The 72089-nt window shown below is 37.5% G+C and overlaps 1 protein-coding gene, 2 long non-coding RNA genes and 1 pseudogene across 3 annotated transcripts; 1 reads left to right on the plus strand and 3 right to left on the minus strand.

The window, feature by feature from the left end:
* Positions 1–30494: 30494 nt before the first annotated feature.
* On the minus strand, positions 30495–32095 carry LOC148787481 (uncharacterized). The gene is made up of 3 exons (XR_016066503.1): positions 32044–32095; positions 31466–31533; positions 30495–30759 (listed from the first exon to the last, which is right to left on the minus strand). It is a non-coding gene; the product is annotated as an uncharacterized LOC148787481 (long non-coding RNA).
* A 6064-nt stretch (positions 32096–38159) lies between these two features.
* Positions 38160–41691, plus strand: LOC105165939 (phospho-2-dehydro-3-deoxyheptonate aldolase 1, chloroplastic). Its single transcript, XM_011085090.3, has 5 exons — positions 38160–38806; positions 39119–39396; positions 39700–39976; positions 40093–40338; positions 41249–41691. Exons 1-5 carry the CDS (start codon positions 38273–38275, stop codon positions 41504–41506), a joined length of 1593 nt encoding a protein of 530 aa, XP_011083392.1. The 5' UTR covers positions 38160–38272; the 3' UTR covers positions 41507–41691.
* LOC148787482 (uncharacterized) lies at positions 39842–41363 on the minus strand. The gene is made up of 2 exons (XR_016066453.1): positions 41230–41363; positions 39842–40357 (listed from the first exon to the last, which is right to left on the minus strand). It is a non-coding gene; the product is annotated as an uncharacterized LOC148787482 (long non-coding RNA).
* Positions 41692–48074: 6383 nt separating the features above from the next.
* Positions 48075–48766, minus strand: LOC148787483 (secreted RxLR effector protein 161 pseudogene; annotated as a pseudogene).
* Positions 48767–72089: the final 23323 nt, after the last annotated feature.

The following is a 72089-nucleotide window of genomic DNA, read 5'->3' on the forward strand; positions in this document are numbered from 1 at the left end:
AAACCGGGCTTTGATACCATTGAAAGAATAGGTGTGGCTTGGGAACGCGGCGGAAGCATGAAATAAAAAAATTAAAACGAATCAAAGGAGCGTTCCCTTTGAAATTATCGGGCGTTCGGTATTTGTCAAAAGCATAATAATAAACATATAGACATGCTAGACAAGTGGCTAGAGGATGAAACAGAAAGCATAGAAATGAAATATGGAACTTTACCTGGTTATTCAGTTGGTCTGTGGGAATTTATTGTGACGTTAAAACACCGTTCAACATAAATAGTAAGCACAACAAACACATCTTGCCACAGGTGAATGCTTACAACATTCATTAAGATAATATCACATTCATAAAGATTGGTAAATGGTTCTCAAAACTGCTAATCCAATTGGCTTTCTGGTCACCCATTCTAACACCTTGACCACTTGACGACATGCACTTAGGGACGTTTTCTTAATCCTCTTAATTTTAATTTCCATCCTTGAGTTGTATATCATTGTCTACATTGTGGGCAATGTGGATTTTAAGTGTGGGGTTGTGGTTGTTGAGGTTCTTGAGCTTATAAACTTTGGATGATGTGCTTGGTGGAATTTCTTTTGATGTGCTTGATGAATGTGCTTGGAAGTGCTTGATGAAAATTTTTGTTTTGATTGATGTGCTCGGTGAAAAATTTTTCGAGTTGACTTGAGTTGATGAGTTTTTTGGCAAATCTCTTAATCGTTGGTTTTTGTGGAAAATTTTTGGCATGATGAATGCTTTCTCAATTTTGAACCACTCTTGGCTCGATGGAATTTTGTGCGAAAAGAATACATGTTTCATGTTTGAAATTTATTCATGGTTGAAAACTTGCTTTTGCTACAATTCCTTGAATCGAAATCTTTTTGTATGGAATTAGTGGACTAGACATACCTTGTGAGACTTTGAGTCTAAAACATTCATGGAATATTTCATTCTTTATAGAGAGAAAGCTATTTCTATGACTTTGTCTTCCTAGAACTTGCCTTGAACCACATCAAGGCTATATAAATGTGCTTGTATTTGGACGTGGTAAAGGCATTAGGATTGAAACCACTTTCGACCTTAATTGACCACCACATTACATTTTGACTTCTTTTGTTGATATAACCCATCATATATGAACCCATTCCATCATCGTTTAACCCTTTGATTTTGACCCTTCTAAGGATTATTAGAGCATCAAGGGAAGTGAGTTTATAGTCAAAAGAATGGTTCTCAAGGTGAGGATATAAACATTGTGGTTTTTCTGCTCTGAAAGATATATCTCAAAATTAGTGGGGGGGTTTAGATATCGTGGTTTTACACTATATGGGAGCTAACATTGTTACCTTGTTCTTGAAAGGGCACTGCAAGGTGCGAGTGGATCGATCGGGGAACGCACAAGCTGAAGCGGTTAAAATAAATTGCGTAGAATAAAATAAAATTGCAATAAAACCATGATTCCAAGGGTTGTACCCTTGGAGTTCCCGGGCATTCGATGTAGATAGTAAAATTAAACGACAATAAAATTAACGGGGCTATTGGTATAATGAAAAAGAGAGGAATAAAAATTATAAAATCAAGAATTACCTTTTCTTGATTTATTTCGAACCTCCTTTGTTGATTTGTTCACCGAAGGCCTCAACGTAGAGACCCTCTAAAGCCGCGTCCACACCAGACCAGAACTTGGAATTTCTGAATTCAATTTACTAGAAAAGAATTACGGAGAAGAACACACTAAGTGTGCGCAAGAGGGGGTTCGGCCGAGTGGAAAGATTAGAGAGAGGAAATTATTTTCTTGCTTTGTTATGTATTCATTAGTTATTTCAAATAACTAATATACGTATATATACCTTGAAATTGATGTATTAAAACATGTCTAGGTTCATTTAACCATCCATAGGGTAATAATCCTTTGTTCCAAATAGAGGATGACTAACATGGCATTTTCCAAAAATGATTTTTTTAGTCAATAATGTTCTTTTCCAATCATTACCACCAACTTAATTAATGGGCTTGAGCCAATTTTAAGTAAAATACCAGGCTCAATTAACTAAATTCAATTTAATTAAAGCCCACTTAATTAAGTCCATCATATATTTAATCTAATTAAATATATGAACCCAATAAGCCTTTATTAAATAAAGGGCAAGATAATTAAATCCAATCAATTTATCATTGGGCTTATCCATCCAATGGATCCCTCTCATATATAAGTAATCCAATTACGTATGAAATTAATTCTCAATTAATTCCTCATCCCTCATCGGTGATTTGTATGTGACTCTTTAGGTTCACCTTTTAGTTAGAATTGGGCTAGTGTCCAACGCTATTATTAATTAAATCTAATTTAATTAATAATTCTTGATCAACACGTGATCAAGAAAGCCCATCACCATGGGTGGCCGTTTAGCAACAGTCCATGGCACTAGACACTAGGCGAAAATTCATGTACACTTTTAGGCTCCCGAGTCCATACGGGTACGGTCCTTCGGTCTATCGTCTCCCAACCTTAGTTTAGGGCATGAAATTGGGCGTCGGTTTCCATCCTGAAGTAGACATCTATGCTTAATACTTGAGATCATGTTACGCCAAATTGCTCGACATAGGAACTGAAAGTGCACTGCGAGGTGCGAGTGGATCGGTCCGGGAATAGCAAACGGAAGCAGTTAAAATAAATTGTGTAAAATAAAAAAAAATCGCAATGAAACCATAATTCCACGGGGTGTACCTTTGGAGTTTCCAGACATTCGATGTAGTTAATAAAATTAAACGACAATAAAATTAACGGGGCTATTGGTATAATGAAAAATGAGAGGAACAAAAGTCATAAATCAAGAATTACCTTTTCTTGATTTATTTCGAACCTCCTTCATTGTTCGTTCACCCAAGGCCTCAACGTAGAGACCGTCTAAAGTTCCATCCACACCACACCGAAATTTGGGATTCCTCAATTCAATTTGCTAGAAAAGAAATAAGGAGAAGAACACGCCAAGTGTGCACAAGAGGGGGGCTCAAGCAGTCTAATTTAATTTTGGAGAAAATTGGATTTTTTTAGAATTAAATTGCTTTAATTAATTTGGTTTATTTGCATGCATTGGATTCATAAGGCTTAATTAATTAATTTGGCTTGATTGCGTGCATTGGATGCACGAGGCTTAATTAATTAATTTGATTTATTTGCGTGCATTTGTATGCATGAGGTTTAATTGATTAATTTGGCTTATTTGTGTGCATTGGATGCACGAGGCTATATTAATGAATATGGTTTATTTGCGTGCATTGGATACATGAGGCTTGATCATCCATTTGAGTTGCAAATTTTAAACTTATTATTTTGTGCATATAATTATTTGTCGTGATATTGAATATCGCGATATTTTTGTGATGTTCATTTCTTGTCTATCGATTAATTGTTATTATGTGCTAGAATTAATGTGAATGGATGATCACAGAGCTCTAGACCGCATATATGTATTTTAATTTTGTAGGGTGGGTGTGCCCTTCTGATTTTATTTTCTACCTCCTCTTCGTTTTTAGCCTTGAAATAATAAGGCTTGCTATCTCCCTCTTGATGTACTCCCCCCGACTTCTGATCGAGGTTTATTATTCAATTATAATGAGAGTAGTGTAGGACATTTTTCATGAGGTTTTTATTTTTGGCAAACCAATGAAGAAGAAGGTCCATGGAGAAGAAAGCCCATGGAGGAGGTAGCCCAAGGAGAAGGCAGCCCATGGAGATATCACAAGACTCATATATATGTTGATGGGTAAAATATTTTTGAATAGTATAGGGCCACCCTAGACTGACCATAAACTCACCGTGGGCTCAGTGGGTTGCATAAGTTAGGCTCGTGATCATCCAACAGGGATATGTTGGGTTTCATTGCATGTGATGCGTTTATTTAAATACTTTAAATATTTCATATTTATGCGTGCAATGTTTTGTTTGTGATGAGGTCTCGGTCAAACCACTCGTAATTAACTCTCACGAGGTTGGACCAAGTTGAAGTGTTAGGACCCAAAATGGACTTGGACCAAAATGGTTTGATATGTCCAAGGCATCCATCCAAAATAATATGGTGAGGAAGCTGCCACTACCCAAGTGTGGTCTCACGAGTCGTGGCACATTTGGATTAGAGGCAAGCTGCACCATTATTGTGAAAAAAGGAACACGCTCAATGTTTCCTTGTCTCACGAGTTGTGGGGGGGCGACAGTTGAGCTGTCATTTGATTGATGGATTGATCCCAACACTAAATAAATATAAGCCCATAAATAGACTTGGACCAAAATGGCATTTCAATCTGTCCAAGCCTTCCATCCATAACAATATCATGAAGAAGCTACCACTATTCAAATGTAGTCTCAAGAGTCGTGGCACATTTGGAATAGTAGGCAAACTGCATTATTGTTATAAACAAAGGAATACGCTCATTGTTTCCTTATCTCACAAGTCATGGGGGCAAAAATTGAGGTATGACTTGGTTTATGGGTCGGGCTTAACACTGAGTAGCATAATTCGCTTGGAGTCCTAGGAATCATGTGGAGAGGTGAGGCAAAAGATCTTGGCAATCTCATGGGATGAGAATGGTATTGGATACCACGAGGCTTTTTTGATGTGAATCATAAAAGCGGAACATGGAAAATTCTATTGTGGATCCCAAGCCCACTAGAAAAAATTTTCCAAAACCCCACTTGAGAATGATGGGATTTGGTAGAAATAGTGGGAGAAGTTAACGACTAAAGATCAAGTCTTAACTCAACTCAATATTGCTATAATCTACTTGTTGTTCTGCTTTGCATTTCGAATGCATGTCTAGGATACCGTTTTTCAATTTTCTTTATTTTGAGATTTATTTAAATTGAACACTATAGATTAAAATTGACTGCGGAAATCGGAGGATTATCCTTGATTTTCGAACTTAGGCTTATGTCATGAAAAAGCCACTTTCATCGGACTTGCGAAAGGAAATCCTTGCTTAAGGAACACTTGACATTTGGGATTAAGGCATAAGGACAATTGCAAGGTCCGTAGCAACATACTTGCTTCTGTCACTCATATGCAGTATGACAGGCTGGGCGTTCTTGGTTCAATAAATACTTAGCATAAATCAACTTTATGCGGCACCGAACTGGCATATTGGATATGCCACGATAGAGACATTTTTTAAAGCCAAGATAACTGAGGATCATCTGTACATTAACATGGCATTGAGATGTTATCCCGTGTGGAAGAGCTCGTTAACCACAATGTTGATCTCGAAAGGAGATGTACATTGACTTGTTCCTTTAGGTCCCTTCATCCCTCCTTCGACCTATTTTTCATAACTCTAAATGGACTTGAGAAGACCATTTCATGAGTTGATAAATAGTCGGACCGCAGGACATCGATAGAAATAAAAAGTAGACCCATAAAACCTAACCGATATCACAAATTGCTCATAATTAGTTTAATTTGAAAACATGAGTAATTGGCTTTAAGGTCAAGTAGGAGATTGTTGGAATATGTGACCAAAAGCCAATTGGATTGGCGGTTTTAAGAACTATTAAAGCAATCTTTATTTAAATAATGTTGTCTTGATGAATATGGTATGAATTCGTTGTTGGCACATGTATTTGTTGTGCTTACCAGATTACGTCAAGCATTGCTTGGACGTCACAATATATTCCCGCGGACCACTTTAACACCCATGCAACAGCTGGACTTCATATTGGATGGCGGTCATGGAACCAACTGTTTAGAGTTGGGTCTGAAATGTTCCAACTCGAGGACCTCGAGACTAGGCATCGAGTGTCCTACTGAAATTTGCATTAAGAGTCGCATTCATTTGATGAGTGTCGTGTTTCATCGGAGACAAACGCGGGACGTCTATGCAGTCTTGATAGGTCGACTAGCCAGGTGTCGAATCGACTGAACTAATTCTCAACGATCATTATATGGAAGCTTTGGAGGCTTGGTCCCTATGACTTGAATCCCTGACTCCAATAGTATGGGAGTAGTCATCATACTTGAGGAATCATGACAGTCACGTACATGCGATGATTGTATCTCAGATTTGTGTGAGAGGTGATCGTGTCTCAAACATGGTCAACATAAGCCTTGTCTAGTGCACTCGGAGTATGTAGCTCGGAGTATGAGTTCCAAGAACAGGATGAAAGGGCACCGCAAGGTGCGAGTGGATTGGCCCGGGAACATGCAAGCAGAAGCGGTTAAAATAAATCGCATAAAATAAAACGAAATTGCAATGAAACCATAATTCCAAGGGGTATACCCTTGGAGTTCCCGGGCATTCAATTTAGTTAACCAAATTAAGTGACAATAAAATTAACGGGGTTATTAGTATAATGTAAAACGAAAGGAACAAAAATCGTAAATAAAGAATTACCTTTTCTTGATTTATTTCGAACATCCATGCAAAACAAATTAAGTTTTGTCACACCATACTGAAACTTGAGATTCCTCAATTCAATTTGCTAGAAAACAATTAAGAAGAAAAACACACCAAGTGTGCACAAGAGGGGGGTTCGATCGAGAAGAAAAATTGGGAGGAAAGGAAATTAGTTTTTTTTTTTTTTTTGTGTATTTATTCATTAGTTAGTCCAAATACTAATACACATATATGTATCTTGAATGGATGCATTAAAACATGTCTAGGTTCATTTAACCATACATAAGGTAATAATCCTTTATTCCAAATAAGGGATGGCTAACATGGCATTTTTCAAAATGATTTTGTTAGTCAATAATTTATTTTTCAAATCATTTCCACCAACTTAATTAATAGGCTTGGACCGATTTTAATTAATTAAAATACTAGGCCCAATTAATTAAATAAAATTTAATTAAATCCCACTTAATCAAGTTCATCATATATTTAATCCAATTAAATATATGAACTCAATAAGCCTTTATTAAATAATAAGTCTAACTTATTAAATAATAAGGGCAAGCCCGATATAAATTAACCTAATCAATTTATTATTGGGGTTGTCCATCCAATGGATCCCTATCATATACAAGTAATCAATTACTTATGGAATTTATTCTCAATTAATTCCTCATCCTTTTCTCGGTGATTTGTGTGTGACTCTTTAGGTTCGCCTTTCAATTAGACTTGGGCTACTGTCCAATGCAATTATTCACACCACAATTCACCTAGTCTCTAGTGTCATGAACTGTTGCTAGATGGCGTTCGATGCGAACGGGCTATTTTCGATTATGGGATAATCGAAAATAATTAATTAATTTAGATTTAATTAATTGTGTTGATCACAGACATCCAAGTCAAGTTGAGGCGAACCTAAAAAGTCACATTGCACCACTATAACGGGATGAAATTAATTGCAGAAGAGTCGAATTAATTTAATGGAATAAATTAATTCTTGTAGAGAATAAATGATTCGATCATTTATTAAGATCAATCCATTGGAAGGATGACTTGAAATTTAATTAATTAGAATAACTAGAATTTTATGTTAGCCATTGAAATTAATTAGATTAATTTTATTTGGCTTGGTCCGATTTATAAATTAGATTATAAACTGAAAAAGACATAATAAAAAGCTTGGACTAAAGGATGTTTTAGTGTTGGGCTTATAATTAAACTAGGTTTATTTTATGTCCATGAGATGTGCGATTGATTTAATAGAGCCCAGTCCATTAAATATAAGCTCTAGGCTTTGTTAGAACTTGGCTAAGTCAAGGAGGACAATTTTGGAGAATTATTTGGTTTATTTTGGGGCTGAACTTACTGGGTGAGGGGTTGCTAGGGTTAGGATTGATATTTTGGAGCCTAACTAGGTTAGGACTTCTTTGAATGACTAGGTCATATATATACTTAAATTCTAACCTTAGCCACACACATAATATACTCAAAGCTCCTAAGTTTCATCCTCTCTGTCTTCATCTCTTCTCTTCCCCCAAATTTCTCTTTTGGTCTTATAGATCACAAAATTGAATCGGAGATCCAAACATATTAATCGATAGCGGTTGTTATGATCTCTATGCTTTCGTGGTCATTCTTACTAGCACGAAAAGGTTACGTCCTTGTAGTGGGAGGGTGGATGATTTTAAAGGATCTCATTGTTGAGATCTAATCGTGGACGGATATAGAACGGGGGGAATCAACGCTTGCAGCTATACAAGAAAAATGACGAGGGTAAATTTCTCTTTATTATTTCATCTCTTTCTTTTTCTTGTGGTTCTATGGCCGTGGTTTTTTATATATTGTATACAGGAAGCCTGGAAAACAACAAGCGTACACAACAGATGCCCGCTGACCACTTAATAACCCATGTAGTTGGCCTGCGCAGTGGATGGCGGCTATGAAACCAACTTCTGAGGGCTAGTCTGGAATATTTCAAGTCGAGGACCTCGAGACTGGGCATCTAGAGTCCTACTGAGATTTGCACTGAGTATTGCATTCATTCGATGAGTGCTGCATTTCATTAGCGACAGATGTTGCACGTCTATGCAAATTCAGTAGGCTAGTTGACAAGGTGGTCAACTAACTAAACTGACTCACGGGGATCTTCATATGGAAGCTTTAAAGGTTTGGTTAGTATGCCTCGAGTCCCTAGCTCCGATAGTATGGGAGTAATCCTCAGACATGAGAAATCACGGCAGTCACGTGCATACGATGACTGTATGTTGGGTCTGTGTGAGAGGTGGTTGTGTTATACACATGATCATCATAAGCCTTATCCAATGCAGTCAGAGTATATAGCGATGACGATGAGTTCCAAGAAGAGGATCGGTCTCCTGTCAATATATGACAGAGGTATGTCCTATGCATTTGAAGATGCATTAACGCTCTATAAAACTATGGCCACAGTCGTTGATCGAAAAGGAAAAGGAGGTTCCTATGTTGAGAAACTTTGGGTAATGCGGTCTCAAGTATTAAGCATTGGTCCCTAGTCCAGAATGAAAACAGACACCTAATTACATGCCCCAAACTAAGGCCGGGAGACTGTAGATGGAAGGACCATACCGGTATAGACTCGAGAGCCTAAATATTCATACGGTAATTCACCTAGTCTCTAGTGCCATGGACCGGTGCTAGACGGCCACCCACGGTAACGGGCTTTCTTGCTTAAAGGTTAATGAAGAATTAAGTTAGATTTAATTAATAATAGTGTTGGATACTAGCCCAAGTCTAGCTGAAAGGTGAACCTAAAAAGTCACACACAAATCATCAAAAAGAAACAAGAAATTAATTTGTAATTAATTCCACAAGTAATTGGATTACTTATAACGAGAGAGATCAATTAGATGGAAAAACCCAAGCATAAATTAATAGGATTAATATATATTAGGCTTGCCCTTATTATTTAATAAGTTGGACTTATTAATTAATAAAGACTTATCGAGCTCATGTATTTAATTGGATTAAATATATGATGGGCTTAACTATGAGAATTTTAATTAAATTAGATTTAATTAAAATTGGTTGGACCTTGTATTTTATTTCAATAAAATCGGCCAAGCCCATTATATTGAGCCCATGGAAAATTTCATGAAAGGAAATAAATGCCTAGAAAATTATAATTTTTTAAAGTGCAATTCTCGCCATTTCTGGGAGTCTCTTTATTAGGAATAAAGAGAAATATACCTTGAAAATATTTACTCGTGGCTAGGGCAAGCTCTTCTATTATGGTTCATGGTTTCTTTTGGCTATATGTTTTACCTGGGGGAGAGACCGAGCTTCAAGAAATACTGAATGGTCTTATCAATACACAGATGTATAATTCCCCAGGAATTTCAATTGCGCTCATATTCATCACTGTAGGAATTGGGTTTAAGCTTTCCCCAACCTTCTCATCAATGGACTCATGATGTCTACGAAGGAGTGCGGTTCATTCAAGACTTAATCCGGTAGCAAGGGGATGATGAACAATGATGCTATAGATGCTCGCCTTTCCGCTAACTGTCTTTAAGTTAGAGGAGGCTAAACAGCCCACAAACCAATCTTTCTTTCTATCTCGCAAATTTTTGATCTTCGGCTTAAGGGGAAGGACGAAGAAGAGTCCAAAAAATAGTTGTTGTTTCATCACTAAGCGGTGCTGAGGAGAAAACTGGGGGCTTTTCCCACCCCGCTCTATCCTTCAATCGATCGATCCTGTCCTACTTTTAATAGAATGTATTTAGAAACATTGTCAAATATCAAACAAGATACATATATATATATATATGTGTGTGTGTGTGTGTAATATAATTATTTGGTAAATAATTGTAGTCATAATTGTACAACACAAAGAAAAAATCTTCCTCTTCCATGTTGTTCCGACCCTCTTTCTTGCACAAGGGTGGAATTTTTCTCTTCTTCTCTTCTAGAAAAGGGGACGCGGAGATTCTGACTCCGGTGTGGTGTGGACGAATTAGAGAACTGCTACGTTGGAGCTTGAAGTGCAGAACATTTCAAGCCACCGTGAAAAACGAAAGTATCATTTTTTCTTCCTTCATGTTTTTCGATTTTAATAATATTATATCAGCCCCATGTTCGTATTTTTTAGTACATCAAATGCCTCGAAACTTCAATGGTACACCCCTATGATTCGTTTAATTCTCGCTTTTATTTTTTTGTTATTGCACATTTTATTTTATCGCTTCCGCTAGCGTGTTCCCAAGTCGTACCACGCCATCCTTTTAAGTGGTATCAGAGCCCGGTTCCATGTAGGATAGATAGTTACGTGATTAACATACTTTTATGGCTTTTTGAAGTATGTTTTACTGCTTTCGTTTATTGGTTATATAATGAAAATGGCTCGTTTGTTTTTTGAAATTTATGAATGATTAAAGCATATGAAAAATTGGGTATTTCTATGGGTTTATGCTTTATTTTTGTTGCTTCATGATTGAACAAAAAAAAGAAAATGAAAACCGTAGCAAAAACCTGTTGCTGCCGGTGTACAGTGCGCGCAGGGTCAGGCTTGCCTGCACACATGGGCGTGTTTTTAATTTTTGGATAAAATTGGATTTTTCTAAAATTAAAACTGCAGAACTAATTAAATTTATTGTGAATTGGATGCACATATTTTCGGTCATCCTTTAATTACAAATTGCGAACATTTTTCTTCATTTAACTTATGATGTGATATTGGATATTATGGATTATTGTGTTACATGGGATGTACATTACATGGAATGTATGGATGGATGATCGTAAAGCCCATGACCTTTTGCATGTTTATATTTATGGTTGGAATGCTATCTTGTCCCTCTCGTTTTTAGCCGTGAAATAATAAGGGTTGCTATCTCCTTCCTAATGCTCCCCTCGACTTCTGATTAGGGTTTCTTTTTAAATTGTAATGAGGGTAGTATAGGAATTTTGATGAAATTTTTATTTTTAAGCAAGCCCATGGAGAAGTAGGTTCATGGAGAAGAAGGTCCACGGAAGAAGAGGCCCATAGAGAATGCGGCCCATGAAGATATTACAAGGTCCATCTATATGTTGATGGGTAAAATATTTTGTAATAGCACAGGGCCATCCTAGACTGACTATAGACTACTGCGGTCTCAGTGGGTCGTATAGGTTGCGCTCGTGATCATCCCACAAATGCAGTTTAACTGTGTTGTGTGCGATAATTTATTTATGGCTTTAGCATATGATGTTATGCATGCAACACGAATTTGTGATGAGGTCTCGGTCAAACAAATCAAAATTAACTCACTTGGTTGGACCAAGTCAAAGTGTTAGGGCCCAAAATGGACTCTGATCGAAATAATTTGATTTGTCTAAGGTTTTCATCCACAACAATGTGGTGAGGAAGCTGCCATTACCCAAGTGTGGTGTCACGAGTCGTGGCATATGTGGACTAGAGGCAAGCTACACCATATTATGAACAAAGGAACATGCTACAGTTTCTCTATCTCACGAGTCGTAGGGGGCTACAGTTCAGGTGTGATTCGAATGATGGGTTGAGCCCAACATTAATTAAATATTAATCCCATAAATGAACTTGGATCGAAATGGCATTTCGATCTGTCTAGGCCTTTCATCCATAACAATATCATGAGCAAGCTACCACTAACCAAATGTGGTTTCACAAGTCGTGGCATATTTGGAATAGAAGGCAAGCTGCATTATTGTTATGAACAAAGGAACACGCTCATTGTTTTCTTGTCTCACGAGTCATGGGGGGCGACTTGAGGTGTGATTTGGTTGATGGGTTGGGCTTAACACCGAGTAGCATGAATCGCTTGGAGTCCTCACGATCATGTGAAAAGGTGACGCAGAATATCTTGGGAATCTCATGAAATGAGAATGGCATCGGTTGCCTCCCACAAAGTTTTTTCATGTGAATCATAAAAGTGGGGCATGGTATATTGTTCTTGTGGATCCAAAGCCCACTAGGAAAGGATTTCTCGAAACCCTACTTGAGAGTGGTGGGATTTTGTAGAAATTGGGAGAAGTCAATGACTAAAAGACTAAGTCTTAACTCCAAAGAATATTGCAATAATTTACTTATTTTCTACTTTGCGTTTAGAATGCATGTGTTAGATACTATTTTTTAATTTTTCTTTATTTTTGAGATTTATCTAATGGAACACAATCAATAAAAATTGACTGCGAAAATTATAGGATTGTCCTCGATTTCTAAACATGGGCTTATGTCATGAAATGACCACTTCCATCGAACTTGCGAAAGGAGTCCTTGCTAAAGGAATGTTTGACGTTTGTGATTAAAGCATGAGAACAATCGTAAGGTCCACAACGTATTATCCATGAGCATATTGGATATGCCGCGATGGAAGCATTTCTTGAAGCCCAGATGACTAAAAGTCGTCTGTACACAAACATTGGGCTAAGATGCAATCTTTTGTGGGGAAGCTCTAAGACCCTAATGTTGATTTTAGAAGGAGATGTACATTGACGTAAGCTCTAAGACCCTAAGATATGCCGGCATATTGGATATGCCGCGATGGAAGCATTTCTTGAAGCCCAGATGACTAAAAGTCGTTTGTACACAAACATTGGGCTAAGATGCAATCTTTTGTGAGGAAGCTCTAAGACCCTAATGTTGATTTTAGAAGGAGATGTACATTGACGTAATCCTTCAGGTCCCTTCATCGCTCCTTCGACCTATTTATCATAAACTCTAAATGGGCTTGAGAAGACCATTTCATGAGTTGATAAATTGGTTGGACCAATACGAGGCAACGATTGAAGAATCTGCATTCTCGATATTGGATTTGGAGGCTTGGACCTCAAAAGCGAAAGGCAAAGGAGTAGGATGCCGAATGAGAAAAAAAGGTGAAGCAAAGTCAGCCGCTACAAGCGCCTTGAGGGCTCTTGTCGCCTTGATGAGCGAATGTAAAAGGAAAAATGAAATAATGGTTCGACAGTCAAAATTCTGCTTATGATGTTTGCATGAAATTGCCAAAGGGTATTAGAAGAGGGAGTATTGTTAACTCCCCTTCACCCAAACATGATATTTGTTGAGCAAACACGATTACTATTCATATTCCCAAACGTTGGACACTTTCTCTCCAAATAGTATAGCATTATGTAACCCAACGTGATCAAGTTGTTAGTCAATTGTTAGACAAATTAGACTACAAACTTGATCAATAAAAGATTCTTTTTCGCCTATGAGTTATTCAATTATCGTACTACATAATTGGATTATGCACGCTAAAAAAAAATAACTAAAATGGATGGTAAAAAACATGACTTACAGAGAATGGCGTGCATGAGCAAGGCCATATCCCTCTAGTTAGGATGAGTAGGTTCGTAGGTTCAAAGAGTCTAGCAATACATGATTTGAGTTTACTAACTTATGAATCCTTTTTGCGAAGGAAGAAAGTCACGAAAGCACTTTACGGGACAAGAAATACTTGTCAAAAATGATCTATTGGATTGTATCCAAAATAGACATTTATAAGTTACTAAATACACAAATACCAGTAGATATTCACAAGTCTAAGGACTTCTAGAAAGTTCAGAGAAATTAGACTTGAGGTGGAGAAACAAATTGGTTACGAAGACAAACCCTTTGATGCCATCGAGGTGGTGCATATTTATTGGGAGTTCTTGAAAGATTCAAAATGAGAATGGAATTCTCATTCAATGAAAACCCTATGGAAGGGATGATGTTGAACTGTCTCTGGTCAGGAAGAAATTAAACCTTGATTGGACATGCTTCGATCGATACTTCATTAAATTAGTTGGCCCGTCTGGATGTGGACTTCGAAAAAACCGTCAAGTTATAAAACATGGTGTTTTCTTAAAGTTGTATCCAGACACCATATCTTATGTGGATTGGCAAACATGTGTCCTACAAAAGTCTTGAGTATGAGGAATAGTCCTTTACGTCAAAGGACTAGTGGGAGGAAAGTTTGACCCGGAGCCTGATTTATGCAGGTTCTTTATGAAATATTGCAAACATCACTTGTAATCGAAACTTTAACTGACTATGTCTAAGCACCCCAAAGGACGATCCAGATAAGTGGCTTGGAGCCATAGAGTTCAGACTAGGTTTGAACGTCCTACATACTTATTTATACAAGTTCATGAGATACATGACTTTGTCAAGAACAAGGTGGAAGGTCAGTAGGAGCTCAATTGTGTTCCAAATATTTTAGATGTTAAAAAAGTCTCGGTCATTTGGAATGATAGAAAGACATCTTGGAAGTCTAAAACAAGAACATTATTCATAAAATTCTCCATAAGGGGAATTGGATTCCTATCTAGGGATAAGCTATATAAGATTCAGTCATGGTAGACTAATGAGGAGCTTAGATGTTTGACATCCCCTACGTCTTTGCTATAAGCAGCATAGGAATGTTGTTTGATGCACTAAGCCCGATGTTTTTTATGCTTTTTAAGCATTCAATGGATATTGAGTGTGCACCGACGGGCTAACAGACAGCTGTTTAAGGGCTATCTTTAATACCTGAATATTAAAGAAGAGCTCTTGACGCACATTAATGGAGAGTTGATTCTGGATGGCTATAGCGATAGTAACTTCCAACATCATATGAATAATATTTAATCTCAAAACAAACGTATATTCGAAGTTTATGATAATGTGGTAATATTGGAGAGGTTCCAAGTGGAATATCACAAGGGACCTTATCATGGAAAATTCAATGTATGGCAACTTTAAAAGTTATAGTAGAAAATGATTAGGATTGGAAAACAACACAGGATTATTGGGTAAGCTACCTAGCATAGCCGCGCCAGTAGTCACCTTGGAGGATGATAATTAGGCTATGGCACAAGGTAAAAAGCCCAAGATCTCAACATAGGTCTAAGAAAAAATCTTAGACACCATCATCTCCTTAGAGCAATGATAAGAAGATGTAACGTGCGGTTGGATCGATGGACATTGCCAGAAATGATAGTAAACCCATAAGACCTAGCCGGTATTGCAGATTGCTCATAGTTAGATTAATATAAAAACATGAGTAATTAGCTTTAAGGTTAAGTAGGAGATTGTTGGAATAGGTGACCAAAAGCCAAATAGATTGCCAGTTTTCAGAACCATTCAAACAATCTCTATTTAATCAATATTGTCCCAACAAATATGGTAAGTATTTGTCTTTAACGAATATGTCTATTGTGCTTACTAAATTATGTTAAGCACTACTTTGACGTCACAACAAATGCCCACAAACCACTTAATAACCTATGTAGTTAGGTTGCGTATTGGATGGCGGCTATGAAACCAACTTATGAGGGTTAGACTGGAATACTCCAAGTCAAGGACCTCGAGACTGGGTATCGAAAGTCCTACTTAGACTTGCACTGAGTATTGCATCTATTAGATGAGTGTCACGTTTCATTGGCGACAGATGTTGGACATCTATGGAAATTCAGTGGATTAGTTGACAAGGTGGTCAACTGAATGAACTGACTTGTGTGGATCGTTATATAAAAGCCTTAGAGGCTTGGTCACTATGACTTGAGTCTTCGGCTCCGATAGTACAGGAGTAGTTCTCAGGCTTGAGGAATCACGATATTCACGTCCATACGATGACTGTATCTTGGGTTTGTAGTAGTTCTCAGACTTGAGGAATCACGATATTCACGTCCATACGATGACTGTATCTTAGGTTTGTGCAAGAGGTGACTGTATCACAGACACGATCATCATAAGCCTTATCCAGTAAAGTCGGAGTATGCAGCGAAGACGGTGAATTTCAAGAAGAGGATCCATCGCATGTGAGTATACGAAAGTGGTATCTCCTATGCACTTGAAAATGCATTAACGCTCTATAAAATTGTGGCCACATTCGTTGATCAAAGAGGAAAAGGTGGTTCCTATATCAAGAAACTTGGCGTAACGCGATCTCAAGTATTAAGCATAGACGCCTAGTCCAGAATGGGAACCGACAACTAATTTCATGCCCTAAACTAAGGCCGGAAGACGGTAGATGGAAGGACTGTACCCGTATGTACTCGAAAGCCTAAATGTTCACATGGTAATTCACCTAGTCACTAGTGACATGGACCGTTGCTAGACGGCCATCCATGGTAACGGTCTTTCTTGATTAAGGATTAATCAAGAATTATTTAATAAATAATAGTATTGGACACTAACTCAAGTTTAGTTAAAAGGTGAATCTAAAAGGTCACACATAAATCACCAGAAAGGAACAAGAAATTAATTTATAATTAATTCCAATTAATTTCAAAAATAATTGGATTACTTATAACAAGAGAGATCCATTGGATGGAGGAGCTCAAGGATAAATTAAAAGGATTAATTTATATTGGGCTTGCCCTTATTATTTAATAAGTTGGACTTATTAATTAATAAATACTTATTGGCCTCATGTATTTAATTGGATTAAATATATGATGGGCTTAATTAGGAGTATTTTAATTAAATTGGATTTAATTAAAATTGATTGGGCCTTGTATTTTATTTCAATAAAATCGGCCAAGCCCATAATTTTGATTCCATTATTTTGAGCCCATGAAAAATTCCATGGAACGAAATAAATGGCTAGCAAATTTTGATTTTAGAAAGTGCAATTCTAATCATTTTTGGGAGTCTCTTTATTTGGATTAAAGAGAAATATACCTTGTAGATAATATAATGTATTAAGAAACATTCTTAATCATCAAACAATGTGTATATATATATGTAATAGGGGAAATGACAGATTTAGTGCTGTAGGATAGGGTAGTTCTCACTTTCGGTCCCTAACTTTTAGGGGTCAACAATTTTAGTCCATTAGTACTATTAAATTGACACTTTTAGTCCCATTTCATCTCCAAATAGCATGGTAACACCTAGCTTGCGAAAATGGTATTAGAGCCTAGGTTTATTGAAGAAATATATGATTATATTACATCTTGATGTTATTTATTCACTAATGGAGGAGACTCTTTGAGAGAAGATGGAACCGAACAAAAGTTCGAGTTACTCTGAAAATAGGGAATATTTCCAGATTCTGGAAATATAGAGAAGAGAATTTCTTATGGAAATTCTTGACAAGTGTTACAATGGTCCCAAGAGGGTTGATCCAAGATTTCTCATGCCGGATGAGGAAAAAGATTGGCTGAGAAATTTTGAAGTCAGACAAGTGTTACCAGGGAATGCAGTGAGGCGTCTACACACCATTGAAGTCCATGGTAGAATCCTAACCAGGAGAAGTGGAACGGGTAAATTCCTACATAATTTCAGTTCTAAAAATTATGACTGATTGGAAGGAACTCGAGCCGGATACATCAAAGATCTCTCAAGATTTGAGGGAGATCCAAAAGACGGTTCAAGACTATGGACATAGGTTAATCCATATACCTATAAAAGTAGAATCTTTGAGTCAATAGGTGGACAAGGTCCTTAAGATTCTTCCCGATCTACACAAGGGTCTTACAGATCTGAAGACAGAAATTACAGATCTAAAGAGAAATCAACGAGAGAGCCCTGAGACATCTAGATCCAGACAGGAGAGAATCAGGGACGCTCTTGGAACAGTACCTCTTCTACACCAGAAGGGGAAGGCCACGGAGATTCCAAAGCTGAAGTCAAGAGAAGATCTGATTATTGCTTCTATTAGATCTATAAAATAATGGAAGTAACAAGAGCAGATCTATCAGATCTACAAGAATTAGCAGAATCCTTTTCCCAACTCGAGATTGTGGATTTAGTCAATATCCAAAAAAATGAGATCACTCCAGCACTACCACCGCCGGAGGGAAGTACATGCTCTAATGATCCTCCACAGGATCAACTGATGAGAGTAAGTGCGGATTTCCACACAAATGCCACTCCAACGTTTGTGGGAACCAGGCTAAAGGAAAATTCAGGAAGAAATCCAAAAAGAGTGCCGAAAAATACACCTTGGGCAAGGACCATGGTCCAGCCCTTACATCCATATGGCGCTATATTGAATCTGGATATTACTGATTTCCGAAATACCAAGAAATTGATAGACGAATAGGTTGCAGCAATCAAGATAGCAGCAACTACCCTAGAGCTCGACAAAGAAAACTTCATAAAGCTTGTGGAGTTGAGCTTAGAGGGATTTGTAAAAATCGGATGGGATAATACCCCAGAAGATACCAAAGCTAGCATCCTTGCCGGAGACTCAAAAGGTGCGATAGCAAACCAGCTAAGAAGGCTTATCAAGATACACTTCATCGGAGATGGATACTTCGAAGGAAGTAGAGCAGAAAAGGCTAGAGAATATGCACAGGCTCTCTTCAGCCTTGAACTTAGAAGTATTTGCGCAATAGATGAATACATCTATTGGTTTCGAAAGTATTTCTTCCAGAGTGGAGTAACAACGGAAGTAGCAGCTCCAATGTTCTTCGCAAAGATATGCAGTCCATGGAGGGAAATGTTGATCCAGTCATACAAAGTACCTGAAGGACAGCTAGATTCGCTGGCGCAAAGAATATCTTTCCTTAAAGACAAACTAAAGGATTGGTGTTATCAAGCATCTATCCAGAAGAATATGAAAAGACTGAGAGGAAAAATCAAACGAACCCCTCTCTGTTGTGATAACAATGATTTTTCAACTATTATAGGAAAATCAAGCGAGCCGAGGAAAAAGAGGAAGCAAAATAGTGACTCCTACCCCAAGAATTCCAGAAGAACCTTTTCCCAACGGAGATCATGGTGGTCCAAGTCCAAAGCTAGAACATACAAATCGGGACAGAGAATAGGACCGACAAGGGCTTCATCCCAAGGATCCAGACGAACAGATGCAAGATCCACCGGAAGAACCCCTACAAGAAGAACTTTCAGACGCGCCCATACCCGAGCCAATGAAAGTTTCAAAGACTGCAATTGCTGGACTTGCGGAGCGAAAGGACATATATCTCCCGATTGCCCGCAGAAAAGTGGTGAATTGAGAAAATTTGAAGCCATGGATGACATCCTAGATGCAGTTTACTATGGCGATTTGGTACCCATACCAATTCGAGGATCTTCCTTTAGACGAAAGCGTCTATGAAGAGGAAATAGAGACTGATTCGGATGGATCTTCAACCCAGTCAGAATAATTACAACGAATGAGATAGGCTTCAAACATTCGAAAGCCTATCAGGATTTTTTTCCAAAATGAAGGTGTCAAAACCAGATAGGACATACGATGGATTTAGAATTGGAGGAATTGGGAAAGTCCTGAACCAGATAGGACTAAACCAAAGGAAGCATCACATAATCTACAAAGTGAGTTCAGGTGAGTTTGCTATACCAATGGAACTTACTGGTAATGTGATGGAGATGCAATTAATTCCTAAAGAAGAAATTCTTGAAGAATTAAGTAAGCTTAGAGCAGAAGTAGCTGTTACTATGAAATGGATCCACATAGGAACTATTCAAGTAGTAATAAAAGCAACTTTTAAGGAATGAATTGATTCAGAAATACATTTATCGATAATGGATAGAAGAATCAATAACTTAAGAGATGGCTGTGTTGAAACAATGATAGGTAATTTGTATGTAGGAAAATTGATGTTTGATATTCATCCTAGGATTGCATACAACCTAGCAGACCAAGATTTTAGTAGAGTCTTAACCCTTCATCAAGATTTCAAAAGAAAAGATCTAATGAAAGAAGGTAATAGATCGTATTCTATAACCTATAGAATTGCATATGCCCTTTACAATACCCATCATTCATATTTGTTTCTTAGGAAAGAGTATATTGAGATTCCTAGAAATTTCAAGGAGTTCGCAAAGGTACCTAGAATAGGTGGTGTTCATATTATTATAAAAGATCACCCAATTTTTGATCGGACACTTAGCTCTAGAACTGAGTTTAGTAGCCGGATGTCCTTTTCAGAAGATAGGATTATAGGCCACAAAGGAAAGGAGAAAGAGTTATTAAAAGCTTTAACTCCTCAAGAGATTAGGGTAGATAACGTAAAACTTAGATGCCCTGAAGGATGGAAAGAAATACAAGTTATATTTGACATCACTAAGAAAGAAAATTATTTCCCTTGTGATGGCTTATATCATTTGCAGCAATCTGTTGTTGCAAAATATGAGGGCATGCGAGAAATAGCTGGCCATGAAATTTTAGTTGCAGGTGTTGTAGGACGAGAAAATGGAAGTATGACTTTGGGGTTAAGTTTCTTCGAAAATCATAAACCATGGGGAAGAAAAGGTAACGGAATGAAATTCAGTCGTGATGGTGTTGCCATAAGGATTGAATGACGAGCCCCTTTTCCATATACATATCTGTTGATATGTTGTATGATCAAGATAAGACAGAGTATTTTGCAGCTTATATTGATTCAGGATCAGGAATTTGCACGGCAAAACCTGGAGTTTTCCCTAAGGAAGCAAGGGAAACCTTACCCGTTATTGCAGGAAGGGATTTTTTGCAAAAAACCCTGATACTCAATAAGGGAATACGAGAAGCTAAAATCATGATAGGAGGAGCATTTGGATCACCCTGGTTTAGGGTAAAAATACCTCCTATATACTTTCATGATACAGGGGCCGATATCTTGCTAGGTAATAATTTCATTCAAACATTTGCAAGATATATGCAAGATAATCAGAGGAATCTGTTAATCTTTACTACTAACTGTGGTAGTGAGATACAGGTGTTGCGAAGAGAAAAGGCATTTAACAGGATAATGCCAATAAATTTTCGCAGCAAATGTAGTGATTTTGATGCCAGATTAACTCATCCAAAAATGCAGGATAAGAGAAAATTTGGTAAGGTCCTTTTGTCTTTCAGGCAGCAGGGACTCATAGACAGCGATAGCTTCTATAAGGAATCCGAGGAGGAAATTCTAAACCTTAAAGAAGTACTACTGGAAATGAAATCGCAAGACATCAGCAAAGAGAGCAGGCTTTCTCTTGAGAGTGTCAAGAGGCTTATCCAGAGGAAGTTCAGTGAAAATCCTCTGGCTTGGTGGGATAGGAACAAGATCGAAGCTACTCTGAAGGTTAAAGATGAATGCAAATACGAGTACGTTCGGTACAAACCTATCCGGATGAACATGGAGGATAAGAAGGATATGCAGATGATAATCAAAGAGCATATCAGTCTTGGACTCATTGAACCCAGAGTCTCTACCTACAGTAGCCCTGGATTTCTGGTAAGAAACCATGGTGAGATTAAGAGAGGTAAACCCAGGTTGGTTATTAACTATCAAGGTATTAATAAGATATTAGAATTTTATGGTTATTACATTCCTAGTAGAGAACACTTAATCGATTGCATTAAAGGGGCAAAGTGTTTTCTAAATTCAATTGCAAATCTGGTTTTTATCAGATTAAAATGGAGAATGAATCAAAGAAATTTACTGCATTCTCCAACCACAGGGACAGTATATGTGGAATGTGCTTCCAATGGGTTTAGCTAATGCACCTAAGATATTTCAAAGAAAAATGGATAATCTTTTCAAAGATAATTTTGAGTTCATGTTTGTCTATATTGACGACATACTAATTGCATCCAAAAATATGAAAGAACATATTAAACATCTTGAAATATTTTCCGATTCATGCCATAGAGAAGGTTTAGTACTTTCTGAAAAGAAAGCTACTATTGTTGTCAATAAAATTGAATTTCTAGGAATTCTTATTGACAAAACAGGGATTGAGTTACAGGAGCATATTGTGGAAAAAATCCGCAATTTCCCAGACGTGCTCAAAGACAAGAAGCATCTGCAGAGCTTCTTGGGAGTTGTTAATTTTGCAGGTATCTTCATTAAGGATCTTGCAAGATATAGAAAGGATTTCCAACCACTCTTGAAAGAAACGGAGAGTTCAAAGTGGAAATGAGAAGAAATCCACACAAAAAGGGTTCGTGAGCTGAAACAAGTTTGCAGTAACCTGCCAAAGCTTGCTATACCGCATGACAAGGACAAATTGGTAGTCTATACAGATGCCAATGATTATAGATGGGCAACAGTGCTCATGAAGAAGACAAATACAGAGGAAGAACCTTGTAGATATACAGGAGGGTTGTTCTCAGAACAACAAGCTAAAGTTTGGCACATCAACGAGAAAGAATTCTTTGCGGTTTGGAAGGCTTTTAAAAAATGGCCTTTATTTTTATCTGCTAAAGAATTTACTTTAAAAGTTGATAATACTAATGTCAAAGCTTTCTTAAAGAATAAATTAGAATCAAAAATAGAAAAAGCTCGTATTATCATATGGCAAGCTGAATGCCAATATTATTGTTATAATATTGTTATTATAAAATCTCATGAAAATGTTCTTGTAGATTTCCTGACAAGAGATAGAGGCATCTGAAGCAAATTCCATCATGTTGAGATTTAGGCACCTTCGGGAAAACCTCGAGGAACATGACAGAAAGTTCAGACAGCTAGCAGTTAATGCCCAAGTTGCTAGACAAATTCAAAGAGTCAATCTAGACACTGTCCAGGTTGCAATAAGGAGTTTCTTATTAGCATCCACCTCGCTATGGAACGACTTACGAGAACCAATTCGGAAGGCGTCACCTTCGGGGATGACTCACGAGTTGAGGGAGCATGACCCAGAACATGCCTTTAGAGTAAAGGGCTCTAGACCTGTAGCGTCGGATTCAAGTACCGATTGCACAAGGCCATCACCAGACTCTGGTGAAACGGCAATAATTGAATCTCAGGAAGTGCAAACTCCTATTGATTCAAGTCAACCTAGCACCTCTGGGGATAAGGAGGGAGAGATTAGCCTTAGGCCGATGACAGGCACCTCTAAGGTTAGTACTAACGAGTTGATATCTTCTTCTGGTTGGCAAGACTACCATCGTAGGTGGAAAAAATTAATTTCTCGCAAAGGAGTAAACCCAGGCAAGACCATTATCGAAAAGTCCGAAAAATATAACAGAGTCTGGATGTTAGAGGGGTCTAAACCAGAAGAGGTCCGAGAATGGTATGATTTTGGAGCTCTTGCTTCATTTCATACTATGTCGCCGAGTTTTTCGGAAATCTCAAAACTTCTAGAGTGGATTAGTGGGGCAGTCTTTGATTCATGGCAAAACAACCCCCACTTAAAGAGAGGCAACATTCTGGAGATAAAATTCGTTTCAGTAGCTCAAGAAACTGCAGGAAAGGGGTCTCATCCAGCATTCCATTTTATGAAGCTGCAGAGACCAGATATAGTAGCTTTCAACAAAATTAAAGCTGGTTCAGGAGAAGCTCCCTTGGTATCAGCCATTAGTGAAGATAATATGTCTACCAGGAGAGCTTGGGGATTATGGGTGTGTCTTACAGAGATGGACAAAGTTAAGTATCTATTCAAGATTTTCTCAAACAAAGTGAGTAGATCATTCCTGTTAAATTCTATGACAGGATAAAGCACGGAGGTCGCTGAAAGCTTATTCGAGAAAAAGAGGATGTTAATCTGGGAAAATAAGCTGCCAGCAACTGAAGCCACAAGGATGAAGACGTGCAACATATTGCATGTTGGGCAATGGCATAACCATATATGCCCTTGTTGAGAGAAACAAGAAACAAAGATTCGAGTCACGAAAAATAAACCCGAGCCGGACCAAGACAAGGAAAAGAGAAAAATTTTTACCAAGAGAAGTAAAAGTTAAACGATGTAAAAATTCGAGAGGATAAGACTGTCGGCAGAAAACAACAAAAGCCAACAGTTAGTAAAGCAGCCAGCTGCAAATCATGTGACCGACAAACTATTATGAACGACAGCTGTAAATCACAAGGCGATGAAGACCGCGATAACGTCATCACAAAACAAGTTTGGAGTCCGAATTTCAACTCCGCGGACGCCTATAAATAAAGATGCAATGAAGCAGAAGGGGGAAAATCAGAAAACTTCTCCTACTCTTCAAAGCATTAGAATTCTAAGTCTTCTAAAATTTCTGTAATATTTTAATTTTTCAGTTTATGGGGGTTTCCCCAACAAGTCAAGTCCTCTACATCATGAGAGGCTAAAACAGTTGTCTCCTCCAGTAGAGGAATAATATCTATGTAATATTTTCTATATTTCATCAATAAAAGTTAAGCTTCCATTCAACCTGTTTTTCCGAAAATTCTATTAAGTCCCTATACTAGAATTCCTTTTACGCCTTAAGGTAGGAAACGAAATAGGGTTGTGTTGTTTGTTGCTGAATGAGCCAAGTTCCTGTGAACCATCTGCTGCGGTAGTGTGGTTGGAAAAAGTCCGTAAAATCAATGACTTGGAATACCCGGAAATAAAGCGGACAAAGTAAGGTATGCTTTTATAGGTCTTAATTTATTTCGGAAGCATGTTGGGCCTATTTCTAAGCATAAGGTGTAGTTTCACTAAAAATTACAAAGAGAGTTGATTATAGGACCAATAGTGTTAAAATTTGAAAACCAGGGGATCATAACTGTCGACCATGAAAAGCGTGGGACTAGAAGTGATAATAGTCTTATCTAATGGGGCCAAAAATGAAATTTTTCCTATAATTGTTTAGGTAATAATTATAATCATAATTGCACAACACACACAAAAAAAAATAAAAGCCCTCCTCTTCAATGGACTTCGGCCGACCCTCTCTCTCTTGCACAAGGGGGCAATTTTTCTCTTCTTCTCTTCTAGCAAAGAGGACGTAGAGATTTTGACTCCGGTAAGGATTGGATGAATTAGAGTGCTACTACATTGGAGCCTCAAGTGAAGAATATTCAAGTGACAGTGAAAAGCGAAGGTATCGTTTTTGTCCCTTCGAGTTTTTTGTGAAAGAATCGGTATGGCACGGGAACGCGGCAGAAGTGTGAAACAAAAATTATTTAAAACAGTTCAAAGGGGTGTTCCCTTTGAAATTCCCTGGCGTTCGGTATTTGTCAAAAGTATAATAATAAATAAATAACAATGCTAGACAAGTGGCTAGAGGATGAAACAAAAACACAGGAACAAAATTGAAACCTTACCTTTTGTTTTCATAGTTGAGCCGCAACATGTATTGTTCCCTTTATGTTCTCCCATTCACTTTAGGATCCAAATTAGAACCCCTCTAATTTGTCCACACCAAAGTAAGGAAGAGATATAGTTCTTGTTTTATTGCTAGATAGAACAAAGAACTAGAAGAAAAAATAACTCCAAACAAACACTATTGATTAGTGCTTTTGGAATATTTTATGTTCTAAATTGAATCCAATTCAACAATATATAACAAAAAGGAGAATATTTTTTGATAGAAAAAGGGAGAAAAATTTCGTGGCTTTTGTTGTTGGTTATGCATGATATATGTATAGTTTTTGTATATTACATATAATTGAATTCAAAATTCAATAACCGCCAAGTTTGCCTCCAAGACAACCTATACAAACACATGCACATTACCTTCAACCATGATGAAAATATAACCACTCCATTATCTTTATCATGGTGCTCCTCCTTAACTTGCTCCAACCACCCGCAAATGGACTTGAACTTCAAATATGCACGGGCTCTATGTAATCAAATTAAATCAACCCCAATCAATGTCCATTGGACAATAATTAATTAAATTAATTTTAGCCCAACTAAGTCCAAAAAATTATTTAATTCAATTAAATAAATCTAAGCCCAAATTCTAATTAATTGATCCAATAAATTAATTAAGCCAAACCAATTAAATTAATCCAATTAATTTAAAAGTGTTAAGCCCAAAATTAATTAATCCAATTAATTAATTCTTGAGACATCCATCAAATGGATTATTAAATAAATGATCCTATCATTTATATATTCTCCTTAAATTAATTTAATCCAATTAAATTAATTCGTTTCTTCTCGAATTAATTCCACCGATTCCATGGTGATTTGTGTGTAACTCTTTAGGTTCACCCTCAGCTAGACTTGGGTATTGCGTCCAACACAAATAATTAATTAAATCTAATTTAATTGATTATTTTCAATTAATCATTAATCAAAAAACACCGGTCACCATGGGTGGCCTTCTAGCGTGGCCATGGCACTAGAGACTATGTGAATGTTGGCGTGAATATTTAGGCTCTCGAGTTCCATACAGGTATGGTCATTCCATCGACCATCTCCCAGCCTTAGTCTAAGGCATGAAACTGGGCGTCGATTCTCATCCTAGCCCATGCAACTATGCTAAATACTTGAGACGGGTTTACTCTATTGATCTACAAAGGAAATAATTTCCTAAACGACCAATCACTATGGCTATAGACTTAGAGAATCTAAACCATCTCGAAGAGCATAAGAGATATATCCACCATATACTGATAGGGGACATCCACCGTACTTAATACATAATCCGACTACACTGGACAAGGCTTATAATAATCATATCAAAGACACAACCATCTCTCACCAGATCTAAGATATAGCAATCATATACATGCGACTGCCATGATTCTTTAAATCCAAGGACTAATCCTGTATTATTCGAGTCGGGAATTCAAGTTATACCGACCAAGCCTCCAAGACTTCCATATGATAATTCCCGTGAGTCAGTTCAATCAGTTAACAACCTTGTCAACAAATCTATTAAAATTGCATAGACATCCCATGTCTGTCGTCTATAAAACACAACACTCATCCAATGAATACAATACTTAGTGCAAGTCTTTATAGGACTCTTGATGCCCAATCTCGAGGTCCGCAACTTGGAATGTTTCTAACCAACCTTCAGAAGTTGGTTTCACAGCTGTCATCCAATGCGCAGCCCAACTACATGGGTTATACAATTGGTCTGTAAGCATTTATTGTGACATTAAAACACCGTTCGAGAAAAATAATAAGCACAACAAACAAATGGTGCCACAAATGAATGCTTACTATATTCATCAAGATAATATCACATTCGTAAAGATTGCCGAATAGTTTCCAAAACTGCTATCCATTTGGCTTTCTAGTAACCATTTCTAGAACCCCCACCATCAGCTTGCAAGTATATTAGCCTCGATGATGCAAGATAAATTTGTTTATGACATTTATTTAGTATTATTTTATCTTGAAAATGTCTAACATGTCCTTTCAGGTCTGACCGCCATTTCTACGAACACATCAATGTAGTGGTGCGGAGGCACTTTCCCCACGCATGGCCATGTCTGAGGCAGGTGCTGCTAGAGCACCAACATTTCAAATTCGAAAGCATGAAAGTAATGTAATTTAAATTAATTCAGTATTATCTAATAATCAAAATAGTTTAATGAATTTCACTAATGTTTTGTTTTATTTTCATGTTGTAGATGACCGAAAGGTGGGATTATGATGATGAGTCCATGTTCCCGGTCATCCATATGTAGGTCAAGAAGTACATCCAAAAAACATTCTCCATCGCCCTGTCGAGCCTGGTCAAGCCACTTTGGCTGGAATGAGGTCTAGCTCTAAGTCGAGACGTGCTAGGCCAGCGAGGACATCTAGAAGGAGTCCTCGAAGAATAAGGCAAACCATGCGGTGAACCCCACGGCGTCCTCGACTGTGTGCCGTGAGGGATCTTCCTATGTAGGCATGCACAAGAGAATGTTAGTACGTAAATCACATTATTTTCTAAGATTTATCATTATTTTATAAATAGGATGCTAATTATTTTATTCTTCTACAAGAGACAGAGCTCGATCGGCCGCCCAAGCAGATGGAGTTGTTCGCCCAATGCTACAAGAAAAAGGAGACGGTGGTTGGAGCGGGCCTAAAGCGGCTGAGGTAGCGGTAAGTACATATTACTAATATTATTTTTTAAAAAAAAATTATTTCATGGTTAAAAGTACTAAGAAGATCTAGAAGCTAATAGAGGATCATCAGCTTCAGCCTACCGCTGATAACCACCGTACCCCGCCACATCGGAGGTTTCGATGGCGATGACTGAGCAACAGATGTGGCTGGCTGCAGTTGGGGGTAAGAAAAAGGGTCAAGTATTTGGCCTTGGTTTTGAGGCACACGTCTCCAGCCGAACCTTCACATCACCATCACCACCCCCACTGACACCTCCACCGCCACAACCAAACCCGGCCTTGGAGGACCGCATCGGTTTCCTCGAGACGATGATGGCCGACATGATGGCCATGATGAGGGAGATGTAGGCCAGCTTCGGACCGTCACAACGTACGCCTCAACTAGCACCCTAGCATCGTCTCCGACAGATCCCCCTATCCCGAATGAGGACGATACGGATGTGCCCAACGAGGAGGGTTTAGATTGGGTTTTAATTTTTTTTCAATTTTGTAATCGGATAATATTTATATTAATACAATATATTTTCTTAATTATTCATGTTTTATAATATTTATTACATTCCATTATTTCATATTTATTCAATTAATTAAATTCATAAATATAATTAATTAAAAAAATTAAAATAATATAATTGTATATTAAATTTTATTATCAATTATATTATTTAATAAAATTTATTAAATATATAAATAAATTATTTATTATAATTTATTAAAATAGTTAAATTACTCTTTTATAATTCATTTTATATTAAATAATTTATAAAAAATTTATTATGAAATAAAAAAATAAGAACGATTTAATTAATTATAAAGAAAATATTACAAATCTAAGCAAATAACCTCCGTAATACCATTGCTAAAACAGTTCTAAAAATACGTGTTCCTAAATTACAATAACCGTTCCTAATACCATTGCTAAAACCATTTTAAATATGTGCTCCAAATTAAGGATGACCATTCCTAAAATAAATTGCTAATACGGTTTTAAGTATGTGTTCCTAAATAAGAACAACTGTCCCTAACACTATTGCCAAAACAGTTCTGAAAAACGTGTTCCTAAATATTATTGATCGTTCCTAAAACATTTAAAAAAACACTATTCCAAATAAAAATCTGACCATGCCTACTATTACAAAGATTGACAATCAAACCATTACAATGATTCTTCATAAATATATCACTAATACAAATGAATACAATTCTGAAACTCAGGTATGAGTAGTACAAAGACCATTCCAAAAGTAACCCGAAATCAATAATATAATCGTTCCAAATTTCATCCTAACCGTTTCAATTAAAAAAGAAAAAGAAACACTTTTATACAAATGTCAGCAACAATGTGTTACTGGATCATGCCAATTTGGAACGATCAATCATTAATCGTTCCTAAATATTTCTGACACTGTCTGGAAGGACAGAAGGCAAATTGTTCCAAAATTTGCTTCAAATTAATACCATCAATTCCAAGCCGTTCCAAATGAAAAAAAAAAAAAAAAAAACGTTCCTAAACCCAACCAAATCCCGCCTTTTTTTGTAGTATTATAACTATTTTGATCAATTATCTCTTTTTCTTCGTACAAAACATCTTGGGGTGTTGATCTGGGTTAATAGAACTTAGTTTGCATTAGCTTTCTAGCAAATTTTTCTAATTTGTTAATTTCTTCGGAGAAGTTTCTCTATAATTTTGAGAGTTTATGTTATTATTTAAAGTATTTAATTTTAAATTTTAAAATTTTTGGTCAAGTAATTTTTCTAGTTCTCCTATTGATTTTAAATTAAAACCTTCAATATCTGGTGGCGGTTGAATTGAGGGTCTAGCAATAATTTCTATTTTTATTTCCTCAGTAATTGTTTTATTTGATCTGATTTCTCGTGTAATCAATAACTTTATCAATCTGATTATTTAATTCAATAATATGTTCTCCTATAATATTGAAATATAGATTGGCATAATTTTACTTTTTCAATAATTCATTTATTTGTGTTATTGTAATCATTAAAGTGTCATCTTTAATTAATTTAGAAAATGCTTTAAAATTAATTTTTATCTTATTTGAATTCATTTTAAAAGGCTGTTGAGGGGAAATGCGTTATTTAATATTTTTCTGTTCTCCAAAAAGTATTTCCTTTCTAACACATTTAAATATTATTTTGAATATTTGGTTACAAAACAAGGAACAAAAGTAACTTTCTTAATCCGTACGGCTAATTCCTTATAAAATTGATTTGATATTTTATTCTGTTTTTCTGGTGGGAAATTTTCAAAATACTATTTTCTAAATGGTTCCCGTCTTTTTTTCTAAAAGTCTTCCTTAAATTCTTTCCTAGCTAGGGATCCAGGGCTAAAATCTTTTATGTAGCACCCCCTTCGCTACAAGGGCTATATCTACGCTAAACATCATACTTATAGTAATCCCTGTATTTATAAATATAAATGCATATAATAATTTAACCCATATGTATACGTAACCCCAACGTCATAACAAGCGTAATGAACCTACATCATCATATATGCACATCAAACACTACAAGTAGTCCATCATAAGTAATCTCCATGCTTACGCTCTCTCTATACAACAAAATGTATTTTGTACTCCAACTGACAAAGAGGAGAAAACTGCATACTGGCCCGACCTGCCTGAGTATAGTGCATAGACCTATTCTTCAACAGTCAGACACCTCAAAGTCTACTCTTGAAAGAAAATGTCAACAGAGGGATGAGCCTGCCACTCAGTAGGTAAATAATCAGCCCTATCTATATATGTATATCAAACACACAAACAGGACAAGTAGGCAACATGCATGGGTTATAGTCAATTTAACTCCAACATAATCAATTGTAGTACACTACATAGCTATCTCACAATAAAATAATCAATTAAACTTCATTTTTCCTAGTTTGCTTACCAGAAGGTGATATCGTGTTTTCCCCGTCAACTCAATGTCACCGTTATATAAATTTAAGTGGATCCCCTTGACAGCGGGCTCATCAATCTCATTTCGCATCATAGCTCTTTTATTTCGCATCATACCTCTTTTCACATCACATCTTTTTCATATCGCATCAAAGCTCTTTTCATTTCATTTCGCCTTATAGGCTTTTCAACACATCAAGGGGTATTCACGACACAATTATATTCAATTTCCAACACTCCCTCATTTACACATATCACCATTCTTGTAAGCAACTAGTAACGTAAAAAAAATATTAACTCATTCTCATTTTCATACTTCCATAATACGTCAAACAACAAACATAGTATTCCAACGTATTTTCTCATTCCACATACACAATATCGTCAATCAAATCAAATCATCCATCACTCATGTACTTTCAGATAAATCCATGTCAGCATGAACCACAAATTCAGATAACAGTAAAATCACAAATAAAGATACATATATAGATAATACTAATTATTTACTTACCTCGATCTTACAATGTTTCTTTCTACTCAATTGCTAATTGTCAGTCCTTTCACTTCACCCCCCGTATCCTATAATGAGTTATACCACATACAATTAATATATCGAGAATATCGTAATTTCTTTTAAATATAATATTAAATATTATCCGTACAATTTCTACTAATTCTTTAATATTTCATTTCTATCAAAGTACAAATCTTCATTTTTCCTCTTTATTAACATACCATTTATTAAATATAATTTTCGGAATATTTCTATGAATTTTCTATCAATTTCTCGCTATTATACTCTTTAATTGAACAATAATACATATAATTGCGTATTTGGTTAATAATTCCGATGGAATTATATAAATTAACTATAGTAATACCCAAATCTAATAAATTTAACAATCTAATCGACCAACGATATCATTTTTATATCCAATTTGATATTTAATTCGACACTGTTTTAAATAATCAAACTCGTAAAATATTCCGATTAAATGGTATATCGCTCAATATAATCAACATTTAATAAATGGACTAATCAAATAATATTATTATATAAATTAATAAAAAATAAAATAAAAACCTTACCTCCGCCGCGAATTGCCGAAACAGAAATGGAAATTGCAATTTGATAACTTGCAGATTATTCAACTTACATATATATATATATATATATATTTATGTGGGGATGGGGCGGTGGGTGAGGGCCCACCCCCAAACCCTTTTGTCTTTTCTTTTTCTTTTTTTTTTCTTTCTTTCTTTCATATATATATATAATATTATTAAATAGTATATATTATATATATATAATATTATTATTATTTTATTTATTTGATTAAACTTTTCTTAAAATATCATTTACGTCCTTCTTAATTTTCTTAATTAATATAAATTGTCCCAAAATATTATAACGAACTTCAATTTAATTCATTCAAGTGTTATTATATTTCAATTATGACCCATAATTTATTTACTAATTAACTAAAGTTTATAAAAATTTATCAATTAATCCCCCAATTATATATATTATTATTTTTGGGGCATCACATTTTAGATATGCGTACGATTTACTAATGGAATTTTTGTTTCAAAATCAATTAAATCTGCCATATTCATTTATAAACAAAAATCTATTTTTGAAGTTAATTCTTTATTTAAGTTGGGATCTTTAGAGATACATTTAACAATATTATTTGATTACATTCTTATTTCTTCAACCTTATTATAATTTGAATCATTTAAACTACTCTCTTCTTTGATTTGAGATGTGGATGCTCTAGATGGGGTTGTTACCTCTATTGGTAAAATGCAAAACATAGTAGAATATTTTGAAGAATTACTTTTTAAATACCTTGATTGATTAACAAAATCTATTATGACATTTTCTGCCAGATTTTGCAATTCGTATATGTGCTCTCAGTATTACTCCTAATGGGGACCTCTTTCTCAATTATCCAATATTCCGAAAACTCTACTTCGCTCTATTTTATTTGTCTCCTAGTATTAATTCTTGAATTATGTAAATTTATTTCATAAAATACGATTTGTTCAAGAGATTTATTATCTTGTGTCCTACAATTAGGATTAAGTGTTTGAGGAAGTTTATAGTATATTCTATAACATATAAATATTAATTCTGATCCAGGTGCATAATTATACCCATGTGTTTAAACATTCAATTTCAATGCATCAAGTGTATTTACATTAGAAAATGATAATTGTAAATTTTAGTAAACATTAAAAAATAATGGTCCATAGGCCAGACTATATTGTATTATCCCTATTAGAGATTTTTCGCAGTCTAAATTCCTAGCATCTCTTAAAGAAGCTAAAAATCTCTCCGGTAAACCTTCTAATATTAGAGGCATAAAGGCTATTTGTATAAGATCTATATATAGAAGGTTATATTCTTTCTGGTAATGCCTTATATTCATGGCATCTAAAAGTTTTACTACTTTTTCCTCATTATCAAGTGCAATAGATTTTTCAGTAGTTTTTATTACCTGCTGAATTTTTCAAAAGTCAAATCTTCGAAAATTATAAATTAGTATAGGATTTACTTTAAGAATTGTCCATTTATTTAATAGATCTAAAATTTTAGGATGCTCATATTCCTCTCTTTTAGCATTCTTCACATGATTAATATTATAATCAAATATACTGCATATGAAGCACAAAAAATACTACTGAATTATCCAATACATCAATAACATGGCTCTGATACTATAGGAACCATGGCCTTAAGCCATGGAGGATAGAAAGTTTTATAGAAAAATTTCAATCCGATCATGTAAGAGGTATGTAGAACCGACCATGTAGGCGGAAGGTAAAAGAAACAAAAAATCACAATAAAATCCGTCCATGTAGGCGGTATGAAAAATCAACCATGTAGGCAGAATGCAACAAAAGAATATTTTTTATAATGATAGATATAACAAAAACTGGATAATCAAGGAAAGACAAAGTTGTGAGCCTTTTACATTTCGTTAAACTAATAGGTATGAGTTTTAGTCAAAGAATGTTGCACAAAGGCCCAAACAACGCAATAAAATGGCAAATCAGGCAGCAATTGCAAAGCCGACCTTGTTCATACCCGTAATTTAATTCAACGACCTAGAGTGTCTTTTTCTTATTTTTCATCCAATATATCCTTATATTTCTCAGTAATAAAAAATACTCTTTTTCTTCTTTTTACCTTGCTATCTCTGTTGTTATGGATAATTCAACAGTAGTTGTTTAGCATTGCATTATGCTAAATATAAGAAAGTAAGTAAATGAAAGTGCAAAAATATAAATATGAAAAACTTATAGAATTAAATGTACTTCCTTCTCTTCCTTGTGCAAAATAAGCCCTGCCATCTGCCAAGTGTCGCCTCATTGCTGAAACGTGTCCATTAGTCAAAATTTTGAATTCATCTGCCATTTACTGGTCATTTCATTTTTCATAATCTTGAAAAAAACTGCCCTCTTCTGACCCTAATCCTGATTGTTTGTGGTTGTCTTGTGCTTACGAAGATTCTGAAATTTCTATTTTTTATTTTCCCTTCAAAGTGTTTCTTATTTCTTTGAACAAATTATCAAGGAGGTCTTCCTGAGTGAAGTTCTCAAATGCATCCTGAAATTCTCCTGCGAGACAAGAAAATTTATTCTCTCCGTCTTTAGAAGAGATTTTCATTGGAGATGCAATTCCTGAAAAATTCTTTTTGAGATCTTTCTGCATTTTATTCTCCAATTATTTGTTCTTTCATGATGACTCCCTTTTAATTCAAGATCCTCTGATAAATATGTTCAAAGGGATTAAGAGCTTGGTTTTCCTCTTTCTCAGCAAGAATTTTGTATTCTTATATCTTTTCCTCCATTTAATTGATAATTTCTTGACCATAGTATTTCTTGGTCTCAGGATCAATCTACATTAACTTGCTCCAAAATTTTGAGCAATATCTCCTCTTAATACACGGATTTTTTGTAGGGTAATTCTTACTTCTGACAGCCATTTTTCAAATCCATTTTTCAAAGAAATAGAGGGAAGCCATTCCTTCAATCCATTTCCTCGATTTTTCTCCCTGGATAATCCTTGGTGAGTAATTCACCCATTTTGTATAATATTCTTGGAAATTTTCAAGGAGAATAGAGATTGATGGACCAAAAGTTATCCACTATTAAAATACCCAATTTGGTATTTCTTGTTGAAAGATTAATGGACAAATTTTAAAACACCATGTGTGTTTTCTCTTATAATTTTCATAGAGAAAGATTTTGTTAAATGCCTCAAAATAATCCCAATAATTAAATTTTATGGGATTGTTTTTATTCTGGGTGAATATATTCTTTTTCACCTAATGGGTTAATTTCCCATTCTATAGTAGTGATGAATCTTTTACTTATTGTCTTTGAATAATTAAACTCTTTACCATTAATGGAGAATATGTGATTAATTCAATACTTTGAGTGGCTTTAAAATACCTTCAAAATGTACTCTTGGTTTATATGATTCTGCTGTGAGTGACGCAACATCTAGATATCTTTTCATTAGATACCATGGATCAATTTTCCATCTCAAATCAATTTTTTTCAAGAAGTATTATTACCTCAAAGTGCTTACTGAATTTATAATTAATCACTTCATCTTCATCTTCTTGTAGTGTTTTTGCATACAACGCTAAGGATGATGATGGTTCATCAGCTGTTAATATTTTCTGTTCTTTTTTAAATTCAAGAAATTTATTCGAAAAGCTCATCTCTTCTTTAAAAATGTTATCATATTTCTCAATTTTAGAAATATTTTCTCTAATTAGTGATTTATTACCATGGCGTATTACATCTCCTAGCCAAAATCTACCTCCCCTTTGATTAGAGGTGTTTGTTCCTCTTCCTCTTTGAGGAAGCATTCCTGAAAAATAAAAATAATATATTAGACAGCACAATAACCAGCAATTTGTTGATGGTATAGCAAATTTTCTCTCCAAAGTTGTTTAATACGATTTCCGGCAGAGATATCTGCATCTTGAAATTGAATGAGAATGTCTGAAATAATTTTCTTGGTTTCATCAATTCGCTTCATAATTATTTTTTGGCCTCTCTTCAATCTTGCCTTATATTCAATTGGCTCATCCCAAAATTTTAATTCATAAACATGCCAATGTATTCCATTAAAAAAAAAGTTTTTCCCTTTGATTAATTCTTCAGTTCAAATGTTTTGAATTTTAGAGGAGATATTTATTCCTCTAAACAATTCATTTCCAAATTCATCAAGATTTATTTCCACCAATATATTCTCTTGATAGAAAGTCAGGAAGACTATTAATCTTTCCTTAAATATGCTCAATAGTGAAATTAAATGGGGTTAGATGTGCTTGCCATCTGGCAAACATTAGTTTGGAAACATTATGTTTAAAGTCTTTATTAAATATAAATTTAGTAGCAGAACAGTTTGTTCAAATGGTGAATTTTTTATTTAACAAATCATCTTGAAATTTCAAAACACATTTGACAATGGCAAAAACCTGTTTAGCAACAATAGCATAATTTCTTTGGGTTGTCTTCCATTTTTCTAAATAAAATCTAACTAAATATTCTTGTTTATTTTTATCAATTTGTTTTAGTATTCCTCCAAATCCTGTTTCAGAAGCATCTGTTTCTATTATTTTCTTCTAATTACGATTATCAAGGGTTAGGCATGGTAATGATTTATCCTTTTGTTTGATTAGCTTAACTGCTTTAGTATGTTCATTAGTCCATTCTGGTGGATTCTTTTTAAGTCTATCGTATAGTAATGTTGTATCATGAGCAAGATTTTTATAGTATGGATCTATATAATTTAGGCTACCTAAAAACCTTGGTAATTGAGTCTTATCAATTATTTTGTCAGAAAATTTATCTGCAAATTCAATACATCTATTGATGGGTATAATTTTTTCTTTTTCAATATGATGTCCAAGGAATCTAACTTTAGTCTGGAAGATACTCATTTTTTGTTTTGGTATTACTAAACTATTTTGAATTACTAAATTCTTGAAATGGTCTTCTATACTATTAAAGAAGATTAAGACATCATCAATATAAATGATGATAAAGTTTGAAAATTGATTAAAAATGTCATTCATTATATTTTAATAACATCATTAAAATAATTAAAATAAATTTAAAAAAAAAAAAAACCCACTCCTGCAGAGGAGGGTACGGTCGCGCCTTCCGTCGCCCCCTCACCCTTGGGCAACGACGGTGGCCCAACAGTGAGGGTGATCGTAGTCGTGCATCACTAAGAGGGCAACGACGTCGCCTTTGCCCCCTCTTCAGGGGCAGTAACGGGCGGCGGGGGTTGATTATTATTTTTTTAAATAATAAATTTTATTTTTATAAATTATAATTTTAATATTATAATTTGTTTATAAAAATTATAATAATTTATTTAATAAAATTATATCCAACAGTCACCCAACTCATTTTCTAAAGCAACATAGGACTAAAAACCCTCTAAAAAATATCCAATTGGCATACCATGTCGTTTTTTTGTTAAAAATCAAAATTTTGGCTACTAAAAGACTAAATTTCATCAGTTTTTAAACTTAATGGACTTACAAAAAATGGACATAATTATTGAACTAAATTTAATATTGAGCATATTTAATGGGCTAAATTCTTTTTTTCTATATAAAATTTATATATTAGAGGTATATTTTAATAGGCCTAGGTTAACTAAGTTGACCAAAATGGATATTTTAATCATTGTTTCTAAAAAAAATAAAATTTGATTGACGAGGACAGTGTAAGTCATTATTCATAACATAAAGATGATTTTTTAATATTACAATTTTCATATGGGTTCTTTTTTTTTCATATCCATGTGGTCAAAATACAACTCATTTCCAAAGTATAAGTAGGTTTTTAGCAATCTTTGCATTTCACAGGTGTGGCATGCAATTTTGCCCAGTATAGATTGTGAAATTCCCAATGCTATTTATCGAAAGAGTTCACCTTAAATTTGTTCTCGCTTACCAACTTACCAAAAACATATTTGGTGTAGGAAAAGAAAAAGTATAAGATACAAAAAATACTCTCCATGAAGTATTTGGAGAAAGAATACACCTTAAATTTCATTTATATTACAAATTTACCAACAAAATATTAATCTGGGCCCCATTTGCAGTCTTACCTATCCTACCAAACACAAATACCTACCTGAACCTGATTTATAAAACCCCCCGTTTCAGTTGCGTCTCCCTCCTCTTCTTCAGATATCAACCTACTTTTCTCATTAAAATATATTAAATAAAAGAAAAAAGTGAAGGTCCTTCTTTATTCGTTACCTCAGTCAGCAATGGCTCTCAGCGCCCACAACACTCTTTTTCCCAACAAGTCTTCTCTTCTTCCTCAGACCCAATCTCTTCTCCACGCCGCTCCTTCCTCGCTCACGCTGAGATCCACCGCCAAACCCATTTCAGCCGTGCACGCTGCCGATTCTTCCAATCCTACCCCCATTGTCCCCGCAGCCGCCTCTACGTCAGCCGCCTCCACGGCAACGGTAGAAACGAAGGCGACTCCTAAGAAATGGGCATTAGACAGCTGGAAATCGAAGAAGGCGCTTCAGTTGCCGGAGTATCCAAATGCGGAGGATCTCGAGTCGGTGCTGAGGACTCTCGACGCTTTTCCTCCGATTGTGTTCGCCGGAGAGGCCCGGAGCCTGGAGGAACGCCTCGGTGAGGCCGCAATGGGGAACGCTTTCCTCCTGCAAGGTGGGGACTGCGCGGAAAGCTTCAAGGAGTTTAATGCCAATAACATTAGAGACACTTTCAGGATCCTCCTCCAAATGGGCGCTGTTCTGATGTTTGGTGGTCAGATGCCTGTCATCAAGGTCTTTGCTTTTATACCTCCTCTTTTCTGCCTTTTTCCCTGTTTATTTATGACTCATTGAGTGTGTTTAGAGAATAATCAGATATGGGCTGTAGGTGTCTTTTTTAACTCTGTGTTGATGGGAAATTAGATTCTGGTTGTTGACTACCTTCCACTTTGACATTGGATGTGTCTTTCTTGTTTTGTTGTTCTAAACGCATTACACTCTTTACATGTAGAGAGGTATTCCGAGTTCTTTGCCTTAATTGTAAAAGCATTTAATTTATCATTATCGGCCTAATCATTTTGGAAATTTTTGTGCTCGAAAAAGTAGGTAGGAAGAATGGCCGGTCAGTTTGCGAAGCCGAGGTCAGATCCATTTGAAGAGAATAATGGTGTGAAGTTGCCGAGTTACAGGGGAGACAATGTAAATGGAGATGCGTTTGATGCAAAGTCGAGGATCCCTGATCCTCAGAGGATGATCAGGGCCTATTGTCAATCTGCTGCTACTCTGAATCTCTTGAGGGCGTTCGCCACTGGAGGATATGCCGCAATGCAGAGGGTTACTCAGTGGAACTTAGACTTCACAGAGCATAGCGAGCAGGGTGATAGGTATGTTGATTGCTATATTGATATCATTGAGTCAATTTTGTTAGAAGTTCTGATCATTGGAAAACTTTCTCTTAAGAACTGGATTGTTTGGTGCTTAACATTTAACATACAAAGCAGTTCTCAACATTTTGAAGAACTTTTATTTCATATTTAGCTTTTCCAGTGTGTGATACTTTTACTTGTTTCCTGTGCTGTGCTTGATGCTATGATGATTGAGACAAGTGCTGTATCTACACAGAAAGCTGGTTAATATACCAGGTTATCCATATAGTTGGCGATATGATTAGTTTGGGTTCAATTCAGGTACCGGGAACTAGCTCATCGAGTTGATGAGGCCCTAGGATTTATGCAAGCTGCTGGACTTACAATGGATCATCCTGTCATGAAGACTACCGAGTTTTGGACATCCCATGAATGCTTGCTCTTGCCTTATGAGCAATCACTCACTCGACTTGATTCCACTTCTGGCCTGTATTATGACTGTTCGGCACATTTCCTTTGGGTTGGAGAAAGAACAAGACAATTGGATGGAGCCCATGTTGAATTCCTCAGAGGAATTGCCAATCCCCTTGGTATTAAGGTGATTGTTGGGCATTGATATTTCCTTCCGTAATCTCCTTCCGAAATACTGCATCTTTCATGGAGTTAATTCAGGCCTAGTAATTTGCTGCTAACCCAAATTTTTGTGTTTCTCAGGTGAGTGATAAGATGGATCCAAATGAACTTATCAAACTCATTGAGATTTTGAATCCTCGAAACACACCAGGAAGAATTACCATCATTACAAGAATGGGTGCAGAGAACATGAGGGTGAAGCTTCCTCATTTGATCAGGGCAGTCCGCAGGGCAGGGCAGATTGTCACCTGGGTCTCCGATCCTATGCATGGAAACACCATCAAAGCTCCTTGTGGTCTAAAAACTCGCCCCTTCGATTCTATCAGGGTAATTTACTTGATCAGTCCTATTATGTGTCAAAGCAGCATGTATATCAATAACAATACTAGTTTAATAGGATGCTAATTGCATTGTGCTACATATTCACAGTCCAAAATCTGCTTTCATCCCTTGCATGAGAAACAATTAATATAGGATAGTTTTGATGAAAGAAAGATGCATTGTTTTACCTTATGCATAACGTAAGCTAAGAATTGAAAGAAATAGCACCTATTTTCTTGCTCTTTTTGTGGGATTTACTGAAACGTTCATCAAATATATCATATATTTGACAGAAAATTTTTACCCAAACCAAGTTCGGCCGATCCAATCACAAAGCAAGTGTGATATATTTTCCATGTGATTGGCCACTTTCCCTGAACTGTACACCAATCACACGGCAAAAGTAGTTCACTTGCCAATTATTGGTTCAAATTCGGCCAAACCCAGTTTGGGTTAGAATTCCCATGTATGAAATTATCAATATATCCTAATTCAAGCTGCTTGTTACTATATCATCTTAAAGATAGGAAGTTACAGAGCAATGGGTGGAGAATCTTACTAGCTTTTAATATTTGTTGGTAAGGAAACCAATAAGGTGGTTAAGGTATCCAGAGAGAGTCAATTAACAAAATAATGAATCCAACTTCTTTAGCATGCAATTTCTGCAGTTGGTTGTTGTGCGTCTTTATCGTTGAGTTGGTTGTGACAGTGACCTCTTTTGTAGGTGGGTACTTGTATTTCTTAACTCTCTCTCTCATGATACATTTGGTCCATCGTTTAAGATGCTAATAGTATAAGCAGGGTCTCTATTGGCACCATCAAGGCATCAACTAATTATAAAGCATCACATGATTGCATTTATCATGTTACTAGAAAGCCACTGTCTTTTGTTCTTACCATGTATATCTTCCATCAGGCGGAAGTGAGAGCATTCTTTGACGTGCATGAGCAAGAGGGAAGCCACCCAGGAGGAGTGCATTTGGAGATGACAGGGCAAAATGTTACAGAGTGCATTGGAGGATCACAGACTGTAACATTTGACGACCTGAGCTCCCGCTACCACACCCACTGTGATCCTAGGCTTAATGCCTCACAATCTCTGGAGCTTGCGTTTATTATTGCTGAGCGCCTTCGAAAGAGGAGGCTCGGTTCTCAGAGGGCATTGGGATATTAATGATCTATTCCGTCTTCAATATACCGAATTTGCATTTCTGCTCTGCAAACAGTGTATGAATTGAAAATCTTAGTTTAAATTATGCTATGTAATGTATGGGTTTGGATCTCTTCTGAGACTAGAATAAACTAAACACGTATTTCTATTTCATGGTAGGTGCAGTGGTGCACGTATTTTAACTTGCATTTTTGTTGTATGGAGCACTAAATTCACAATGTTCTTCCACAATGTAAGTGAAAATTACTTAACTTATGACCAGACCTTGTTGATTTGGCTAAGAAATGGCGTGAGGGTTGTAAATTAAGGATTCCTCGCAAATCCAGACACACTTCATTCAAAGTGATATGCATAAAAATAAGTTGGTCCAAAGAGGCTCAAGCGATCAGAAAGGAAGAATAAAATGAGAGGCCCAAGAGGACCTGACAGGCGGCTCTAGCGGGTGTCTTCATAAAACAAATTGGCAAATGGAGGAGGCCCAAAACATTTCCCAACTCAGATCATGATCAAAGCCGGTCAAAACATTCATCACAAAAGATCTATACATATGGCAGTTTAGTCTCCCACGTGGCACCTCATTAACTCAGAGGTTACCAACCACTTTGGAACCACATTAGCCCTAGCAAAGAGGACATGCATGACGGCTGGGACTCCTTACAGATGAGGGAAATCCCTTCAAAATCCCGGACTCCTTGGCTAGGAAGACTCCCTGGTGGTTAGAAGTCCTTGCAAGTAAAGGATTCTCCTTAACTTAGAGATATACTTTCAACAACAAGATTAATAGAGGATAAGAACAGATTATAGCTTATCCAAACAACTTTTATCCATTTTTCTCGAAAATGGAGGAAACATGCAGAGTAATATCAAAAGAGAACCACCCTCTATAAATACAGGTTTACTCCTCTATACGATGGACACCTTTCTGAGACCTTTCTCACTCTCTGGACGACACCCCTTACGTCCCTTACACCTCTCTTACTCTTTAAATTATCTCTCACTCTCTAAATATTCTTTAATTACTCGACAAGCACATTATCACGTGTTCTTGCACTTTTCACCAACTTTATTCATCATATCTCCAATTTTCAATCACATGTATTTACTTTTTGGCGTTATTCCATTTTAAATCCATTACTAGCTTGATCGTCGGAGTACTAATGCCTTTTTTGCAAGTGCCCTTCAAGATTATCATTCTCTTCGGCCCAAGCTTTGAAGATAATCCATATTCATTGAACCCATACGTTTTTCGAAGTTTCACAAGGTATTTGTAATTACTTTTTTCTTGAAAGTTAAACTACATTTGTCACACGTCTATATCGTCATATAATTGAAAAAAATACAATTTATCCCTCTGTGATATTGCAATGAGAAAATGACTCTCTATAAAAAGAAATAACAATTTACTCTTTAAAATAAAGCAATTTACCTCCTTAGACCGGGAGGAAGGGAGGTAAATTGTTGCATTTTAAAAATACATGAGGGTAAATTGCTATTTTATTTTTATAGGAGGGTAATTTGCTTATTTACAATATCATATGGGATAAATTACATTAAATCCTAAAAAAATATCACATACATTGCATATGTAGAAATATATTTTTAAAGGTGAACATATTACTTATTAATTACAAAAAATATCAAACTCATACTTCTATTTATATTTATAGCATTGAATCATTAGTACATATAATTATATTTTCAGAACAATTGATAATAATTGCTTCAATTCATGACAAAACCATTTAATTGTATTATTGTAATTCACCTAGTATAATTGATACTGTTAAATAAAAAGTATAATCCTTAAAAATTTACATTTCATATTTACTAATTATTATATTTAATGATTTTTTATGAAATAAATTAATGCAAAAGAAAAATATAATACTTAAATATACAATATTAAAATAAAATTAACTAGTCAAATTCCCTTAATGTTTTATTCTTTATAAACAATTCAATTTAAAAATAAATTGATCATATTTTATTTGTAGATTCTTTTTATGTCTATTTGTAATTTTTTTAATTTAATTTTATGTTCGTTATATTATTTTCTGTATACATTATATTTTTCTTTTACTTATCATTTCCTAAAATCTTTAACTTTTAACTTTATTGATGTGAAATGATTTTATACTTAACATTTATTACCTATTGCAAATTAAAATTTTAATAAAATTAGACATATCCATGGTATCAATATTGATTTCTCTTGCAAGGTCGTACAACTATGCTAATTATATTTTACTATCAAATTTCAAATTTTATCAGTATAGTGTATTTTGGGATAATTACATTTACACTCTCTGATTTATGATTTTTTTGCACAAATTACCCATGTCTTTTGTATAAATAAAACTACTCTTCATAGCCAAAAAATAGGGATAGTTTGTATAATGATGTTAATATTTAAGGGGTGTGTAATTTTCAAAAAATATAATGAGATCAAAAAGTTTAATCAATAATTACGATATCATAAAACCCAGCCTGATTCATATTAAATTTAAATATATACAAGACTGCGTCCATTAGATCATATCAAACGGTATGATTTAAAATCACATGGCCTGATTCAACGATACACCGTCTTGAATAATTACTCTTATGTTTCGAATACGATATCTCGAAATCTGTATATCCAATAAGTATAAAACTTTACCAAATGTATTTTTCTGTAAATTTGATCATATCTGACGGTTTGATCTGAATTTTGATGGCACAACTAACTCATATTGTTCAACAATATAAGATGATAGTTATATTAAAGTTATACTAACATTTATAAATATATAAATTTTACAGATTGTGAACATATATTAATTTCAACTAATATCTATATAAAAATTTGATGATTTAATTCCATAATTTAAAAAGATAATAATAATAATAATAATAATAATAATAACCCATCTCTTTCTCTCTCTTTCTTTCTCGTTTCTTCCTTTTTCTTCCTCTTTCTTTCTCTTTCTCTTTCTATCATTTCTCTCATTTATCCTCATCTCTCTCATTTCTCCTCTCTCATTTCTCTCATTTCTCTTAAAACCCTAGCCCCAAATCCGCGGCAACGAGGACAGCAACGAGTCTCATTTTTCTCATTTCTCCCTTTCTATCTGTGTTTTAAAGCTTCAATTTTAAATCTGAGAATGATTTATCTTTAATCTAGATTTATAAAGTGGGCGTGATGTTAATGTTTAGATTTTGTGCGATTTTGGTGATTTTTCTGTTGTTTCAGCTCTGATTTATGTTGGTTGCTCGTTGAGTTTGCTCGAGCTCGAGCTCGACTCGTTGCCACCCTACAAAGATCACGGGGTGTAAATTATATATTTCTTATACAATAGTAGATAATATTTTTGTCAAAAAGGTAACTAAAAAGCCAATCTGATCTGTTGTTTTGTAATCTGTTCTACCAATTTCTTTTATTGTTATATTGAATAATTGAAAGAATCTGTATGGCTTGGGTACAAGGTGGAAGTGTAAAACAAAAGAATTTAAAATCGATTTTGAAGGGGTGTTTCCTTTGAATTCTCAAGCGTTGGGTGTTCTTCGAACACATCATAACAACAAATGAAAGATGCTTTAGAGTGTGGCTAAAGGAGAAAACAAAAAAGTGCAAGAAATGTAAACCGAAACATTACCTTTTCGTTTTCTTACGTAGAACAGCAACAAGCATTGTCTCCCTTTTCGTTTCTTTTCATTTCACTTTAGAATCCAAATTAGAACCCCTCTAGTTTATCTACACCACACTAATGAAAACAAATCTAGATATACAGCTAGGTAGAAGCTAGACCAAGGAAGAAACAAAACCTAACTACACTACTGATTAGTGTATACGTATTTCTCTTGTTCCTAACTTGAATCTAATTCAAGAAAAACTCAAAATATGGAGAAAATAAGAGGGAAATTTCGTGGCTTTACTGGTGGTGAAGCCGAAGAGTTGAGAAAAAACATGTGTGTAGTGTATAGAATCAATTCTAAATTCAAAACTACATGTTATCTATAAGATAACCACTATACATACACATACTATATCCACAACTAAGCCATCATGGCCTTCTCATGTGGAGGAGTTGAAACTCCTTCTCAACTTGCTTCAGCTTGCATTCAACCTTTGACTAGGATTTCAAGCCATGACTGATTTTGATTGGTCTTGTTTTCATCAAATTAAATCAAATCCAACAAATATCCACGGATTTCAAGTTAATCTAATTAATTAAAAACCTTATAGAAATTCAAAAGTTTGTTTAATCCAATTAAATAAACATAAATTTAAATACTAATTAATTGATCCAATCAATTAATTAAACCAAACTCAATAAACTAATTCAATTAATTTAAAGATATTAAGCCCAAAATTCATTAATTCGATTAAATAATTCTTAGGCCATCCACCCACTGGATTTTCTCAAATAAATGATCTAATAATTTATATTTTTCTTGAATTAATTTAATCCAATCATTAATTTATTTCTTTTAGAATTAATTCCAAAAATCTACCAATTCTATTGTGATTTGTGTGTGACTTTTTAGGGTCACCCACAGCTAAACTTAGGCTTTGTGTCCAACACAAATGATTAATTAAATTAAATTAAGTTAATTATTTCTAATTAACTATTATTGGGAAACGTCCGTCTCTATGGGTTACCGTCTAGCAACAGTCTACGGCACTAGAGGCTAGGTGAATGATGGGGTGAACATTTAGGCTCTCAAGTTCCATACAGGTACGGTCGTTCCATTGACCATCTCCAGGTCTTAGTTTAGGACATAGAATTGAGCATCGATTCCCATCCTAGGCTAGGCAACTATGCTGAATACTCAAAATGCATTTACTCTATTGATCGACAAAGGAAACCATTTCCTATTCGACCAATCGCTAAGGCAGACTTAGAGAGTCTAAAGAATCTCAAAGCGCATAGGAGACATATCTATCATATACTGACAGAGGACGAATTTTATCTTGGAATCCACCGTCCTCATTACATACTACGGCTACACTGGACAAGACTTATAACGACCACATTGAAAATATGGTTATCTCTCGCCAGATCCAAGATATAACCATCATATGCATATGACTGCCATAATTCCTCAAGTACGAGAACTAATGCAGTACTATCACACGAGAGAATTCAAGTCATACCGACTAAGCCTTCAAGGCTTCCACATACGTGCCGCGCGCGAACGCGCTGGGCATGCGCTTATACTCTGCCGCCCTGCCGACACGCGCAGGGCCGGCAGGACAGCAACGGCTGTAGTGCTCCATTTTTCTATTTTTTTTTTAATTTTTGCAATTTAAAACTAAAATAAAATCATGCATATACAGAAAATTTAATTTTCAAAAAATGCATAGATATCCATAATTTAAAAGCAAAATTAATATAAATTTTTTGAAACATATAATCATGCTTCAAAGTCATAAAACATGTTTTCCAAAAGCAAATCAAATACGTTTTTCATGCTCAACACATAATATCATGTTAATCTTAAAGCCATAACACCGAACCGGGCTCTGATACCACTGAAAGAATCGATATGGCTCGAGAATGAGATGGAAGCGTGAAATAAAAAATTTAAAATCGGTTCAAAGGGGTGTTCCCTTTGAAATTCTCAGGCTTTCGGTGTTTGTCAAAAGCATAATAATAACCATATAAACATACTAGACATGTGGCTAGAGGATGAAACAAAAAGTATAGAAACATAATATGAAACTTTACCTTTTGTTTCTTTAGAAAAACTGCAACGTGCGTTGGACTAGATAATATTCTCGATAACTCAAGATGTGTTTGCTCTATTGATTGACATAGGAAACAATTCCCTACTCAACCAATCGCTGTGGCCACAGACTCTAAGAGCATGAACCATCTCATAATGCTTAGGAGACTCGACTGTTATATACTGATAGGTGACAGATTCTATCTTGGAACCCACTGTCCTCACTACATATTCTAATTGCACTAAACAACTTGTAATGACCACATCTAAAATATAGTCATCTTTCGTCAAATCCAAGATACAACCATCACATGCATGCAATTGCCATGGTTTCTCAAGTCCAAGGATTAATGTCGTACTATCGGAGTCAGGAAGATCTAGTTATACCGACCAAACCTTCATAGCTTTCATACGACGACTTCCCGCGAGTCAGTTCAATCGGCTTGACAACCTTGTAAACCACCCACTAACATTGCATAGACGTCCAACGCTGTCTCCGCTGAAACACGACACTCATCCAATGAATACAATTTTAGTGCAAGTTTCAGTAGAACTCTCGATGCCCAGTCTCGAGGTCCTCGACTTAGAACATTTCAAACCTAACCTTCAGAAGTTGGTTTCATGGCCACCATCCAATGCGTAGTTCAACTACATAGGTTGTACAATTTATTTTGTGGGCATTGTTGTGATGTTAAGCCTATAAACACAATCAGTGAACACAACAAATACAACTACCAAATAATGAATACTCACTTTATTCGTAAACATTGTTACAATTACATTGAAATTGTCAGAACAGATTACATAAAGGCCAATCCAATTGGCTTTTTGGTCACCTATTCTAACAAAATTCCACTTGACCCTAAAGCCAATCACTCATTATTCTCAAACCCACCTTTCCAAGATGCTGAGCATGAGCAATCTGTGACACCGGCTTGGTCAATGGATTTGCTATAGTTTTTGCTAATGTGACTCGATCCATCCGAACATCACCTCTTCCCACCATCTCTCTAAGCAGATGGTAGCATTTAAGAATGTGCTTGGTTCTGTGATGAGATCTCGATTCATTCACTTGCGCTATAACCCTGTTGTTATTACAGAAGATAACCACTGGCTTGGCAATTCTAAGCACTACACCTAAGTCTTGGATATAGTTTTTCATCCAAACTGCCTCCTTAGCTGCTTCGGAAGCCGCTATGTACTCAGCTTCATTGGTGGAATCCGCTGTGGTATCCTGCTTGGAACTTTTTCAAGCCACTACACCACCATTCAGCCTGAATACAAACCCTGATTGAGACTTGACAACATCCTCATCAAACTGGAAGCTAGCGCGTAGTAGCCTTCCAGAAATAACTCTCCACCACCGTAAACCAGGAACATATCTTTAGTCCTTCTCAAGTACTTAAGTATGGTCTTAACTGCAGTCCAGTGAGCCTTACCGACACATGTCTGATATCTACTTGTTACGCTCAAAGCAAAAGCGATATTTGGCCTTGTGCACTGCACAACATACTGTATATTGCCTACGGCTGAAGCATAGGGTATGTCAAACATTTTTCTAAGCTCCTCATAACTCTTAGGAGACTGCTTCTTGGACAGCTTAACCCCATGCCTCATAGGAAGGAATCCTCGTTTGGAGTTTTTCATCTTGAATCTCTTCAACACTTTCTCAACATACGAGGTTTGGGTCATTCCTAACATCCTTTTAGATCTATCCCGGATAATCTTGATGCCTAGGATGTAGGAAGCCTCACCCAAATTCTTCATGGAGAATTGTGTGGACAACCATGCTTTAGTGTCACCTAACATCTTGACATCATTGGTTAACATCTTGACATTATTACCAATGAGCAAGATGTCGTCCATATAAAGCACTAGGAACACAAACTGAGCTCCCACTGACCTTCTTGTATACACAAGGGTCAAAGTCATAACCCCGTATGACTTGATCAAAATGGATATTCCAGCTTCAAAAAGCTTATTTGAGACCATAGATGGACTTCTAGAAGTGGTAGACCTTCTGCTTTTCTCCGACAGATGTGAAACCCCTCCGGCTGATCCATATAGATATTTTCCTCAATAAACCCATTAAGGAAAACTATTTTCACGTCCATCTGCCATATTTCATAGTCATACCATGCAGCTATATCGGGCATAATCCAAATGGAGTTGGCAATGGCTACAGGCGAATAGGTTTCCTCAAAATCAACCCAAGGTCGTTGAGTATACCCTTTTGCTACAAGCCTGGCCTTAAAGGTAGTAACCTTTCCTTTAGCTCCAAGTTTAAGTTTGTAGACCCATTTACACCCAACAGGTTTAACACCCTTGGGTGGTTCTACTAACATCGAAACCTTATTTGAACTCATAGAGTCCATCTCGGATTGCATGGCCTCAACCCATTTTTCCTAATCGATGTCCGACATCGCTTCTCCATAAGTCTTTGGATCATTATCCAATTAACCAGTCAAATCCAGAAATCCATACCTCTCAAGTTGTTGGGACAATCTGGCTGACCTTTGGAGGACAGGAACATTGTTAGTGGGAACTATAGGCGCAGATGATGTCACTACATCCATTTGAGGTGTTGCCTCACTGGATTCCTCAAGGAGCAATTCCTCACATTGTGTATCTACTGGAAAACCTTTTCCCAAGAAGACTGCGTTTCACGAGAACAAAAATCTTTTGTTCGGAGGGATCATAGAATAATACCCCGCAGTTTTTAGGATAACCCAAGAATCTACACAAACTAGACCTTGAGTCTAGTTTGCTTCCCACTAGTCTCTTGACATATGCAGGGCTACCCCAATCTCTCAAGTACTTGAGGATGCAGGCTTGTCATGCCATATTTGATATGGCGTTTGGGCCACGGCCCTAGAAGGCACCATGTTCAACAACTTGGCTGTCGTCTCAAGAGCATATCCCCAGAAGGATAAAAGCAGTTTGGTAAAATTCATCATGGACCGAACCAGACACCGCTAAGTTGTGGCGTTCCAGGAGGAGTCCACTGAGAGAGAACTCCATTCTCTATTAGGTAATCTAAGAATTCCTCACTTAAATACTCACCACCTCGGTCTGACAGAAGGGTTTTAATTTTGCAGCCAGTTCAGTTTTCAACTTCAAGTCTAAATTCTTTAATCCTTCCAAAGGCCTCAAACTTGTACCTCATTAGGTAAACATAACCATATCTTGAGTGATCATCGGTGAAGGTTATGAAGTAGGAAAATCCACCTCTGGCTTGTGTATTTAGTGGGCCACAAACGTCTGAATGGATCAAATCCAACAGACCACTAGGAAGCGTACTTTGTCCTACAAAAGGTTTCTTGGTCATCTTCCCTTTCAGACAAGACTCACAGGCTGGTAGGTGATCCAAATCATCAATCTCTAGAATTTTTGAGTATACCAATCTTTTAATCCTATCTTGAAAGATGCGACCTAACCTTGTATGCCAGATCTATGTTTTTTCTTGATTTTCCATTTTACGTTTGTTTTGAGCAGTCACGACGAAATTATGCTGTTGGAGGATATAAAGACCATTATGAAGTTTGCCTATCAAATGTGAAGAACCATTCTTCATCAAATAAAAATAATTTTTATTGATCATAAACTCAAAACCAACATTGTCCAACAATGAAATGGAAATAATATTCTTGATCATGCTAGGTACATAATATCAATCTTTCAATTCTATCCTAACTTGATCACTAACAGCTAAGCAGACTATCCCTACAGCTTCAGCAGCAACAGCCTTGCCATCGCCAAGCTTTAGGACCACCTCAACTCAACTTAGCTTTCTGCTTCTTTCCAACACCTGCAAATCATTGCAGATGTGAGCTCAATAGCCGGTATCCAATACCCAAGAAGCAGAATTAGTTAACATGTTAACCTCAATAACAAATGTACCTGCACTGAAGAGGAGCTGGGGGCACTCCCTCTTCCAATGGCCCTTTTCCCGACAATGCATACGGACATCATTTGCCCTTATTGACTTGGAACTCACCTCTTCTTTACCTTTGTCCATCCCCACCGGGGCATACGGGAGCTCTCAAAGCGGTTGCAGCGATATTTTCCGTACCCTTCTTCCTCTTCCAACGTCTGGCCCCCTTTCCTTTCGCTTTAGAGGTTGGAACCTTCCCGACCAACACCGACAGTGCAGACTTTTTGGTTGTTACCTCGTATTAGACCAACATATTAATCAACTCATTTATGGTCTTCTCAAACCCATTCATGTTGTAGTTTACGACAAACAGGTCGTAAGAGGGAGAGCGTGGCTGGAGGATCACGTCAATGTACGTGTTATTATTAAGCCCAGCTTGAAGATCCTCGAGCTTTTACACGAGGGAAAGCATCTTGATCCCATGCTCTTGCACAGAGGATCCCTTAATCATCTTGGTGGCAAAAAATGCTTTTCTGGCGGCATATTTGATATCCCTATCCGGAACCGCATAAACCTCTTTCATGCGGAGCATTTTCGACGCGACATCATCTTGCCTATCGTACTGTTTCTGGATATGGTTTGTCATCAATGCCAGTACGATGTTGCGGACCTTTCGGTTGTCCTTGTGCCACCTTTCAAACGTATGTTCTTCAGATGTAGACCCCTTCGGCAAGGTCCTAGGAAGAGACTTATCCAAAACGTAAGTCTGATTCTCGAAATTGAGAACAATTCTCAGATTTTGAAGCCTATCATTGTAGTTCGTTCCATTAAATTTGTTTGTCCCCAAAATCATGGTTAATGGATTCTTAGACATCTAGATTCAAAATGTAAAACAGAAATTAGCAAATTGATTATAATATTAAATACAAGTTAAGACTTGGTCTTTAGTCATTAACCGCTCCCACTATTTCTTCAAAAGCCCACCATTCTCAAGTGGGGTTTCGGGAAACCATTTTCTAGTGGGCTGAGGATCCGCAAACACAATTCTCCATGTTCCGCTTTTACGATTCACAAGGAAAAAGTTTTGTGGGAGGTAACCATTACCATTCTCTCCAATGAGATCCCAAAGATATTTTGCTTCACCTCTTCATGTGATCCCGAGACTCCAAGTGAATCACATTACTCAGCGTTAGGCACAACCCATCAACCAAATGAATATCTCAATTGTCGCCCCCCACAACTCGTGAGATAGGGAAATAGGAGCATATTCCATTTGTTCACAATATAGTGTAGCTTTCTTCTATCCCAAATGAGCTACGATTCGTGAGACCACAAAAGGGTAGAAGTAGCATCCACACTACATTATCGTATATGGAAGGCTTGGAATTATCAAACCATTTGATTCAATTTCATTTTGGGCCTAATATTTACTTGGACCATCCAAGTGAGAGTTCAAGTTAGCTGTGACCGAGACCTCATCATATAACATTTTGCATGACAAAGTTTTAATGATTGAGTATAAACGCATTCCAAACACATCATACATCAAAAAAATATTTACCACATGCAAAAATAAGCCTAGCACGCCCCTGTTGGATGATCACAAGCCCAATCCTAAGTGACCCCTAGTGCCGGTAGGTGGTTATGTTGGATATGTGTGTATTTTTGTATATCACATACAATTAAATTCAAAATTCAATAATTACTAAGTTTGCCTCCAAGGCAACCTATACAACCATATTCATATAACTTCTAACCATGATGAAATAACTTCTCCATCATGTTCATCATGATGAGGAGTTTCAACTTCTTATTAACTTGCTCCAACCACCCTCAAATGGGTTTGGACTTCAAATATTCACCGGGCTCGATTTAATTTAATTAAATCGAGCCCAACCAAAATCTATTGGACAATAATTACTTAAATTAATTTTAGCCCAACTAAGTCCAAGGATTCATGTAATCCAATTAAATAAATCGAAGGCCAAATACTAATTAATTGATCCAATCAATTAATTAAGCCAAACCTAATAAATTAATCCAATTAATTTAAAGGTGTTAAGCCTAAAAAATTAATTAATCTAATTAATTAATTCTTGAGCTATCCATCAAATGGATTGCTAAATAAATGATATAATCATTTATATATATTCGCCTTGGATTAATTTAATCCAATTAAATTAACTCATTTATTCTCGAATTAATTTCAAATTAATTCCACCAATTTCATAGTGATTTGTGTGTGACTCTTTAAGTTCACCCTCAGCTAAACTTGAACTAGTGTCCAACACAATGATAAATTAAATCCAATTTAAGTAATTTATTTTTAATTAACCATTAATAAAAAATTTCCATCACCATGGGTGACCCTCTAGCAACGGTCCATGGTACTAGAGACTAGGTGAATGTTGGCGTGAACATTTAGGCTCCCGAGTACCATACGGATACGGTCCTTCCATCATCCGTCTCCCGCTCTAAGTCTAGGGCATGAAATTGGGCGTCGATTCCCATACTGGAATAGATACTATGCTCGATAATTCAAGATGCGTTTGCTCTATTAATTGACGTAGGAAACCATTCCCTACTCAACCAATCGTTGTGGCCATAGACTCTAAGAGCACAAGCCATCTCAGAGTGCATAGAAGACTCGACTATCATATACTAATAGGTGATAGTTTCTATCTTGGAACCCACCGTCCTCACTACATATTCTAATTGCAAACAAGACTTGTAATGACCAGATTCAAGATACGGTCATCTTTCGTCAAATCTAAGATACAACCATCACATGCATGCAACTTCCATGGTTCCTCAAGTCCAAGGACTAATCCCATACTATCGGAGCCAGGAAGATCTAGTCATACTGACCAACTCTCCAAGGCTTCCATATGACGACTTTCCATGAATCAGTTCAGTCGGTTTGACAACCTTGTCAACTAGCCACTAACATTGCATACACGTCCAACGTCTATCGCCGATGAAATACGACACTCATTTAATGAATCCAATTTTAGAGTAAATCTCAATAGGACTCTCAATGCTCAGTCTCGAGGTCCTCGACTTGGAATGTTTCAAACCTAAGCTTCAGAAGTTGGTTTCATGGCCACCACCCAATGCGCAGCCCAACTACACAAGTTGTATAATTTAGTTTGTGGGCTTTTTTGTGATGTTAAGTCTATAAACATAATCAGTAAGTACAACAAATACAATTGTCGGATAAAGAATACTCACTTTATTCATAAACAATGTTATAAGTACACCGAAATTGTCAGAACAGATTACATAAAGGCCAATCCAATTGGCTTTTTGGTCACCTATTCTAACAGTATCTTGTATGCACTTGAAGATGCATTCATGCCTTATAAACGTATGGCCACAGTGGTAGCACCCTAAGTTGCATTTCAGCTCTGAAATTGCTCTCCTGATTGTGTACCTCATCAACCCTCTCCCACCAACTTCACTGATTGAAAGAAAGTTTCTGAATGCTCATGATCTCTGGATGATCACGTTGAAAAGAAGAGAAAGAAGAAGGAAAAAGAAAGCAAAAGCAAGAAAAAAGAAGAAAAGATAAGGAAAGAAACAAAAAGGAGAAATTACAATAAACTCTCCTCAGATTTGTAATAATTATAAATATTTCTCATTTTTTGAAAATTTATAAATTTCTTCAAATATTTGATAAAATTATATAATTTTTGAAAAAAAAAGTATAAAATTATCAACTATGTCTGATGGGTATGGCCCAAAAGAGATTGACCCAAGAAAAAGTGTTAGGCCCAAATATAGGCCAACTAGCCCAAGGGAGAGGCAACCCACCCAAGCCACCATGCTTGGCCCAAGGAGGGGACCTCCTACATTTTGGTTCGGCCTAAAGGGGAGGCCCACTAGGTTCCGCCTAAAAGGGCGCCCCCCATACCTCAGTCCAGTCAAGGAAGGGAGCCTACTTTGTTAAACATGGCCCAAAGAAGAAGCCCAGTTCAGAGGCCTCCAATGCTAGCTTTTAGGAAGGAAGGTGCCCTCGAGAGGTTGGACTCTTCAACTTGAAAAGACTCATCTCCCAGTAGGAGTCTGAACGAAGAAGGAGTCCCCCTTCATCCAAAGATTTGTTGCTTAAGGAACGGATAAAGGGGAACCTTATCCACAAATCCCACCTTTCTCTCTGGCCATGCGATTCTCTTCAGGAAGACCCCTGTTACAGGGGAACTCCTCCTCTATAAATAAGGGAGGTACCCCTCGGCAAGCATCCCCTTCCACACTTGAGAACTTCTCTTACTGCTACTCTACTACTCTAATTTCATGCTCTTACATACAGAATTCTCACTTTTATCATAATTTCTGATCGTAATTCATTCTTATATTCATCTATTCTTAAATCCGGAACTAACTTAAGAATCGAAATGCTAACTTTTTATTTTGCAGGTCCTCTTTCTCAAGAGCCTTCATTCAATTTGCCCAAATCCGACATAAAGATCCAAAAACTTTAGACCCGTGCTAAAATTACACGCATCAATTGGCACCGTCTATAGAAAATTTAAGTTAAAGGCGTGAGTGTTATGGAGATCCCCAGCAATCCTGCTAACAAGCAGAAAACTGTGGAGGTACCCAGCAACAATCAGCCTCTACAGGTTGTTGCAGAGGCCTCCCTAGCACCAGTAGAATGGTCCACCCCAGCCTTCGCAGCTCCGATGCTGTCTCCTCGAGTGATGGAGCCATTAGCTGATTTTCCAAGGCGAAGCACCTCCTCCGACAATACATCAGGCGAACTTCCTCCGACATTATTGGGCGCGATCTAACAGGTGGTTGCAGCAGCCTTACAAGAGCAGATGGCGATACTAGTCCCTGCTCGTCCAGCCCCCATGCTGGGAGTAGGCACCCTTCAAGGAGGAATAGAAGGAACTTCCCCAGGAGAAGGTATTGCTGTGACAGGAGCCCCCCTACCGGGGTACAAGGGTCCCCTCCAGCAAATCCACTAGAGGTCCCCCAACAATGGCTGGCTCGTTTGGAGTGTTTTAAAAAAGGTCTCCAAGACGTGCAGCACCAGATAGCGGGAATTCTATGAGAGAACTGCGGGATGTCCCCTCCGCGGACGCTGTGATGGCGGATGAGCTCCCTGCGAATTGCTGTATCCCCCCTATTGCTGAATATGATGTGTCAACTAACCCTAGAGAACACCTTTCGTGTTTTGAGAACGCAGCCCTACTGCATAGGTATAAGGGGATCAAGTGTCGAGTCTTCGTGACTACTTCGCCAGAGCCGTGCAGCAATGGTTTAACCAGCTACCCCTAGAGCAATAGGGAGCATCCAGGAACTCAGGTCCCTGTTCCTGCACCAGTTCGCTAGCAGCTGGAAACTTTGGAAAAGGGAGCTTGGCCTCTTCGCCATACGACAAAGGGATAACTAGTTGTTGAGGGAATACCTATAAAGATTCAATGCTGCAGCCTTGGAGGTACCCTCCGCCTTCTCGCAAGGCCTTTTGGACGGGGACTTCTTCAACTCCCTAGCCAAGAACCCAATTCTGATATTCGATGCCTCTTGGCTCGCACAGCCAAGTACATTCACATGGAAGACTCCCAAACTGTCGAAAAGGAAAGTCGGGGAGAGAAGAGGAATGAGATCAGAGAGGAAGCCCCCTTCAAGAAACAATGCACTGAGTTAAAGGACAAGAAGGCACCCTTCCACAAGATTCATGTTGTTTATACCCCTCTCTGGTGCCTATCACCCAAACCCTCATGGTAGTTGAAAGAAAAGGTCTATTCACCTACCACCGATCATGGAGAGAGTAGCCTCAACGCCCAAAATCTGACAAGTTTTTCCATTTTCACAATGATTACGGCCATACTACTGAAGAATGTCGACACTTAAGGAATGAGATAGAAAGGCTCATTCAAATGGGTACCTCCTAAAATACGTTTGTTGGGAAAAGGCCCGGGGAACAAGACCCTACATCAAGCAAGAAGCAAACAAAGGAAAAGAAGTTAAGACCTCTCTCCTAGAACCTCCACTCAACAAAGAATGCAAAAGCATCTTTGAAGAAAAACCTGAAACCCACGACCCCCCCGCCCCCAGGAAGGGGGTCATACGGATGATTGCAGGAGGACCTCTTGGAGGTGACTCCCACCATGCCAGAAAAACACAAGTCAGAGAGGCATACAGCATGACCATAAAGGAAGTGTGGGATGTCGGTGCTACAGAGGATGCCCCCCTCATTCAATTAGGGAGGGCTGAATGTTCGGGTCCTAAAAGCCTCCACAACCATGCTCTAGTTATCCTGTGCTATTAGCCAATTACGAAGTGGGACACACTTTCATAGATTTAGGGGGTTCCGCGGATATATTGTTTGGAGAAGCATACGACCAAATGCAGCTAGGAGAGACCCCTCTAGAAGCAGTGACTACCTCCGTTTACGGATTTGCAAGGGAGGTAGTCCACCCAAGAGGCAGGTCACACTCCCTCTGACTTTGGGCACTGGCACTACTTGAAGAACGTGCCTATTAAATTTTCTGGTGGTGGATACCCCCTCAGTTTACAATGTTATTCTAGGAAGGCCCACCCTCAACGCCTTCCAAGCTGTGATATCCACATGCCACATGAAAATCAAATTTTCCACGATAGGGGGAGTAGGAGAAGTACAAGGGGACCCCCTCTAGTCTCGTAAATGCTATGTGGAAGTTGTACGCAAAGGACAAAAGAGAAGTAGGGATAAAGAACCCAAGGAGGCACCCTCTAGCCACTGTGACAAGGAGGCACCTTCCAGCGAGCACAATAAGGAAGCACCCCCCAGTAAACGCGAAAAGGGTGATGCCGAAAAAATGGTGAAAAGGAGAGGGCACCTGCCAAGGTCCAGCTAATGGAAGAACTAATAGATATCGAGGCTGTACCAGGAGATTCGTGAAAATTCACATGCATTGGTTCCCAACTAGAAGGTATCACATGGGAAGAAATAATGGAATGCCTACGCCGTAACGTAGATATCTTTTGCATGGACTCCCCAAGATTTAGAAGGAGTCGATCCTAGTGTCATAACTCATCACCTCAACATTGATCCCCGCATGAAACCAGTAAAGCAAAAGAAGAGACATTTTTGGCCTAAGAAAGACAAGATTATCTAGGCAGAAATAGACAAACTAATAACAATTGCCATATTGAGGAGATATAATTCCTCGAGTGGCTATCCAATGTGGTGCTAGTACCCAAACCTGGAGGAAAATGGCGAATGCGCATCAACTTCAGAGATCTCAACAACGCCTGCCCGAAGGACTTTGTTCCTCTTCCTCGATTTGATCAACTAGTAGATTCCACGTTCGGATGTGGACTCCTAAGCATGATGGATGCCTCACAAAGGTACCATCAAATAATGCTAGCTCCTGAAGATCGCAGAAGAGTCAACTTCATTACATCTTCTGGGACCTTCTGCTACATAGCCATGTCGTTTGGCCTGAAGAATGCTGGAGCCACCTATCAACGTTTGATGGACAAAATATTCCACCCACGGCTTGGAAGAAACATGGAAATATACGTAGACGACATGCTTGTAAAGAGCAAAGAACAGAAGACCATGTGGCTGACCTAGAGGAGACATTTGTTGTCTTAAGAAAGTATCGAATGAAAATCAATCTTGGAAAATTCGCATTTGGAGTGAAGAGAGGGCGCTTCTTGGGATTTACGGTTACCCAAATAGGAACTAAAGCAAACCCCCTCAAGATCAAGGCCATTCTAGACATGAAGGCACCCTTCAACATCAATGAGGTGCAAAGGCTGGGGGGAAGGATAGCGGCACTAAACCTATTCATCTCTAAATCAGTAGAAAAAAGCCTGCCCTTCTTCAAAATCCTCCAAAAGGAAAAAGACTTCAAGTGGGATGAATCCTGTCAACAAGCATTTGAGAGCCTCAAACAATATCTAGTGAGGCTCCCCCTGCTGGTGAAGCCTTCCTTAAGGGATACCCTTATGTCTAGAAATCAACCACCCCTCAAGCAATCAGCTTCGTACTGATTCACGAAGAGGGAGGAAAACAAATGCCAATCTATTACGTCAACAAGGTCCTCAACGGAGAAGAAAGACGGTACACCCTCATAGAAAAGATGACCCTCGCGTTGGTCACCACTGCTAGGAGACTGCGCCCATATTTTCTCTCACATCCTATCAAAGTGAAGACCAACTTACCCTTAAAGCAAACACTAGACAAACCGGATACCTTAGGGTGATTGGTGAAATGGGCGGTGGAACTAAGCGAATATGACATCTCATACCTACCTAGAACCACCATTAAGGCTCAGGCCCTAGCTGATTTTCTCTCTGAGACGAGGAACATCTGATGAGGATACCTCCTAAGCCAAGAAATGGTTGTTACACGTGGACGGGTCATCCACCTTCCAAGGCAATGGCGCAAGCATAGTCCTCACCTCACCTCAAGGACAAGACTTGGAGATTGCTATTAAATTCAAATTCCAAGCCTCCAACAACGAGCTGAATATGAAGCACTGGTGACGAGACTCAAAATAGCACATGACGTAGGAGCTAGACATGTAATAGCCTATTCGGACTCCCAGTTGATCGTAAAGAATAAGAAGACTCCTATGAAGCCAAGGAGGAAAACATGATCCAGTATCTCAAACAGATAGCAGAACTCAAAATAGGTTTCAAGAGTTTTCAAATCATTCAGATTTCAAGAGAAGAAAACATAAAAGTCGACTGCCTCTCTAAATTAGCCAGTGCTCTAAAAGATTGTAGAACGAGAGGTATCATCGTGCAATACCTCCCTCAACCAAGGGCCCCAATTTGCATTCAAGTAGTGTCCTCCTCGGACGATTGGAGGGGCCCCGTCATCCGATGGTTGGAGGGGAGGAATCCTCCTTGGCGACAGGTGGGAGGCTGCTAGGCTTAAGGCCCGAGCTTCTCGTTTTCTATTGCAAGGGGGTTCTCTATAAGAAATCCTTCACACATCCTTTGCTCAGATGTCCATCTCAGCTAGAAGGGGTCTATCTCCTAAAAGAAATGCATAGTGGCTGTTGTGGAGCACATGCAGGCACCTGGATGCTTGCCAACAAAGCACTGCGGGCAGGGTATTTCTGGCCCTCCATAAAGCAAGACACAAAGCAGCTAGTGATTAAATGTGAGAAATGTCAAAGACATTCCTCGCTTATACATCAACGTGCAGAGCCCCTTAGAACCATGGTGTCAACCTATCTCTTTGCACAATGGGGGATAGACATTGTGGGACCATTCTCCTTGGCACCCAGCTAAAGAAAATTTTTGCTAGTAGCGATAGACTACTTCACTAAGTGGGTGGAAGTTGAGCCACTCACCCGCATCACGGAAATAAAAGTGATGAAATATATGTGGGACTCTCTCGAGAAATAATCTTAGATAACGATCGACAATTCCAAGGTCACAAAATATAAGACTGGTGTAAGGGTTTGCATATCAAGCAGAGATTTACATCAGTAGCACACCCCTAAGCCAATGGGCAAGTAGAGGTCACCAACCGAATACCTGTTCAAGGGATTAAAAGACGTTTAGAACGAGTTGGAGAAAATTGAACGGAGGAGCTAACCAGTGTCTTATGGGCATATCGCACAACCCATAGAGGATCCAAAGGAGAAAGGCCCTTCACCATGGTGTATGTGACTGAAGAAATCATCCCAGCAGAGTTGGTGGTACCCTCCCATGATCCTACATTTCTTAGAAGAAAGTAACAAAGAGTTGCTGAAAGAAAACTTGGATCTCATCGAAGAACTGAGGGAAAAAGCTTTCATTCGAACCCAAAGGTATAAAAGCACCATGATCAATGTTCACAATAGAAGAGTAAAGACATGAAGCCTTCAAGTAGGTGACCTTATGTTACGGAGGGTAGATGCATTGAAACTTGTGGAAAAACTAGACCCCACCTGGGAAGGGCCCTTCAAGGTCACAGCAATAATAGGACGAGGTGCCTATGAATTGGAAAACCCTAAAGGACGTCCGATATCACGACCATGGAATATTAATAACCTCAAGAAATACTACTCATGAAGTAGGTTACCCCCATTATACACCAAACATCCTACAATAGGTCCTCCTGAAGGACCCCTCCTAAAAATGTCCTCCTGCAGGGCATCCTACAATAAGTCCTTTTGAAGGACCCTTCCTCAAGATGTCTTCCCGCATGTTATCCTACAATCAGTCCTCTTGAAGGACCCCTCCGAAAGATGTCGTCCCGCAGGGCATCCTACAACAAGTCCTCATGAAGGACCCCTTCTAAAAATGTCCTCCTGCAGGCATCCTCCAATAGGCTCTCCAGAAAGGCTCCTTCTAAAATTTGTTTGCCGAGGGACATCCCCCAACGAGTCCTCCCGTAAGGACTCCCTTTACTAAGCCTACCTCTACCGATGCCCTTCTTGAAAAAGGTATGATGCATTACATTTGTCAAAATGAGGCATAAAGCTTGTCTAGGAATAAGCCCTGCCAAAATTCATGCAGGCTTCCATAGCTGAAGAGACCTCCCAAGGCTCCCATCCTAAGCCCTCATTTACTTTATACTTCATTGCTTTCTATTAACATATATTTTGTAATATACTATTCAAACACTCACTTACGAAAAGGGTTAAGGGTGCCTCCTGCAAGAAAAATCGAAAGGAACCAACCCACCAAGGAAATTCAAAAGGGTACCCACCCAAAGAAAACCAAGGAGGACCTCCTTGCTTGGAGACCTTAGAAGGCACTTGTCAAGAAAAATGACAAGAATCTCCAGTCAAGTAGCATTATGGAGGCTCCTTCCATGAAAAAGAAAACACAAAGAAGCCTCTATTCAGAAAGGTTTTGGTGACCTCCATCCAAAAATATGAGGGGGGATCCTCATCATAACAAGACCTGCGGATACCAGGATATCAAAATGACAAGTCCCCTACACACAATGAACCGCAACTATGGAAGGGGAAATCGATAAAACGCATTACCAGGCTCTTGGCCTAAAAAGCGTGGCCAGGGACTATTTAAAAATATCCCAGTGGAGCAGAAAATTAAATTTTTTTCATCCCCATTTCAAATGGGGGATAACAGGCAAAGCAAAGGAAATAAATTATTTTCAGCCAGCAGTCACATTACATCAATTTTTCTCCACACAGGTGGGGTCTTCCACTTCTTTCTCTGGAGGAGTATCGGCAGCAGGCGAGGGGGCAACAAGAGGAGTTGTATCATATGGGGGACTTCTTACTTCTGCCTCAGCCTCCCCCAATAGATTGTCCAAATCTCCTTCTGCGAGATATCACAAAAGATCACTATAAAGACAGAAGAGATACAAGCTGAAGAACAAAAAGGAAACTATCCTGAGTCTAGGGGGAGGATTCCCTCTCTTTAGACAAAGGGTTTGATAAAGGGATCAGGTGCATTGTATAAGACAGTGGCAGGATCAAGGAAGGAGGACTCCTCTCCTGTAGGGGGTACCTTTAAGCTTGAAATTGGTCCTTACAGGCCGGCAATCCATACTCGCATAGAAGCCCCGCTATCTTAGCCGCCTCTTGATGGTAATCTAGAGACTCCTTGAACTCTTTCAGGCGACTCTCCCAGTAGACCTCCAAGAAATTTTGCCCTCTTCAAAATGGGAGAAATCTATCACCGCCTTCTTCAAGACACCCTTGTGGTCGGACGCCTCCTTCCTCAGCTACCTCAATCCCTCTCCAATTGTGACAGCGCCCTGCTACCTCCTTCTTAGTCTCCCTCAACTTAGCATTTTCATTCCCTAAACGCTCCAACCTATCCTCTAGTTTGCGTCTCTGGGCATCACTGAGGGGTCTGGAGGAGAGCTCATCATAGACTGAGGAAACCTATGGAAAACACAATCATCAAGAAGGAATGTACAAATAAAAGGCATAAGACACAGGCGAAGAGATACCTTGAAGAGGTAGAGGGCCCCCACTCCCTCTAGCTCTTCCCAAGAGAGAGGAGAGAACAGCTACTTATCCCTGGGGGATAAGGTCCCCCTCCTCAAATCCGCCAGAAGAGCGGCCTTCCCCTTGTTTTGCTCCAAAAAATAGTGACTGTGAAGGCAGGCAGAAGGTGCACGGTAAGATCGATCGAGGGTATCCACTTCCTCCTTAGGAGGAGGAACTGGCAGTGGCATAGAAGAGGTGCGAGAAGGAGGTGTCCCTATAGAGTTGATATGAGGATTTTTTTAGGAGCTTCCTGCCATGGGACTAGGGGAGAAGGAGGAAGAGGAGCATTTATCTTTTGAGTTCTAGAGGTAGGGGCCCCCTTGGAGGACTTGGGACTAGGGGTCCCTTTGAAGTAACCCCCCATCACGTGCTCCCTCATCAGCTTGCTAAACATGATGTTCTCTACACAAATTGAATAATAAGAATCAGTACTCCAAGAAAACAAGAAATGGGAAGCAATAACAGGTGAAATACTATAAAGAAATACCCGAGTCCCCCAAGTGCTCTGTCACAGGAGCCAGCTTGAAATGGCCCCGTAACCTCTCATCTCTTAAAGACTGGCAATCATAAGGGGAGGCATTCATTTCTTCCAGCATGGAGGACAAGGCCACCATCCTTGATCCTGCATGCACAGGAGGAGGGGCCTCGAAGATCCATTGCTTTGGGAAAAACCAAGTATGGGAAGGAAGGACAAAAAAATAATTAACTTTCCAATGTTTGGGAGCATGAGGGAGGTACAAGAAGGATACTCCTGGGCAAGGGACGAAGCAGAAGAACCCCTTCTCAGCGTTCTTAAGGCGATAACATGGAGTAAACACATGGGCAGTCAGGGGATAACCATGAAATGGAGAATCACAAAAAACCCGGCCAAATTTTTAAAAGAATTCAGGACTAGCTGATTCAAGGGAAATTGGAAAATACGAGCAACATCAGAATGAAATAAAGGGACGAGGAAGCGAAGACCTGACCTTAATTGGGCGGCGAAAAAGTATAAACAGTTAGGAGGAGAGAAGAATGGAAGACTCACAGGAGATAATCTATACAAAATAAACTCAGGTGGGACATGGCACTCCTGAAGGAGTTGATTTATGGAGGAGGTTCTTAAGATGGAAAGCCCCAGATCAGAATGTGACTCAGGAACCCTCTCCTCTTCCTCCTCCTCCTCCACTGGAGGAACTTCCCTTGGGGAAGACCTAGAAGGTCTTCCTGCCAAAGGGACTCCGGTGTCGCGGCCTCTCTAACGGAGGCCTCACCCTCTCCTTTTTTGGAGATGAGCCTTCCCCTTCATTTTCCCCCTCCTCTTCCTGCTCACCAGTATCCTCATCAATCAAACGACGAGCAGTAGTAGTGGCCTGCCTTAGGCTCCTCCTCAAACCCCTTTCAAATCAGGCCGAAACAGGGCCCGCCCTCCTGGCGGTGGCCTCCGAGGGATCATCGGTCAGGAAAGGCTCCTTAAGAAAGCGAACAGAGTCACTAGAGGAAGACATTTTCTCAGGAACGAAGACTAGAATGAAGATCCTGGTGCTTTGAAGAGGAACTTTTTGAGAGTGAAGAAAGGAGAACTTGAGAGGTTGCTGAAGAAGGGGTTTTAATCCACGTCTTTGGTAACCTCCCTTCTAAGGAACAGTTACCAAGCGCGTGGAGAAGAGGCCAGCGTACTTGTGTATTTCAGCTACATCAAGGACGCGCCCTCCTCGCCGTCATTGCAACAGTCTAATCAACCTGCCAATAGTTGCTGCCTCATTTCCCACTAAGGCGAAGTTGTAGCAACTGAGCAAATGGACGAACGCCAGACAGGAAGGTCCTACCTTCCCAAAATACCAGGGCCTTGCATTTAGGAAACAAGGGGATACCCTCCTCCCTCACAACTGAAGACGGGTCCTCCCTCCCGATGAAGCGAAATTTCTTACTCTAAGGATTTAGGAGGCATGCTTTCTCCTTAGAGGTGGGGGGACTGAATGATGGGTATGTCCCAAAGAGATGGACTCAAAAAGAAGTGCTAGGCCCAAATATAGGCCCACCAGCCTAATGGAGAGGCAGCCCACCCAAGGCACCATGCTTGGCCCAAGAAGGGGACCTCCTACAATCTGGTTTGGCCCAAAGGGGAGGCCCACTAGGCTCTGCCCAAAAGAGCGGCCCCCATACCTCAGTCCAGTCAAGGAAGTGAGCCTACTTTGTCAAATATGGTGCAAGGAATAAACCCAGTCCAGAGGCCCTCAAAGCTAGCATGTAGGAAGGAATGTGCCCTCAAGAGGTTGGACTCTTCAGCTTGAAAGGACTCCTCACCCTATAAGAGTCTGCACGAAGAAGGAGTCCACCTTCGTCTGGAGATTTGTTGCTTAACAAACGAATAAGGAGGAACCTTATCCGCAAATTCTATATTTCTCGTTGGCTATGCGGATTCTCTTTAGCAAGACCCCTGTTACAAGGAAACTCCTCCTCTATAAATAGGGGAGGTACCTCTCAGCAAGCATCCCCTTCCACACTCGAGAACTCCTCTTACTGCTATTCTACTACTCTACTTTCATACTCTTAATACGGAATTCTCACTTTTATCATAATTCATTCTTATATTCATTGATTCTTAAATTGGGAACTAACTTAAGCATCGAAGTGCTAACTTTTTATTTTGCAGGTCCTCTTTCTCAAGAGTCTTCATTCAATTAGCCCATCCGATGTAAAGATCCAACAACTTTAGACCCATACTAAAATTGCATGCATCAATGTCCTTATTATATTTTTTTTCTTTTTAAAAAAAATAAAAATTCTTAAAATAATTCAAAAGGAGTGAATGAAAAAAAATTTAAAAATTATAAAAAATTATTTACTTAATAGATGAAATAAATAAATTTTTTATTTTTAATCAAAAAGAATATTTTGGTCAATTCACCACAAAAAAAAAATGAATAGAAACGAAGAATAACTGAGTAGGCTAATTGTTAGATAGTCGTTAAAATTAAGGAGGTATTGGTAATTTTTTACACAATGAGGGAGTATTCTTAATTATGTCAAATTTTAAGGAAGATCTTTGTAATTTACCCGAACAAAAATTGAAAAATGGAAAAAAAATGAAGAGGAAAAAGGCAAAAAAGTAAAATGGAAAATGAGAAAAGATAGAAAAAGTGAGGAAATTCCATGATTGGGCTTCAATTTTATTTGCTGCTTGAGACGTTAATGACACTTTGGGCTCAGAGATTATTAAATTCAAGGGCTCAAATTCAACTCTTTTGAGCCGTCAATTATGGTCTGACACAATTTGGGCTGTATTAAATTTCCAGATTTCATTTCATTGTGGGCGTCGGTTCAACAAGTACACACTGCTGGGCCGAATTTTTTCACCTCAGTTGCATCATATTTGGGCTGCTGCTTTCAGGCTTTCGAATTGAAATTTGTTGGGCTTCAAATTTCTAGAATGCTCGGCTTTCTTGGGTTATTTTTTGCAGGCCTGCGTGCCTTGTTTTCTGAGTAATAGGCCGTCCTTTTCCTTTTTGGGCCACAATTAAAAGCCTTTTTTTGTTTCTTTTTTCTTTTGTTTTTTTGCCCACTACTTTGTTGGCTTTCTTTCATGGGCCTTGGGCCCTCTTGTACATTCTTTCTTTGGATTTATTTAGATGAGAGGGGAACTCGAAAAATCCTCCACCTGTACTTGGTGTTTTTGAAAAAAATAAAATAAAAGCTAGGTCTTTAAGGCCATACTCAATTGGGGGTTGGGAGCAAAGCATTTTAAGAGGGTGTTTGGGTAAGCTTATTTATAAGATCTTCTAAACTCATACATTTTATAAAATATTTTTAAAATTTATAAAATATTAGATTTTATTTTAAAAATAAGTTCATAAAGTGTTTCAATAAAATAAGATTATAAAACTTATAAATTATTAATAATGAGAAATTTTAACTAATTTGAATGAAATTGTTAAGATTTTAGGAAAAGTTGGCTACTCATGACACTTTTTTTTAAAAGAGTATAAATTCCTAACAACTTATTTGTAGAGCCCATAAGATCTTTTTCTGAAAAATTGACCAAAATAGTATCTAATAAGCTTTGATACTTCTTTTTTATGTTTTAAAAGCTTATAAGCTCACCCGAACACCCTCTAAAAGTTGAGTTACTTCCACATGTCAATGGGTGACAATATCCAAACCTACATTTACTATAATAGCTAGGTTGATTGCACTTAAACCTTCTCTAAAAATATAAAATTATATTTTTCTTCGAAGAAGTTTTATAATTACACTTACACTCCCTCCAAAGAGTTATTGTTTGCACCGACCCCCTTTCATTAGGATTAGGATGAAAAATACAGAGCTTAGCAAAAAAATCATATAGCTTTTTAATTTTACACCTCATTTAGTTTTGGGTATAGGCATGGTCCAGACCCTAAAATAACTCATGGGTAAGAGTATCAAATGGGTAAATAAAGCATCAGATCGGAGATACCGCTATCACATACTGCTAGGAGACGAAAACTCTTCTTGGAATCCCGTCGTCCCCGCAACACATTCTGAGTCCACTGGACAAGGCTTATAATGATTATGTCTGTGACACAATCACCCATCGCATAGATCCAAGATAAAGCCTTCGTGTGCACGTGACTGCCATGGTTCCTCAAGTTTGAGGACTACTCCTGTACTATCAGAGCCGGGGATTCAAATCATACTGTTCAAGTCTCAAAGGCTTTCATATGACGATGCCCGCGAGTCAGTTCAATTAGTTGACCACCTTGTCAACTAACTCGCTGAAATTGCATAGACGTCCAAAATATGTCGTCGATAAAACACGCACTCATCCAATGAATAGAATACTTAGTGCAAGTCTCAATAGGACTTTTCATGCCCATTCTCGAGTAATCGACTTGGAACATTTCAAGCCAATCCGCAAAAGCTAGTTTCATAAAATGCACAGCCCAACTACATAGGTTATCTAAATGTTCTGCTGTAATAAAAAAATGTCCAACAATAAATGAAAATATATATATTTTTTTATCATGCTAGATTACTTGAATACTATCCTAACATGATCACTACTAAGTCTAACTGGTACTTAGTCTTTGCAGTAGCAACTCCGCTATCATTGAACCTTAGAACCGTCTGTTTCGGCTTTCTACTCCTCATCACCACCTACATACCATTCGCAAATTGAGAATAATTAGTATCCAATACCAAGATAGAATAGTAATCATGTTAATACTTAATTTAAAGTGCACCTTCATCGGAGAGGACTTTAGGACACTCCCTCTTCCAATGGTCATTTCCTCGGCAGTAGATGTAGACATCATTTGAAATCCTTAACTGTGAATCCTCTTACTCTTTCCTTTACCCCCGCCTTGCAATGTAACACGAGCGCTCGAAGTTTTAGCAACAGTCGATGATGTCTCATCTTTCTTCCTTTTCCAGCATTCGCACCCTTCCCTTTCACTTTAGAGGTTGAAGCATCTCCCATTGGTACCGACAACGTAGATTTTTCAATTGTTGCCTCGTACTGGACCAATATATTTATTCACTCATGAAGGCTCTTATCAAGCTCATTCATGTTGTAATTGATAATAAATTGGTGGAATGAGGAAGGTAGTAACGAAAGGATCACGTCAATGTACGTGTCTTTCCTCTCAAGATCCGTGTGGAGGTCGTTGAGCTTATCCACAACGGATAGCATCATCGTTCTATGCTCTCGTACAAATGACCCTTATAGTCATTCTAGCGTCGAAGAATATCTTCGTTGCAGCGCAATTAATATGTCGGTTCAGTGCCACATAAATATCATTTATGCATAGTATTATCAACCTGACGTCATCATACCTTTCGTACTATTTCTCGATCTCATTAATCATCGAGCCCAGTCGATGTGATGGACCTTTCGGTTATCCTCATGGAACTTTTCGAGTTTCTCGAATGTCAAACGTTCTTTGGGCAAGGACCCTTCAAGTAAAGTCCGAGGTAGAGACTTATATGGAACATAAGTCTAATTCTCAAAATCGAGGATTATCCTCATATTCCTTAGCCAATTGGTACAGTTGGTTCCATCAAATTTATTTACCTTGAGTATAGAGGTTAGTGGATTCTTAGACATCTACAATTTAAGCAGAAAACATTTTTAGTAGATTATCATAATATTGTATTCAAGGTAAAACTCGGTCTTTAGTCATTAACCTCTTTCACTATTTATGTGAAACCCTATCACTTTCAAATGGGGTTACGAAAAATTATTTTCTAGTGGGCTAGGGGTCCACCAACAAAATTCCTATTCCCCACTTTTACGATTCACATTTGAAATTACCTTATAGGAGGTATTCAATATCATTCTTTGACCTACGAAATCCCCAGGATATTTTGCCTTGCCTCTCCATATGTTTCCCAACTCTAGGTGAATCATATAACTTGGCGTTACACCTGACCCATCAACCAAATCATAGTACCACTATCGCCCCAACGATTCATGAGACAGGGAAAAAGAAGCGTATTCACTTTGTTCATAACAATAGCGCAGCTTTATTTCAATCCAAGCATGCCACGACCCGTGAGACCACGCTTTGGGTGAAATTAACTTCCTCATTACATTGTCGTGGATGGAAGGCTCGGAATAAACAACCTTTGTTTTAATTTCATTTTAGGTCTAATATTAGCTTGGTAAGTACAAGTGAAAGTTAATACTCAATTTGACCAAGATCTCGTCATATTATTAAGTTTTGCATGTTAAATATCAAACATTTAAAATGCATTATAAAAACGCATCACATGCAAAACATAAGCCTAGCACATCTCTATTAGATGATCATAAGCACAAGACCTATTTGATCCACTGAGCTCGCAGTAGATCTCGGGTTAATCTAGGGTTAAGATTACGCTATTACAAGATTGTTAACCCATTTACAAATAATGGGCCTGGTAAAACCACTTTATCTTCTTGGACTCTCCATATTGGGCTCCGCCCTTTGGGTCTTTTCTCTATGGATACTCCGTGGGCCAACCTATGCCCTCCTCCATGGACCCCCATCGCCTTTAGCTTGCTCCTTATAATTTATTTACAACAATAAAAATAAACCTCTCTAACTTATCTACTCTTGATAAAATTAAAATAAGAACTAAATAAATATTAGGGAAAGTACATAAATAGGGAGAAAAATAAGCCGTAAATATCAAGACTTTAAACGAGAGTGATAAGAAAAATAAAAGGCAATTAAAAAAAATAGATATTAGTGAAACCCATGCAAAATGATTTTTGTTTTGAAAACCTATTCCAAATTAATATAAGCAATTTAATTCTAAAAAATTACCTATCTCAACCAAAATCAGATTTAGTTAAAATTAATCATTTTAGTAAATATGGAAAAAACTAGAAAAAACTAGAAAAACTAGCCCAGCAATCAGGAACGATCGAGCTGCTATTGCATAGTTTTTTTTCTAAAAAAAACTGATGCTATAATTATTTTTCTCTTTTTCTACATATATAAAACTAAAATAACACAAAATCATGATTTTCCAGAAAATACCAAATTTCTAAAAGATCCTAATATCCAATAATTAAAGAAAATTAAACATATTATTCAACGACACAATTATGAACTTAAACCAAATAATATGCCGTAAAAGCCGATTAAAACATGTAAACATGTTGAAAACAGATAAGACATGTTAAATTCTAGGCCTATATACTGTGTCGGGCTCTGGTACCTCTTGTAGGAAGCGAATCAGCCTGAGAAGCAAGGCGGGAGAGTAAAAAATTAAAATCAAATAAAGCAAACCATAATACAACCCGATCAAGGGGTGTACTCTTGATCTATCCCGTGACATCAGTGTATAATAAAACAAATATAGGCCAAGAATGGAGAGAAAAATGAGGAACGTAATTTAAATTGGATCCTTACCCTTGAAGTTCTCTTCAATCAGCTTCTTGCTGTAACCTATTCAAGGAGATCTCAATGGAGAGACCTTCTGAAATTTTCCACACGGTCAGCGGAGATCGTTCCTCCTCATGCTAGCAAGAAAGGTAACGGGAAGAGCAAAAGATCAAAATCACACTACCGAATTAACATATGATTCTTCTACGTTCTTTCTTTGATTCAAAATCAAGGGAGAACTAGGATTCTTGGAGAAGCACTATTAAGAGAGAAAAGAAGAGAGAGATAACTTAGTGTGTGTAAAATACTTGTTTGTTTGGGGATAGATATTCAAGTATATACTAAACCTAGTCTTTGTATCCACTTGAACTTCGTCCAAGGTGGTTACCTAAACCAACTCAACATTTCCACATCAGCTCACCGAATTCTAGGATCCTCTTAGGTAAAAAAATCAGCCAACCCACATTTAAGAGAAGTCAAATTCTCTTTTGACCTAGACTAGATTAAATCAAGTCATGGGATTGGTTTAAATGGACTAGACCCTAATTTAGATAAATCAAACCAATGTCTAATGGACTTAAATCAAATCTAATTAAATTCTAAGCACATTAAACAAATCCAGATCTTTTAATCCAATTAAAAGACTCAAGTTCATTCTCTCTATAAATTAAATTAAGCCTAATTAAATTAATTCAATTAGTTTAAAATGCCAAATCCAAAAGTAATTGATCAAATTAATTAATATTTTGAGAAAACTCAACCCATGAATTTTTACATAAATGATCCAATTATTTATGTTCTCCAAGAAATGAATTTAATCCAATTAAATTAATCATTTTTCTTTCAAAATTAATTCCATCACGTTTCACTGACAAGCGGGTGACTCAAGCTAAACTTGGGCGTCTGTGACCAACACAATTAACTGAAACCAATTCACTTAATTATTTATGATTAACCAGTAACTAAAAATGGCCTGTTACATGGGTGACCGTCTAGCAACAGTTCATGGCTCTAGAGACTATGTTAATATTGGCGTGAATATTTAGGCTCTGACTTTCATACGAGTATGGTCCTTCCATCAACTGTCTTCCAGCCTTAGTCTGGGCCATGGAATTGGACGTCAGTTCCCATCCTGAACTAAGCATCTATACACATAACTCGAGTCCTCCTTTACCATACTGATTGAGTCAGGAAAACCTATCATGTTTTTTCAGTTACTATGGCCATAGATTCTGAAGGTTTAAACGAGTTTCAAAGCATAT

The sequence above is a fragment of the Sesamum indicum genome, linkage group LG7, assembly GCF_026168435.1.
Source record: "Sesamum indicum cultivar Baizhima isolate 11 linkage group LG7, ASM2616843v1, whole genome shotgun sequence".
Taxonomy (NCBI): domain Eukaryota; kingdom Viridiplantae; phylum Streptophyta; class Magnoliopsida; order Lamiales; family Pedaliaceae; genus Sesamum; species Sesamum indicum.

Bases quoted from the DNA above. Each gene is read 5' to 3' on its own strand.
- LOC105165939 (XM_011085090.3), top strand. From the start codon at position 38,273: ATGGCTCTCAGCGCCCACAACACTCTTTTTCCCAACAAGTCTTCTCTT. The intron at 39,397-39,699 runs GTATGTTGATTG...GGTTCAATTCAG, and splicing joins CATAGCGAGCAGGGTGATAG to GTACCGGGAACTAGCTCATC. The intron at 39,977-40,092 runs GTGATTGTTGGG...TGTGTTTCTCAG, and splicing joins CCAATCCCCTTGGTATTAAG to GTGAGTGATAAGATGGATCC.